At 39.8% G+C, this 72,089-nt stretch overlaps 4 protein-coding genes and 1 long non-coding RNA gene across 6 annotated transcripts; all 5 read right to left on the bottom strand.

Moving 5' to 3' along the window:
* Positions 1-17,675: 17,675 nt before the first annotated feature.
* On the bottom strand, positions 17,676-18,635 carry LOC131256010 (disease resistance protein RPP8-like). Its single transcript, XM_058257005.1, has one exon. It carries the CDS (start codon positions 18,603-18,605, stop codon positions 17,946-17,948), a length of 660 nt encoding a protein of 219 aa, XP_058112988.1. The 5' UTR covers positions 18,606-18,635; the 3' UTR covers positions 17,676-17,945.
* A 91-nt stretch (positions 18,636-18,726) lies between these two features.
* Positions 18,727-33,720, bottom strand: LOC131255348 (putative disease resistance RPP13-like protein 3). Its single transcript, XM_058256047.1, has 3 exons — positions 33,496-33,720; positions 18,844-20,702; positions 18,727-18,742 (listed from the first exon to the last, which is right to left on the bottom strand). Exons 2-3 carry the CDS (start codon positions 20,661-20,663, stop codon positions 18,727-18,729), a joined length of 1,836 nt encoding a protein of 611 aa, XP_058112030.1. The 5' UTR covers positions 20,664-20,702; positions 33,496-33,720.
* Positions 33,721-43,681: 9,961 nt separating this feature from the next.
* On the bottom strand, positions 43,682-44,408 carry LOC131256537 (uncharacterized). The gene is made up of 3 exons (XR_009176874.1): positions 44,314-44,408; positions 44,116-44,223; positions 43,682-44,020 (listed from the first exon to the last, which is right to left on the bottom strand). It is a non-coding gene; the product is annotated as an uncharacterized LOC131256537 (long non-coding RNA).
* Positions 44,409-44,531: 123 nt separating this feature from the next.
* Positions 44,532-47,596, bottom strand: LOC131256009 (uncharacterized). Of its 2 annotated transcripts, XM_058257003.1 has the most exons (5): positions 46,645-47,596; positions 46,276-46,554; positions 45,156-46,193; positions 44,781-45,025; positions 44,532-44,702 (listed from the first exon to the last, which is right to left on the bottom strand). In XM_058257003.1, exons 1-3 carry the CDS (start codon positions 47,538-47,540, stop codon positions 45,368-45,370), a joined length of 2,001 nt encoding a protein of 666 aa, XP_058112986.1. In that variant the 5' UTR covers positions 47,541-47,596; the 3' UTR covers positions 44,532-44,702; positions 44,781-45,025; positions 45,156-45,367. The 2 variants fall into 2 exon arrangements, with proteins under 2 accessions (XP_058112986.1, XP_058112987.1); XM_058257004.1 differs by lacking the exon at positions 44,781-45,025.
* LOC131255347 (uncharacterized) lies at positions 47,564-49,083 on the bottom strand. The gene is made up of 3 exons (XM_058256045.1): positions 49,010-49,083; positions 47,733-48,915; positions 47,564-47,629 (listed from the first exon to the last, which is right to left on the bottom strand). Exons 1-3 carry the CDS (start codon positions 49,036-49,038, stop codon positions 47,564-47,566), a joined length of 1,278 nt encoding a protein of 425 aa, XP_058112028.1. The 5' UTR covers positions 49,039-49,083.
* Between the last annotated feature and the right edge of the window lie 23,006 nt (positions 49,084-72,089).

Here is a 72,089-nt window from a genome sequence, read left to right as displayed (position 1 = left end):
TCACTGTCATTTCCATGCATTTCACGGTCATTTCCAGCGATTCCGTTTAGATTCATGGTCATTTTGATGCACTTCACGGTCAAATCCCTTTAGTTCACGGTCATTTCCATGCATTTCACGGTCAATTCGCTTAACTTCACGGTCATTTTCATGCATTTCACGGTCAATTCCGGCGATTTTGTTTATATTCACAGTCATTTCCATGCACTTCATGGTCAAATCCCTTCACTTCACTGTCATTTCCATGCATTTCACGGTCAATTCGCTTAACTTCACGGTCATTTCCATGCATTTCACGGTCAATTTCAACCGTGAAGTGCATGGATATGACCGTGAAGTGAAGGGAATTGACCGTGAAGTGCATTGAATTGACTGTGAAGTAAAGGGAATTGACCGTGAAATGCATGGAATTGATCGTGAAGTGAAGGGAATTGACTGTGAAATGCATTGAATCGACCGTGAAGTAAAGGAAATTGACTGTGAAATGCATGGAATTGACCATGAAGTGAAGCAAATTGACCGTTAAAGTGAAGGGAATTTACCGTGAAATGCATGGAATTGACCGTGAAATGAACTGATTGAAATTGACCGCGAAGTGAATGAAATGGATTTTCGACCATCGACCTGCTGGAATTTTCGAAAATAAGTAGGTTGGTTAGCTAAAGTAGCATCTCCTACCCTAAAATCCTATATGGTTCATCAAGTAACTCATTCTGGATTAAGAGATATATTTATTAAATGAATAAAAAGAGAGAATTTTTTTTATATGCTTATATATACATATTTATATAAATATGTATTAGAGAAAAATGTAGGAGAGAAAAAGTTCCCCTTGTAAAAAAAAAAAAAAGGAAAAAAAACAGGTGGGACAGCAAGTTGGGGTCGATCGGGTCCAAACCCGATCGACCCCGACTCGTTGTTCACCCTCTTGCAATCGGCGGGTTGTTATAGCTACGGTTATAATCCGTAGCCAAAGGGAGCCTAAGCGAAAAAGCTGAAAAGGCAGGGGCATTTTTGACCTAAGAAATGGCGCCATACAGCTGGGGCTTATTCTTGGGAGCTCAAAATAAGTGTGCTTATTTTTGGGAATGGGCCATAAATGAGTCGTACAGTGAAGTGCATGGAAATGACCGTGAAGTGCATGAAAATGACCGTGAAGTGAAGGGAATTGACCATGAAGTGCATTGAATTGACCGTGAAGTAAAGGGAATTGGCCGTGAAATGCATGGAATTGATCGTGAAGTGAAGGGAATTGACCGTGAAATGCATTGAATCGACCGTGAAGTAAAGGAAATTGACTGTGAAATGCATGGAATTGACCGTGAAGTGAAGCAAATTGACCGTGAAATGCATGGATTTGACCGTGAAGTGAAGCGAATTGACCGTGAAATGCATGGAATTGACCGTGAAATGAACTGATTAAAATTGAGCGCGAAGTGAATGAAATGGATTTTCGACCATCGACCTAATGGAATCTTCGAAAATAAGTAGGTTGGTTAGCTAAAGTAGCATCTCCTACCCTAAAATCCTATATGGTTCATCAAGTAACTCATTCTGGATTAAGAGATATATTTATTAAATGAATAAAAAGAGAGAATTTTTTTTTTTAATGCTTATATATACATATTTATATAAATATGTATTAGAGAAAAATGTAGGAGAGAAAAAGTTCCCCTTATAAAAAAATATAAATATGTATTAGACAAAAATGTAGGAGAGAAAAAGTTCCCCTTGTAAAATTAAAAAAAAAAAGGAAAAAGGACAGGTGGGACAACAAGTTGGGGTCAATCGGGTCCAAACCCGGTCGACCCCGACTCGTTGTTCACCCTCTTGCAATTGGCGGGTCGTTATAGCTACGGTTATGGCTACGGTTATAATCCGTAGCCAAAGGGAGCCCAAGCGAAAAAGCTGAAAAGGCAGGGGCATTTTCGACCTAAGAAATGGCGCCGTACAGCTGGGGCTTACTCTTGGGAGCTCAAACTAAGTGTGCTTATTTCTGGGAATGGACCATAAATGGGTCGTACAGTAGGAAATTTCTCATATCCCAGTGGGCCCTTATGCTTGATAGTAGATGTTGGAATAATAGCTTATGCTCTATCTGACAATGCAATAATTGACGGTAGATTTTGGAATTGTGCCACACATGTGTTAGTAATGCCTACATGTGCACCATTCATTTTTTTACTTAGGCCCCATATGCACAAAGTGACTCACATGTTGTGAAGTACTAAATTTTCACAAACTTAGAAATTAATTGAGAGTTCTTGGGTATTATTTTTGATTTCTTAATTTAAGTGCATGTTTTTACGTGTATTTATGTGTGTTTAGGATCAAAATGAGTGATTTTGAGTACAATAAAATGGCATGACCGAGTGAAAGTGAGAAGTTTGGGCAACCTAAATATAACCCGATGGTGCCACCATGGAAAATAGAGATTTTCCTAGTTTTATGGGTATCTAGCAATGTAGGAAATCCAGTAAAGTGTGGACATAAATTTTGAACAAATTCTCTAATTTGATGCATTTTGGAACTTGAAAACATGAAAACATTGAGGTCTTGGTATCGATTCCGTGGTGGGGGTGGCTAACAGTGAAGTGTGAACTGACGGTGGGTGTACTAACTAGCTAACAAAAAAAAAAAAACCTTATGCGTTGCAATTTAAGTTTTAGGATTGCATTAGTCAATGTGATTGAGTATGTAGGATTGCGATTCATTCACAATATTCTAAAAAACCACTTCAGTGGGTAGATGGAATCAAGAAGAAATTAGCTTTGAAAGTGGGGAGCATGGAAATCCAAATTTTCCAAGAAAATTGTGAAAAAGGCAGTCACGATTGACCATGAAAATCCTCAGTCGATCCTAGTAGGCCACACTAAGGGAACAGTGGGGTCGGGATACTAAAAGTGATTTGTGTGTGGGGCCACTATGATGTGTGTATCTTTAATCAAATCCATTAATCATGTGTGATACATCAAGACATATGAAAGTTATAAAAATCATCTTGGTCCAAAATTAATCCGGCCACACGGTTGAATATATGTGTTTTATCCAAAATTTTACATTTTTTTCATTGGTGTGGTCCATTTAAGTTTTTCATCGGTCCTATATTTTGTATGTACAGTAAATCAAGGGCTATCACCTGATGAAATGAGTGGAGTTCAGATGTAAAATATGTGGCCTATGAGAGCTTGGGTGTCTCATGAACTGAATAAAACAGGTGCCGACTCCAATACTCCTCTAGTCACCTCCACTCTCTGGAGGATCCTAATCCTTTTCTTTTTGTGCCGCTGAATTTCCCAATGTCACAATGGATGCCTAGGATCATGCAATTCAGTGTATTTTAAAACCATGAGCCAGCCACAATAAATGTCACTCAATGGGTGGTCAATAACCACTGTTTCCTTTGGTGTGGGCCACCTGAGATTTGGATCTACTTCAATTTTGTGTACATCCCTAAAATGAGCTGGAAAACAAAAATAGATGGCATGATATATAATACATGCATTAAGGTGGGCTAACTGTTAGGGCGGCACCTAATCTGCTCCCTATCTATCAAACAGTCAATTCCTTAGTATATGTAGAGGCTTTGACTTGGGAGTGGATTAGGTGCAGCCGTACCACCCATGATAGCATTATGTGGGACTTACTATGGGATCTACCTTGATGTATGTATTCCATGTGTTGTGACTTTGGAGGTAGATTTGCACATTAGTTCCTTTGGGGTGGAGTGGTAGATTGATCACAAATAAGGAAAATCCAAAGCATGTGGACTACACCAAAGGTTAGGTGGTAATCAAACACTCATTACTGAAAACTTCATGGGGGCAAAAAAGTCTTGGATCAAGCTAATATTTGTGTTTTTTATTCATCCATGTCTTATTGACCTTATGAACAGATTGGATGATAGATACAAATTATCGTGAGTCCTATACAAATTATCTGTGCACGATCAGGTCACCCCAAGGAAGAGAGCAGCAGCTACACTAAAGATCCTTCCAAGGAAGAAGGGCACCAAGCGAACTGCTAAGAACCTGCTAGGCGCAGTCTCCAGAGATGAGCGGTTATCCAAGCTGAGGCATTTACAAAGAAGGTCCATTGCGAATCATTGTTCTCATGATGGATAAAATTCTGGTTTGGAATGCTCGTGGGGTAGGCAACCAGCCCACCATCAGATCCCTGAAGAGGTTGATCAAGGAACACAGCTCGTGGATTGTAGCAGTCTTTGAGCCGATGGTTAGGGAGTCCAGGAGGGTCCAGATCAGCCTTTAGCTTGGCTTCAACATTTCTTTCTCAAATGTTGATAACGGAGGTAAAGTCTGGATTTTCTACAAATAACAGGCCTCGGTTACAGAGATTTCCAAATCAAATCAACTACTATCTTTGTCCATCGGTTTCCAGCAAAGCAACAGCCCTATTCAGTGTCTTTTATGTATGCTAGCTGATCCAGGATTCAGAGAAGATCCCTGTGGGATGAAATGGCTGTATTGTCCAGAACGGTGCGAGGCCCATGGGCAATGTGTGGGGATTTTAATGTAGTCAGGGAGGTAGCTGAGCGCCGTAGCAGGGGCAGTTTTGACAGTGGCAGTTCGCGCGAATTTGTCGAGGCAATTAACAATGTAGGGCTCCTGGACACTGGTTTCCAAGGGAATAGATTCACTTGGTCTAATAACTAAGCTGGTGCAGCCTGAGCGTGGACGAGATTGGACCGGGTGCTGATGAATACTGCTTGGAGCAGTACGTTTCCCCTCCTCCCAGGTACACCATCTCCCTCGTCATAACTTCGACCATGATCCGCTTTTGTTGCCTCTCTCTACACAACATTTTGCAGGTCCGAGACCTTTTAGATTTTAGCGCATGTGGTTCCACGATGACGATTTCCTTTCGCTGATTAAGTCATCCTAGACTTTGGTGTCGGACCCCCACCCTATGCGCAATATCTTGATCAAGTTAAAGTCTGTCAAAGGGAAACTGAAGGAGTGGAACAAGACAATTTTTGGAAACATTTTCAACGTTGTCCAGCAAGCCGCTAATTCCCTCGTAGAGCTGGAAGCGAAATTCCAACAGGTTATGGATGTTGGGATGGACGAGAACTCTATCCTGAATGAACTGCTTGAGGCCAGGGCGAATCTATCCCGGTTGGAGCTTATGGAAGAAACTTATTGGAAGTAGAAAGCCAGGAACAAGTGGCTCGAGGAGGGAGATAGGAACATGGGTTTCTTCCATGCGTCAGCTACGAAAAAGGCCAGCAGATCAGTCATTTCCTCCATCCGTCTAGAGTCGGGGCAAACCGTTGAGTCGCAGGAGGACATCAAGACCGGTGCGATCAGATTCTTCCACTCGTTGTTCTCTGCAGGGGTGGTAGAACAGGACGACGATCTTATGCAAGTCATCCCCTCTTTGGTTTCCGAGGAGGACAATGTGCAACTAATGAGCCTGCCAATGATCCAGGAACTTCACTAAGCTATTTTGTCTAGCCTAAAAGACGGAGCTGCGGGCCCAGACGGCTTTTCAGGGGCTTTCTATGCAGGTTGCTGTGACATTGTGTGTCAGGACCTGCTTCAAGCGGTCACTTTCTTTGTTGAAGGCAGCTCGTTGCCGAGGGTCTTCACGTCTTCTCTCATTGTCCTCATCCCCAAGAAGGTAGCGCGAAGGATTTCTCCGACTTTAGGCCTATTAGCCTATGCAACGTGATCTACAAGATTTTCGCTAAAATCGTTGCAACCCGGCTGAATAAGTTACTGCCCTTGCTTATTTCGCCTGAGCAAGGGGCTTTTGTGCAAGGTCGCTCCATATCTGAGAACATTGCGCTAGCCTAAGAGATGCTGAGGGAGATAAATCGAAAGGTAAGAGGCGGGAACCTCGTTTTAAAGCTCGACATGGAAAAAAGCCTATGACAAAGTGGATTGGCTCTTCCTAAAGAGGGTGCTGCGGCGTTTTGGCTTCTCGGACCCATGCATAAAGCTAGTGGAGCATTGTTGGAGTAACTGTTGGTTCTCGGTTCTAATTAACGGAGCAATTGGAGGCTACTTCAAGTCCACCCGTGGACTACGCCAGGGCGACCTGCTATCACCTAGACTGTTCACTCTTGCCTCTGAGGTCCTTGGGAGAGGTTTCAAAAATCTGGTGGAGGCCGGTTCCTGTCTCCCTTTCAAAGGGTGAAGTGGAAATTTGGTGGTGTCCCACCTGCTGTTTGTGGATGACACGCTGTGTTTCTTGAATGGGGGCCTTCGATCTATCCGTGTAGTTAAACATTTCCTTCAACTCTATCAGCAAACCTTGGGGCAGAAAGTCAACTTCCACAAGAGTGCCTTCCTGTGTGCAGAAAACATGGACGCATCCAGGGATGCTTCTATCCAAAGGGACTTGGGGATGCCCCGTTGTAGGGAGAGTATCACGTATCTAGGTATCTCGATTTCTGCCGGTAGAAGAAAGAAAGACGCCTTTCAGAAGCTCCTTGACAGGGTGGAAGCTCGTATCAAAGGATGAAAAGCTTGGTTTTTATCGATGGCGGGGCAAGCTACTCTTGTGAACCACGTTCTGATTAGCATCCCTGTCCACACGTTGGTATCTACCCACGTCCCTGATGGAATCTTGAAAGCGATGGAGAGCCGTTTTGTTGATTTTCTGTGGGGCTGGTTGGATGGTCAGAAAAAATTTCATTGGAGAAGTTGGCAACATAATTCATTGCCCATGTGTGAAGGGGGGCTAGGGATCAAGCGCCTTAAAGATGTCATGATGGATTTTTTGTCTAAATATGGCCTAGACTGTGTCAAATGGATAGAATCAGGGGCCGTGGAAATCATTTGTTCAGCTTAGGTACAGTCAGGACCTTCAGCGGGAGGGGTAGCCTCTCCTTTCGTCTGCGGTGTCCCCATTGTGGAAAAGAATCAGATCCCTCCTCGCTTCAATCGAAGCTACGGCCCAGTGGCATATTGCGGATGGGAGGATAAGCTTGTGGAGTGCCAATTGGTCTGGCCTAGGTCGTTTACAAGATAGAGCAACAATTGCGATTCCTCCTCCCCTGTATAACCTCAGAGTTTAGGATTTCCTTGGTGCGATGGGCCCACTTCCTCCATCGGCGGCATTCTCCTTCCTCTCGCAGCAAGACATCATTGCCATTTTCCAGGGCGGTTTCTGTATGACGGGCGGTCAGGATACCCCCTTCTGGCTGCCAAATCCTTCGGCCAAATTTTCTGTTTCATCGGCGTGGGAAATGGGTGGTGCGCGCAACCAACGATCGAGCTGGGGAGAGAAAATCTGGGATGCGAAGATCCCTCCCAAGATCTCCATCCTTGTGTGGCGCATAGTCAAAAGGGCGCTGTCGGTTGATCAAGCCATCCAAACTCGCGGTATTCAGCTACCCTCCCGTTGCAACTACTGTAGCGAGTCCCAAAATCAGCGACCAACGGTGGAGACGACTGAGCATCTCTTCTTACACAGTGCCCGGGCAATGGCAGCATGGTCCCATTTTTCCAGGCTGTACAGTATTCATCTGAACCACGCTGCCTCGGTTGACCAGAGGCTACGCCATTGGTGGGGTCAGTGTCCAGCGCATGGGCCAGCTGGACCAGTCACAAACCTCATCTCCTGCTTCATTCTCTAGGAATTATGGAAGGACAGAAACACCTCCAGATTTGACAGGTCCTTGGTTAGCACGAATATGCTGATCTCCCGCGTCTCCGGTTGGCTACAGGCCATTGTGTTGAGGTAGGGCGCGCATCCCTCCCGTGTGCATAGCCTTGGAGGGGCCTTGGGTTCTTTAGGTTTTGTAGGGCAGCTTCAACAGGAGAATTGTTCTCAGGTGGTGCATTGGAAAAAGCCCCCTTTGGGTTGGGTGAAACTCAATGTCGACGGGTCATCTAGAGGGAACCCGGGAGTGGCAGGAGGCCGGGGTGTATGTAGGGGTGATAAAGGCGAATTTCGCTTTGGGTTCTATGCGGATTACGGCCTTGCCTCGAATACTCGGGCTGAGTTTCTAGCGGTACATGATGGCCTTATTCATTGCATCCTTCAAGGCCTTAAAGACATCATAGTTGAGTCTAACTCTCTTCTGGTGGTCTAGCTGCTGTTGGGCATCTCTCTCACAGGCTGGAAATGGAAGTATTGGATCGATAGAATCCGAAAGATTAGTAGCATTTGCAATGTAAATTTTGTTCATATTTGTAGAGAAGGTAATGAGCCGGCAGATGGGATGACCCAGTGGGGAAGTGAGAATCAAGATTGCGCCCTGATCTCCTCCCAAGCTAACCTCCCTCAAGTGGTGAGGGGCCAACTTTTCCTTGATAGGGTGGGTTTAGGGGCGGTCAGAAGGAGATTCAGGAGATAGTTTCATGCCATACAATAGGCTCCTTCTTCAGTTTTTCTAGGGGGAGTACGAAGCTTAGATGTCTTGTTGGTACAGCTATACATCTTTTGTTTTGTTTTAATGGAATCATAGTTTTACCAAAAAAAAAAAAAAAGAGTCCTATACAAATTTCAGTTTTTAAGGATGACATTATTATTCCATGTTTCCTATGGTGTGGTCTACTTTAGTTTATAATTTGCTTCATTTTTGGGCTCATGCTCTAAGATGTGATTATGGTTGATGTGGATCAAACACAAACATCATAAGGGGTCCCACAACTTTTACATAGTCAATTTTGTTTTGAGGTATAATTACCTTGATTATTTCACTTCAATCCAAACAAATATTAAAAACAATCATTTTGAATTCACTATCATTTGGTGTGGCAAATGGAAAAAAAAAAAAAAAAGAGAGTGAATTTCATTTATGCTCATTGTAAATATGATGATATTATATTTGAAATGTAATGTTACGATAATTACAACAAATATCAAGATCTTGAAAATCTCGCATGAAAAATTGATTAACAATATTATCACGAGCTAATGTTTAATTTAAAAATATTTTTACGAGATAGTTTTTAATTTTCATGATTTTTATCATGATTTTAATTTTAAATAAAAAATATGAGATAGTGTTTAGGCTTGTTTGGTAGAGGCCTAAAAATAAGTTCATCTCATTTTAATTAACAATAGTCATGTATTAAAGACTGTTAATTAAAATATAAAAATCTCTTTGTAAGCATCTATAGAACAAGCCCTTAGATTCTAAAATAATTCATTTTAAGCCAATAAAATTGTTTAAACACGTGTGCGTGCAAACACACATATCTAAAAAGCTTGGGATCTCCACTGAGAATGATAAATTATATACAAGGATTCATGCATATATATAGCTAGGGCTGTACACAAGCAGAGTTAATTAGCTTGGTTAGCTCGCTCGACTCGACTCGAAAAAGCTCGATTCGACTTGGTTCGAAACTGAGTTCGAACCGAGTTGAGCTGATTTTTTAAGCTCGAAAAAAATTCAAACCGAGCTCGACTCGACTTGGATTGAACCCAACTCGAATTGAACTCGGATCGAACAAGTTTGGTGACTCGGTTACTGACGCAGGGGAGGACGTGAGGTCGAGCACCGTCTTCCTCAAGAGGATAACTATTCCGAATCCACGGAACTTCTCTGGACTCCTCACAGAGACTTCTCGAATCCACGAGGAAAGAAAGTAGAAAATAGAAATAAATTCTAATAAATTCGAAATTGATTGATGAATGATTAAAATCGAGTTCACAACCCTTTAAATAAGGGTATCAAGCAAGGGAAAGAAATCATAATCAAACTACAACTCAAACTCCTAGAATCCGCGACTTACTATAAATAGTAAACTTACTATTTATAGACGGTCGTGATGTCTACTAGTGCGCAAGGTTTTCGGCCAAAAATAGTAAGTGTCCTATTTGGCTTCACCAAACCGTTCCCCTAATTATTCTAAGCTCTTTTCATGTTGGGCGCAACTCCTAAAGCCCAACGGATGAAGAGTTATAATCAAACTAAAACTTACTATTTATAGTAAAAACGAAATTAAAACAGGGAAACGACCGTCAATCAAGGGGTTTTTCGTAATTTTGGGCGGCGCAACCCAGCGTAGCAGGGTTGGTTGGCTAAAGTAGCTCGTTCTACCCCAAAATCATATATTTTACATCAGCTAACTCCTTCCGGATTGCGAGATACGCCCGATCTAAGGTCCGATGGTCCGGATCACTTCTGTCGTCGACCGGGCCTTTTCTGATCCATCTTGGCCATGAAACTGTCCGCGACCCGCTCTACATCAGTTACTTTGATATTGTTGTTTTTATTTATTTATTTTTATTTTATTTTATTTACACACGCACACACACCACCACACACTCACGCCGTAGTGGGATTTCACCACCTATGGATGCTCGAACCCTTGATCGGGTGTTGAAACTCCTGAGAGTCTACCACCCGAGCAAGAGTAAGGATCCCTTTGATATTGCTGTTGGTCACCAAGTGTTTGATGAAATGACTCAATGAAGTGTGGCCGGTGGCAAGGAAGGTACGTACGTATGTGAAAAAATACTCTTTGTTTTTTCTTGCTTATTATGTTGCGTACAAGGTGTTTGATAAAATACCTGTAAAATCACAGTGAGGTTTTGAAAGTGTAGACTATGTGTTTGTGAAAATGCTGCACAGGTGAACTCAACTTGAACTGGCTGAAGTTGCTGACCGAATCGAGTTGAACTGGCCAGTCAGGCTCGAGGACTGAGCCGAGCCGAGTTTGGGCAGGGGTCAGCGAGTGGCCGAGCCAAGTCGAGCCATGCGAAGCTCCACTTGGTTCGACTCATGTACACCTCTATATATAGCCAATGTATATCTAAATAATTTAGGTAGCCTATGTATAGTTGCACAAATATATAAGCGCATCTATCGTAACAAAATTTACATTTAGAAAATTATTTATTAGGTAATAATAATATCTTTAAATATTTTCAGCTAGATTTCTCATAATAATATCATGAGAAAAATGTCAAAAATTCAAAAAAATCTTGAAAAATTACTAGCCAAGAAATTACCGAGAACAAGATTTGTTACTATAGTTGTGCGACAACAACCCACTGCTGCTGCCATCATGTAACAGTCAGGACGACAACGAAATGACAAAAAAGGGTGGAAAGTTATGGCTCATTGGGATACCACCAAATAAGTTACTTTTACTACTTACAACATTAGATAAGTAATTTATTTTAGATAAGTAAGATTGGTTTATAATTAGTTATAAGTAACTTTTTTTACTTAAAAATATGCAATTATTTCAATCAATTTGTTTATTATTTTTGGGCTTTTTAACTTTTCGTAACTTGCTAAAGAGAGGTATAGAAGAAGTGAAAGAGAAGAGAAGATAAATATAATATTATGTACCAAACACACTTATCTTCTTAATAACTAGAAACTAAAATAAGCTACTTGTGGCATAAGTAGCTTATCATAAGTAACTTAAGATCCAAACACATGAATCAAACTGGTGTATCTAGTATCATATAGTCAATTGTCGGTGATGACACGTCAAACTTCTGGGGAAAAAATGTTCCCCAAACCTTAAAAATAGATTTAAATGTATTGATAAACATATGTACATATTTATCTACCTTAAGCAAGGCTTAAAGTAGGAGAATTGGAATATTCTCGGTGGGGCTGGCTTATACATTCGAGAACTTGTATCAGGTGATATGTAACAATTTCGCAGCATGAATTGATCGTGGTTTAAGCAATGGTGCTTTGATGGCACTGTTTTCAGTTCTTTGGTCTACTTGAATTTTGGTTTGGGCACATATGCACATATATTGACATGAGCCAATGCAATTAATAGATGGAATGGATGCCACAAACATATCATTGTGGGCGTTACTTTTTGTTCCATAAGGGTTTACGTCATGTGTACTACTCTTGTTGAAGAATTGAAAATGACAAAAATGGCTGCAAGTGTAAGACACTAATAATCTTTTATTTAAAAATATTTTAATGATTAATTGTCGGGTAAAAATGTCCACTAACTACTGGCATTATATGTGGTAGAGATAGATAGCATAATGCTATTATAGCTTAAAATGGCTTTCATGCAAAACAACCATCATTCTTCTATTGCATGTCATCTTATATTTAATTTTGTGCCTTCACTTCTACATTCCTTGGCATGCATTTTTCATGATATTTTTTCAAAGGGTGCGTTTGGCTGCAGCGAATTTCTCAAAATATCATGAAAATTTGTGTCGAATTAGATTGATTAATCATAAAATATCTTGAAATTTTGTGATACTTGAGGCAATAATTAATCCCAACCTAGACCTTAGGTGGAATTTCACAACCTATGGGTACTTAACCCTCAAATGTCGCCGTGTGATTTGTTTCCATCGACAAATGCTGCCCAATGCACGGGCATGAAAATGGGATACATTGTCGTCTACCGAACAGACGATCCAACGGTGGATTTTTAATGTGAAATGATGCCATTTGAATCTTATGCACAAGTGTGGCTACCTTAATAGAACCTTTGTTTAACATAATCAAGAGATTATGGTGAGATTAGGATTCTGTTGTAGGGTAAAATCATGGGCACACGTGTCATTTGATCGACATTGGTCATGTGGAGGTGTATGGGGCCCACTTGAGTGTTTGTATTGCATCGATTCTATCCATTAAAATTGCCCCACCATGAAAGTTAAGTGGACCCCACCATTATATGGACCACTGTGTAAACTTCGACGTCTTTGGATGGTTGCCAGCGGTGGACCCCACCATTTTGTATGTTTTCTGTTTAGACCTGTGTATTACATCACCTCCACTGTATGAACGGACATCTAAACGGTGATAACATAATAGACAAAATACAATCATCCAAAAACATGGGAAGGATTACATGCAACCCGATGGCAAGAGCTTTATGCACAGTCGGAACCTAATTGGGTCCCACCATGATGTTTGTAAGATATCCACACCGTTCATCTTTTTTCGCAGCTCATGTTAGAATGTAATCCAAAAAATGAAGCAGATCCAAAACTCAAGTGGGCCACACGACTGAAAAAAGTGAGAATGTAATGCCCACTATTGAAGCAGTCATAGAAGTTAGATATTTGGCCACTGTTCTTGTAGGATGATCTCCTTGTACAAGCGCACGGAGAGGAACCGCCCAGAGTGGCCCATACATACGGGGGAAAGGGATTATTTGGATCAGATCCTAACATCCACAACACAATGAATAATCCATATCCGACCTTTTATTCCGTTAAGGGCCCATTTGGAATCACCACCAATCAGGTTTTGTCCCCACATGATTTGAGCCGAATCTGTCTTCTTTTGTTTTGGGACAAAAACTACATTTTGAAGGATTAGAGTTTCTGATTTTTGTCCCAAATCATGATTATGACAAATAAGCAAGTTAGGATAAAGGCATGATACATCTCGTCCATCAAATCAACGGTATGGATCATTGATCCATTGATTCATTTATAAAAATGGAGGGCCCATGATGCTCCACATATGGCATAAAATATTCTAAGAATCAACGGTCCATTTTCCTTTTTCCTACTAAGTGTGAGACGAAAGTGCTCTCCATGATATGATAAAATACATAGAAAAGGTTGAGCGCAAGAACCCATAACTCAAGTAAAGTAAATCACGTGTTTTGTCTTTTTTCCTATTAAATCACACACGTGAGTGTGATAGTGAAGGGCTTCCCTACACACGTGCCAAGATGTCACACGTGCAAGATTCGGGCCATTTATAAGGTGGGGAGCACAATGATCATGCCATGGCCCAAAATTCCGTCTTGTAGAGTCATTAGGTGGGCTTCACTTGTTACAAATGTCCATTGTTTCACATTCAGTCTACACTTGTGGCTTAATTAAATGAGTTCAATAGCTTGGGACATGTTCTTGAGAGGCCCCACGTGATGTGCGGCTCTGATCTCTCAGGAACATGCCAACTTCGTACGTTTTCAAGAAAAACAAGGCCCCTCCTTTCATGTCAGTTCTAAGGAAGCCTTCTCAAAATGAGGATTTATTATTGTTATTATTATTATTATTATTATGGACACATGAATCTGCCATCATTGGGGTGGAGGAATACTTCAACTCACACCATAATTGGTCCGGCTAAGAAAATACATTAATAGAGGTAAATACTTGACCATCCACTTTGATACCATATAAAACAATTAATTTCCTTAACCGCTAGAGCCATTAAAATATGGTGTATCAATGTATATCAAGTGATTTTAACACTCTAAAACCAAGCTTAGACCCGATGTTGTTTGACCTCGGCTCATGCTTGCTTAGGCCTTTGACGAGCCAAAATAGTTTAGCCCAAGCTTAGTTCAAAAAGTTTATTTTGGGCCCAAGGGTTGGTTTGATTAGAGTGGAGAGAGAAATGAGTCGGAGGCATGAGCTAGAACATCAACATGAAGGGTGAATGAGGATTTGTAGATATCATATCATGTATATTTCAAATTGCTCTTGTAAACCTTAATGGGTCAAGCTGGGTGGGACTAAGTCTAGGTTGATAAGTTGTTGTCATGGTCCCAACTCGGCCAAACACTTGAACTTTTAGCCCATGCTCAACTCCAACCTGATACTCCAACCCAAGCTGGCTGAGCCTTAAGGCAGGCTAGGCTTGAAAGCCTGATGGGCCAGCTTAGACCATTTACAGCCCTGTATATAGGTAGAAATTGAGGTGATAATAAGATGCCCTAACCTTAGACTTAACTATAAGGAAGGATTAGGCATTTGCACTTATCATATGAAGTTAAACTTGCCTGGGTGCGATGATACTATTTGTCTTTGCAAACGGATGGAGATTGGAATAGGTTGTTGTTGGTCCACTTACTATGAATTTGATATGAAAAAGTCATTTCCTTGAAACGGTTGTAGTCTTATAGGTCTTAACCAATCAAATTGGATGGTGTGGATTGGATTTATTTATATTCTTGAGGAAGAATGGTATTTTAAGTACTTTTTATTATGATGGAAATATAAGTTATTCTCAAAATGAAATTATTTGAGTAGACAGACTATAAATTTTGGTGTTAGTGCTTGATTTCAGACACTTTTCAATGTTTCTTAGAATCCTATTTGAATCAAGAGAACTTGTTATGTTCATTTGTGACTGAGAATCAACATTTCTGAACAGTTTTCCTTTACCTCCCAAAAAAAAAGAAGAAGATTATTATGATTGAGAATCAATATTTCTCAGCAGTTTTCAGACTTGTTGATAAGGTCACGTAGACTTGGATGAAGAGAAAAAGCAAATATGAGCTTGATCCAAAACTTTTGTAGCCCATTATAAGTTTTTGATGGTCGATCACTACTGTTTCTCATGGTGTGGTCCACCTGATATTTGAATATGCTCATTTATGAGATCAATCCCTAAAATGATCTAAAGAATGGATGGACAGCCTGGATATAAAATACATGTATCAAGGTGGGCCATCCCTACAAGGAAAAAGAGTAAAATGATGAACGTTTAAAATTATTACATTCTAAGAATTTCTTTTAGGGTATTGGAAGTGACATCCCACCGGCAGTGAGACAACCATTTAAGAAAAGAGACAAATGATCAACGGTTGGAAATATTCCAATCTAAGATTTTTTTTTTAAAGGGTATTTCCTTCACGGTTTTGATAATTGAAAAATAAACCAACTGCTTTTAAACAGGGCTGTCAATGGGCAGGGCCTGTGTTAGGTCTAGGCCCAGATTTTGACTGTTTCGGACCGGGGCGGGCCATCGCCAATCATTAAAAAAGATTCTGATTTTTCAGGCCCGAGCCTGGCCCATTTACACCCCTCCTTTTCAAATACAAAAGTGCATTAAATGAAACCACTTGTTTAGTATCTTTAAACTCAGTCCATGTCTTGTCGTGTCATGGTAGCCCACTCAATTGGGCTGGGCCATTCAAGGTTTGTGGCCCGATCAAGGATGGGCCTTGACACTGGGCCAAGATTTCCACCACGAGCCTGTCTTTGGGCCCATTAAAGGCCCAAGTCCTATTTCTACTTAGTCGTGCGGGCTGCCTGGCCCATGCCCCACTTAACTGAGACTCTGTGTCAAGTGGTCTTCTGTTTCTGTGTAGTGCTGGCAGTGGGCTGGGTTCGGTCTGGTTTTTTATTGGGCCTTATGGGTGGAAATGGGCTGGGTTGGTTACAAGTTTGTATGGAGGCCCATGTGTTAAAACATGGGTCTGATTCGGAGGTCAATGTAATGAACCGTATGTGGCCCACCTACATTCAACAAAATTTCCAAAGCAGAAGACAGGCCTGTATATGATGTTAATGGGAAGCTTCCAGAAATGAAAGGGCTGTCGGATCTGAGCAGCCGAGTAGGCTCACTTGCTAATCGGGTCAGGTTCAGGTGATTCTTCAGGGGTTCAAGCTGGTGAACGGCTTAGATCTTGCACATATAAAACAATGACACGTGTGAAGAGAATTAAAGAACGTTAAGAGGGCCCATCTGATCGCACTGACTGTTTGCTCACCTGATTGTGACTGGAATGAGCCACAGTCCATCCATCCACGGAAGAGTAATTGAACGGTGATGATCTCCACCAGTCACAAGCTGAATGGGACCACAATTTAGGGTGTTCACGAGGGTTACCTGCAATAGGAGAGTGTTATCAGATTTTCATTAGGTTCTAGTGGGGCCCAGGGTTTAATACTCGGGTGATCCAGATCATTGGTCTGGTAAATCGCAACTCCAGATAGGAAGATCCTGTCCAACCAATGTTGGGCCTATTTCTTATATGAATGTAAGCCGCTGCTTCATTTCTCTCTCTAGCCGTCTATTAGCAGACCACAAAATGAAAGATTGTGATTGTCCAGTCCATGAGATTTTCTGCATATGGTCCATCCAAATTATGTCCCAACAGACAAATGGCCTGGATAACTCTACAATGGGGCCCACTCGTTCACACAGGTCTAGTCCACCTAAAATTCATCTACCCCTAGCCCAATCAAAATCCAAACCTGGTCCACACACTTCCAGAATTAGATAAATTAGAGAATTCTGACCTCAGATCATGGACACTTGTTGATAGAATTTTGACGGTTGAGATTTGATTTAAGCATCCATATATTTGATGGAGGCCTATCATGCATTTTAGTTCATCACTTGATCTCCTGGGTCCCACCAGGTAGATGGTAAACGTGGTTTGTGTCTGGGGCCACTACGATGTCTGTATCTTTCATCAAAGCCATTCATCAGGTGTGACACAAAAAGATGCAGGAAGATACAAAAATCATATTTTTTCTGTTGGTGTGGACCACTTGAGTTTTTCATCGGTCTAATATTTTGCATGTGTACTAAATGTAAGGATTATCACCTGATGAAAGAAGTGGATTTCAGGTGTAAAAACAGGTGCTGTAGAGGACTCCGATCCTCCTTTAATAACCCCACTGTCCACAGGATCCTAGCCTTTCATATTTTAGGTCCTAATGTCACAAATGGATGCTTAGGATCATCCAATTTGGTGTATTTTAAAACAATGAGCCATCCACAGTAAATGTCACTTATTGGGCAGCCAATGACCACTGTTTCCTGCATTTTCATAAACCAAATTGTGCAAGGGATTGTGATTTTGGTTGTTTATGTACGTCAACGACATCATAGTTCTGCGCACGGAATTGTTGACGTCAAACGTGATTCCAAGAAAGTACCTCAAGCTACCTAGATCCAAGGTACCTAGATCCTCGGAATACAATAACGAAAATAAAAGAAAAATGCACCACATCAAGCCAAAGAAAAATGCACCACATCAAGCCATCAGGGATATCCTGGTGCCAGTGGCACCACACCAGGCAATAAACATCCCTCACTGACAATTAAGATAAATAAGAGTCTGGATCTTCTCTCTTTGACACAAGCAGGGACTTCCTGCTTGTTGCAATGTGAATGGCTACGTGATCACTGACTCCACTAATCACATTGCAACAAATAAAAAATCCCTGCTGATATGGCGGGCAGAGGATCCAAATTTAATAAATATATCAAAATTGAAATGACAAATAAAATTTAAATAAAGAAAAAGATATCCTTACTCTTATTGGATGAAAATTGAGGGTATGTGTTGGATCTTTAACCAATCCTTACCCTCGATCTTTCTTACTCTTTCTTTCAATTCTTCTGACATGTATTCCAACTTCAATTCTTGAAGGGTGATGATATATCGCAATCCATCAGGAAGCATCTTCAATCTTTTGCAGTATGAAATCTCCAAACACCTAAGATTCCGCATAGCTCCTTCCTCCACTCTCCACTCCTTTAATTCAGGGAATGCACCAATAGTCAAAGTGTCGAGCAGTGGAAACCCTCCAGCAGAGCAAACCATTTCCTTTCCTGTGTAAACGTCTTCAATAAAGCCGTGGAAATAGAGACTCCGAAGGTTGGGCAGCTTCTCCAGTGTTACCATCGGGTCTCGTTCTAATTTGGAATAATACAAGCAAAGCTCAGTGAGGTTAGGTGGGAATACATGCGACTCTGGTAATTTCTCTAAGCGTCCTTTCAATTTCATTTTATATAGATGCTCATGTTTTGAGAAGGACTCAAAAGCCGGAATCCGCAATTGATAACTTGCACTTAGCGACAATGATCTGAGGTGGACCAATTTACTAATGGAACGAGATAATGCCATATGGACATCTCCTCGTATTTCATCTATTCCCAAATCTCTCAAATTGGTCAGTTTCTCCAACCCTTCCATCCAGCTGCCCGCCCTTACTCTCGTAAGCGTTTGGAGATTGCTCAAGTGATGGAGTTGCATGCCGTTGCTGAACCCACTATTGCGTACCATTAAGTGCCTTATCTGTTCCATCTTCGTAATATCATCTAGTAGCCAATCTAACTTGAATGAATGCCGTATATCAAGAGTCTGTAAATTGGACAGGCGAGTTATGGTGGATGGTAGAAATTTTAACTGCCGCATTTCCAGACGTAGGTACCTCAACTGGATTAGGTCCCCAATTTCGTCAGGGAGACTTGAGAGTTCTCTGCTTTGGAGATGCAACACCCTAAGAAATTCGAAAGATCCGCCCAAGATATTCAGAGCTAGTTTCTCTGGCAAGCCACTCTCGTAACTGAAGTCCAACAAAGAGAGGAGATGTGGAGTGGAGCTGTTCAGAGAGCTGCAGTTGCTGATGTCACCACTAGTAATTGCAAGTCGGTCTGCCATGATGGATGACGTAGGCACTTTGTTACCATACACGTACAGGAATCTTTCGTTCTTTGCTTTTGAAATCGCAAGGTCGCGTAGATTATTATTAATGCGGCATGTTTTAACCATTCCATTGCTTTTCCTTTTGGCCACCTGAATCATGCTTCTACTGATGAGCTCTTCTACATAATCCTCTGCAACGTCTTCCATTTCTTTTTCTCCTCTTCTCTGCACGAATCCTTCCGCTATCCATATCCGAATCAATTCGTCCACACAGATTTCGGAGTGTTCAGGAAATGCTCCAAAATAAAGAGAGCAGGGCTTCAAGTAATAGGGCAAGTCATCGTAGCTCAGGGCAAATACGACAGAGATGGCATCTTCTTGGCTATGATGTGGCCACCATTCTACACTTCTAAGCACTTTCTCCCACTCATACACTGACTTCTCTCTCCTTGATAGGACGCCTGCTAACACTGTGATTGCTAGAGGTAAACCTCCACATTTCGCAACCATCCTTCTCCCCAACTCCTCCAGATTTGGAAGGCATGCAGGAGAAGGATTTTCCAGTAGTGCCTTCTTGCAAAACAATGTCCAGCTCTTATTTTCATTGAGAAAACGTAATTTATGGGGTGTGCTCTGTGTATCTGCATACTCAGCTACTTCTTCATTACGAGTCGTGAGCAGCACTCTGCTGCCATTTTCCCAATCTGGAAATCCAGTAACCAAGCCATCCCAAGCTTCTTTGGACCATATACCATCAATTACCACCAGATACCGCATCCGTTCCAAGTAGACAGAGAGTTTTCTCCGCAAGTCTTCCTCACTATCACTCTCCATTGAGCCTCGAAAGAACCGTGGATGGAAAGTGTCGATACATGCCGAAAGAATATCTCGCACTTGATAATATTCTCGAGGCACATTCGCCCAATGACAAAAATCGAAACTCTTCCGTACTTGGATATTATCGTAAACTTTCTTTGCAAGAGTAGTCTTTCCTATTCCTCCCGCACCAGTGATGGAAATGACAACACGCCGCATATCTCCTGTAATCAGCCTCCCCACCAATGTCCTTGTCTCGTCTTCAAAGCTGACCACTTCGGCTTCCTCGACAATAGGAGTCCTCTTCTCCCTCTGTATCTTGCATTGATTCGAAGAAGTTGAAGCTTCTCCAGATGGCTGTATATTGTGGATGCCGTACTGCGATCTGTTGGACAAGATCTCGTCGAGCCTTCTTTTTAAGTCGAAGATATTCTTTCCAAGATCCTCAATGGCTGGTTTGTCTTTGACGCCACTATTAAAAGTGGATTGGTAACTCATCAATCCAGCACTCGTCTCTCCTCGTTGCTCTGCAATTTTAAAGATGAAGGAGTCGATGACGTTCTTGATGTTGTTTGCTACTTCTATTAGCTGAACACTTTCATTATACCCGCGCATCCCATCCACGTCTTTGAGTAAGGTTTTGAGTTCGTTTCGAAGTGGCATAACACACCTATCTACATGGGGAAGGTAAAAATCTTTCTGCCTTAGAAAATAGGTCAGAGTTTCTGCGGCGGATTGAACAGCACTCTTAGCCATTCTCTCTGTCTCCCTTCCTTCAGAAGCTTCCATGTTCAAAAAATAGCCTTCTTCAACAAGGAAAGTCTCTCCCTACAAAAGGAAAGGCGCACTTAATTATTTCATCTTCTGCTTTCGTAAAACCCACGACTCTCTTTGAGTGCGGATCATCTGTGTTGTTGGGAAACGGATTGGCTACTCCCCCACCACTGGCCCGGTGGCTAGTGTTCGGTGCTCTGCGGGCCCCACTGTGAGGTATGTCTTTTATCCATGCCGTTCATTCATTTTTACCGATCATTTTAGGGCTTCAAATGAAAACAGAGGTAAATAAATCTCAGGTGGACCACACCAGAGGAAAACAATATTGACTGGATATCCACCATTAAAATCCTCCTATGGCCCACTGTACTGTTTATTTGACATCCAATCTGTTGATTAGGTCATACAGACCTAGATGAAGGGAAAAAACAAATAACAGCTTCATCTAAAACTTTTATGGCCCTCAAAAAGTTTTTAATGGTCGACGTTCTAATGAACGACGTAGTACATTTGATATTAGGATATACTTCATTTTTGGGCTCATAATATAAAATTATCTTAAAAATAGAATGGCATGGATGAAACATATACATCATAGTTGGGCCCACAAAGCACCGACCACTGGCCATCGGCTGGTGGCAGGGGAGTAGCCAATCCGTTTCCGTGTTGAAGACAGAAAATTCCAATGTTGTTGCTCATTTTTCAAGATTGCCTTATCCACAACACAACTTTTAACGTACGCAACCTTCCCCTAACTTTTGTGTTACAACAACACCGTTCATCAGTTTTGTTTAGATAATTCTACAGCAGGATACAAGAAATTAGTTATATCCAAAGCTCAAGTGAATCACACTACTTTAAAGCTTCCCAAGACCAATCGTTATGCTTATTTTCCATCTAACTGTTCGTAAGGTCACCCATACTTGGATGAATCTAAAACACAAATATCAACTTCATCAGGCATTTCTGTGGCCTCAAAAGAAGTTTTCAACAGTAGCATAGTTTTCTTTTATCGGTGGTGTGGTACACTTTAACTTTGGATCTAAAATACAATAGTTAGGCTTATTAGTACACCCACAGGTCATGATGTAAGGTGAGGTTAATTAGCTAATAAAATGTAAGAATAAAAAATAAAATACATATATTTAGGGGGTGTTTGGGATCTCTACAAATAACAGCTTATTGGCTTAATTAAAATCTAAAAAATTAAAATAAAATAAAAAATAAAAAGGATTTCAGGCTATTTGGTACAAGCCTAATTAGATAGTTTATTCATTTAGTAAATATCAAATAAGCTTCCATTTTATAAGTTGGGGAAGGGTTACTTTTTGAAAAATAGATTATTTGGCTTAAGTGGGTAGATAGTTTTTTTAATCAATTTTTGAACAATTTTATCCTTAAAAGTTTTAAAATAATTTCAATCTTGCACCATTCTCTCTCTTTTTTCTTTTCTTTTTTTTTTTTTTTTTTTTTTTAACAATCTCTCTTAGGTAGGCCCACATGATGAATGACCTATAGTGAAGATGGTGCCCAACATGATGAATGGTCCACAACAAAGGTGGGCCCACATAATGTATGGTCACATCAAATGTGAGCCCTATATGATGGATGGCCCACATCAAGTTGGGCCCCACATGATGGACAATCCACATTAAAGGTGGGACCCACATGATAAATGGTGGACATTGAATGTGGGATCACATGATGGAAGGTTGACATTAAAGGTGGGCCCACATGATGAATGACTTATATTGAAGGTTGGAACCCACATGATGGATGGTCCATAGTAAAGGTGGAACCTACATGATAGTTGGTGGACATCAAAGGTGGGTCCCACATGATGGATTACTCGGATCAAAATGTGTCCCACATGATGGACTATCTACATTAAGCGGGCCCCATATGATAGATGGTCCATGACAAAGGTGGGACTCACATGACGGATGGTGGACATCAAAGGTGGCGCCCTCATGATGAACAATGCATATTGAATGTGGGGCCCCACATGATGTATGGTACACATCAAGGTGGGCCCACATAATGAATGATTTACATCAAAGGTGGGCCCCACATGATGGATGATACAGATTAGATTGTGCCCTAGCATGATGGAACATCCACATCAAGTGGGTCTCATTTTATGGGTGGTCCGCATCAAAGGTGGGAGCCACATGATGGATGATGGTCATTGAAGGTGGGCCCATATGATGAATGACCCATCTTGAAGGTGGGGCCTCATATAATGAATGGTCCATATCAAGATGGGACAACATAATGGATGAAGCAAGCTTCACATGATGGATGGCTCACATCTCCCCCCCCCCCCCCCCAAAATGGACGAACCACATCAAGTGGGCCCCACCAAATGGATAGTCCACATCCAAGGTCTCATTGATGGAGGACATAGATCCAAAGTGGGCCACATGATGGATGATCCACATAGAAAGTGTGCCCCATTGTAAGAATCCTAGGGTGGGCCTTATTGATCAAGGTCTAGATTAACCTACAGGTTGGAGAGTGTGATTGGGTGCACCAGTGGCCCCCACTATGTTGTGATACATCCAGAAATACGTGTTAGGGGTGGAGTGCTATAACTGTTACATGCACACAGGATTATAAAGGAATTAGGATTGCCAATTCGTGTGGAGCCTTTTAGGGAGAGGAGTTGTGATGGGTTTCAAACTCCTTTGCTCTCACAAATATAAATAAGAGATGGGTCCCCAATCCATCACCATCGACAGAAGCTCAATCCCATCGTATCTTTTTTAAATGGTGAAAGGAAAAGAAGATCCTAGCGGTCCGATTTCACAACAATGGCTATGCAAATAGGTAAGCCATCTTCTTCATCAGTCTTTCATATCCAATGCATAGTAGATCCTACGGCTGTTCCGCATCTAGATCTAACATTTGGTATCAAAGCCACTATCATCAAGTATGAAGGATCTATCAGGGCCAGTAGGGATTCCAATTCTCAAATCAGAGATTTTCGAATCCCTGAATCTAGATATTGGCATCTCAGATTTTCGAATCCCTGAATCCAGATATTGGGATCTTAGATTTCGAATCCCTAAATCCATCGATTGAAATTTCAAATCCGGGAAGTTAGATATTAGAAATCCCAAATCCAATATCGATTAGGGATTTCTATCTCAGATAATCAGCTCTTTCACATTCCCTAGTTTAGACATTAGGGTTTACATACCCATATATAGACACAACAAAGGGTTCCTTTACACCCTTACTCTTGTCATCGATAGAAGTAGACTTGTAATGCTTAGACCATAGTAGCCATTAATTCCGACTAAGATCCAATCGTCAACGCTGTGGGAGGAGACATGGATGATGGTAGAGCATGATGCAAAGGAGCTCTGCACCACCATTAATGGCTGCCGCATATAGAAACCCACCACATTTGTTCCAGCAACCATGGCCAACAACGAGCGGAGATGCTTCTTCTGACCATCTTCTGCATTTCCAATCGGTGGCCGCGATAAGTGGCAGCCATGTCTTCTCACCATGGCAGCCATTAACATGGTTGGAGATGATGTTCCGTTCGACATTGAGGAAGGTGTGAACGGCATGGGTTTTCGATCGGTTGTGCTCTCTATGGCAACTAGGGCTTTTCTACCCCTTGCGATCAAAACCACCCCCTTTTGTAATCGGATCAGTGGACCCGATTGCAGTCGTTTCAAGATATGTTGAATGGGCCCACAACGATGGTCGGGTCCGCATTCTGGACCAGCAATCGGGATCCACCTACATCCTGATATGATTTGTTGGATGGGCACATTCAGCATATCTTGGGCCGTTCGACCATGTTCCCCATACCTCTAATGGGCCTCATCCATAGGTAATGCATATGAATCTAGGTTAAGGCCCATCTTTTCGGACCATCAAGCTCACATTCAATTGAGATTATTTGTAGGCCTGATTACCACATCACTTGAGGTCTTCATCAAGGCCTCTCTTAAGACCAATTTTGAGATTTGTTTCCTAGATCAGGGTCGTATGTTTAGTTCACAATAAGCATATAATCTAGTTCATTCGCTAGATAGACAGTAAAGATCACGGACCTTTCATCATCAGCATCTTTAGTATTAGATTTGAACTGTCCATCTTATGGACACTAATGTAAAGGTCTAACTATCCATCTGAATTGTTCCATACCAACATCTATCATATGAATGTTAAGGGCTATATTTATAATGCTAATTGGTGATAACCAGATCATTTAGAGACTTGATTTGGCCCTATTGTAAGCCTATTACGCATCTTTTATGGAGTTGATGTAGATGGTTGGAATATTGATAATGTAGGCTGCGTGCATGTTTCTCCTATTAAGTTCCTTAAATTTCCCAACGGTCAATACCAACCGTCTTGTGAGCCGTATCAAATTGATTTAGATATAATCCATTGAGGGCAAGATTATGATCGCAATCCTAAGTCCATATTCATAGAATTGGATTCGGTTGTGTTAGCTACCATAGTGACCTCAATCAGTGAAAATTTTACAAGTACAAACTTGTGATATTGAGATTAAGAGGATTGCATGCAGTTGCGTTCGCATTTCATGCAGATGGTGAGAAAAACACAGACGATTGCTATTTGGTAGGGACATGAATAGGTGGAGTAAATGGTGTTAGCGATATAGAGCTGAAAGACTCATCCTACCCACAGATGTTAAGTGTCTCAAATTTACATAATTGGTATCGCTTAACTTTATGTTTTGAAGAATCACTTGCATATTATAATTACCTCCTACAGGAGGAGTAATGATGATGTAACCAATTCTTACTAGGATTGGATGGTTGGGCCCATCTTCATCCTGGATAGCTCAGTTGATGGCCCTTCCCTATCAACTAAATTGATAAGTTTTGCCTAATATCTTGTTTTATATTATCAATCTACTAATGTAAGTATATATATATATATATATATATATCTATATATATATATATATATATATATATTATCAATCTACTAATGTAAGTATATATATCTTTTGTTTCAATTTCAATTGCAACTCAAATGCACCATGTTCATGCCCTAACCGGGCCTAATTATGTCCAATGGAAGAATTAATTGAAATTGTTGTAGGTTGCTTGCAATTAGACCTTGCATTGATAAAATCAGAGCCTCCAAAACCATCTGAAAATGCTACTGAATCAGAGGTTGACCGTTACGAGACATGGTCTAAATCTAATGAAATGTACCTCAAAATCATAAAGTATTCGATTTCTAAGTCAATGAGAGGTGTCATGCCTAAAGTAGATAAGGCCAAAAAAAATTTTAACCGAAATGAGAAACTGATTTAAGAAATTGGATAAAACTAAAGTGGGTTTTATGCTGAACAAATTAACTCGCTCATCCTATAACAGAAAAAGAAACATTTGTGCATACATCATAGAGTAGATCAAAGTTGTATCTAAGATCCGCTCTCTAGGCCTAGAGATTACAGATGAAAAACTAGTTCACTTGGTCATGAACAATTTACCTCCTCAATATGGTACATTCTTGGTGAACTATAATACCCTAAAGGACAAATGGACGTTGGACGAACTGATTTCTCAGTGAGTTTAAGAGGAGGATAGAATCAAATGATAGACAAGGTACAAAATGTTAATATGGTGACTTCAGGGCAAGGACATGGACTAGGCATAAAGGGAAAAGAAAATTGAACCAAGGTTCTAACAATGGATCCTCAGGTCCTCCGGGAGAAAATCATGAAAATCAACTTGAGAATGGATCAAGTCGCAAGTGGGCTAAAGGTAACAATTGCTTCTTTTGCAAGAAGCCGAGCTATCAAAAGAACGACTGCGTGAAATATAAGGAATGACTTATAAAGAAGGGAAAACATTCTATCCTAGTCTATTTTGAATCCAATTTAATTGTTGTATCGGTGGATTGTTAGTGGATAGATTTAGAAACTACTATTCACATATGTACTTCTATGCAAAACTTACTACAGACCAAGCAACTAACTGATGTGGAGTACTCAGTATACATAGGCAATGGTATTAAAGTCGACGTGGAGGCTATTGGACTTTATAAACTTAGGTTAGAGTTAAGTTATTTATTGGATTTGGTATATATATTTTGTATGCCTTCTATAAGACACAATGTAGTCTCTATTTCTCGTTTAGATAAATCGGGATATTTTTTTCAATTTGAGAATAAAGAATTTAGTATTTACTTTAATTTGATTAAAGTTGACACCGACTCTATGGTGAACAACATATACTAGTTAAAGTTAAATACCTCACACGTCTATAATACTAATGGCGTGCATGGAAATAAAATAAGAATCAAACGAAGACTAGACTATGAGAATTCCTCCGTTTTGTGGCATATGTGATTGGACAGGCTTGTGTGAGAAGGGATTCTTAATTTTTTAAACTTCTTCGATTTTAAAGTGTGTATTGATTGCATTATAGGAAAACAGACTGGAACCCGAAAGAAAGGTGCAATAAGGAGTATGCGACTCTTAGAGGTGATACATATAGACATTTGTAGACCATTTTCTACATCATCCTGGAGTGGATATAAATATTTTATTACTTTTATAAATGACTACTTTCGTTTCGGTTACGTCTATCTTATCAGTGAAAAATCAGATGTCTTGAATACATTTAAAATCTATAAGATCGAAGTTGAAAATTAACTTAATAAGAAGATTAAAGTCATCAGGTCTGACCGTGGTGGTGAATACTATGGTAGATACGATGAATCAGGTCTCAATCCAGGACCATTCACTATATACTTGTAAAATTGTGACATTGTCGCCCAGTACATCATACCTGGGACTATAAAGCAGAATGGTGTGGCTAAAAGGTGCAATCGCACCCTGATGGATATCATACGAAACATGACAAGTAATTCGACATTGCCAAAATCTCTGTGGGGTGATGCGAATAAAAATGCAATTCATATCCTTAATAGGGTCCCTAGCAAGGCTATAAGGAAAACCCCTTTTGAGTTATGAAATTGGAGAAAGTCAAGTCTTTGATATCTATACGTTTGGAGATGTCCTGCTAAGGCCAAAATTTATTACCCACATGAAAGAAAACTTGATCCTAAAACCATAAGCTATTTCTTTATTGGATATCCGGAAAGATCAAAAGGCTATCGATTCTATTGTCCTTCCCACTCTATTAGGATTATTGAGATTGAGAATACCAGATTCATTGAGGACATTGAAAACAGTGGGAACACGAACATTAGAAACTTTGTATTTGAAGAAGAAAGGCATATAGCTCCGGTCAAAGCTACATCAGATCACGTGGACATAAATGTTGCATGTGAACTTACAAGCACTGTAGAACACCACATTGAACCTCCCGTACAACTCATTGATGAGGGAAATCAAAATCACATCAAAAATCACATGATGAATGACAAATATCAAAAGTGGGCCCCACATGATGGACAAGCTACTTCGAAGGTAGGGCCCACACTATGAACACATCAAATGCAGACGCCACGTGTGGGTGACGGGTAGCGGACATTGAGAAGCCTCACATAAAGGACAATCAACATTGATGGTAGGCCCCATATGATGGATGACTAGTATCAAGGTGGGCCCCTAATGATGAATGTTATACATACGAGACAGGTCTTGCATGATGTACAACCTACTTTGGAAGTTTGGCTCACACGATGGACGGTCCACATCAAAGGTGGGCTCCATATGATAGACGATCCACATCTAATATCCGACATAATCGATGGCCCACATGTCTTAATATATAAAGATCTTAGGTAGCCATATAGTGTTTTGCCATTTAGGGCACAATCCATCTATGGTGAGATCCACCAAAACAACCATCTCGAATGCTCTTATAATGGAGCTCGCACAATCTCTAAAAATGACATCAATTGCCCCTAAAAAAGCTCTTATTTAAATTTTTTGCTAAATGTATTTATTTCAAATGATAGCTTTTCGTACTTGAAAAGAGCTTATTAGAGTAGCTCTTATTGAATTAGAGTAGAGATGCCAATGGACTTATTAGACCTTTTTCATGTGATTTTCACATTAGTTTCCGCTTCTCCCTAGGCTCGGATTGGGTAGTATAGAGCATAACAACAGACTTATTGAGGTGGCAAACTTCATTGGGCCCCACTATGACATATGTGTTATATCCACACCGTTCATCCATTTTGCAAAATCATTATAAGGCATGAGCCTAAAATTGAGGTAGTTCCAAACCTCACGTGGACCACCTCACGGAAAGCAATGGGGACAAAGATGCTTAATGTTGAAACATTCTAAGGCCCACTATGATGTTTATTTGCCATTCAACTTGTCCATAATTAGGTCCAATATGATGTTGGCGTTTTTTTTTTTTTTTTAAAAGGGTCACTATGATGTTGGCATAAAAAAAAAATAATAATAAATAAAAATAAAAATAAATAAAAGGTCATAAAGACCCTGAAAACACAAATATCAAATTGTTCCAAGACTTCTACAATACAAAAGAAGTTTTCAATGGTAGGTATACAATCCCCACTTCTTTGTGGTGTGGTCCACTTGAGCTTTGGATATCCTTCAATTTTAGGACCATGCCCTAAAATGAGTTGGCAAAACAGATGGTTGGAGTTGATAAAATGCAAACACCATTGTGGGTCTCACATAGTACTTACACAATGTGCTGTGGTGGGTCCCACAAAGTCCTTACACCACAGTGGGTCCCACGGAGTCCTTATCCCACCAAAACGGATGATGCAGTTTGAATGGTGACCCCAATGGCATCCAAATAGTTGGTGTCAAAGCTCAAAGCTCTATGGGCCCCACCATGATGTGCATGTTTTATCCATGTGGTCCATCGGTTTTTGTTGCTCATTGTAGTGCATGAGCCCAAACATGATGTAGATCAAAAGCTCAATTGGACCACACCATAGGAAAAATTGGGAATTGAATTCTTAACATTGAAATCTTCCTAGCAGCCCCAAAACTTTTGGATCAAACTTATATTTGTGCTTCCCTTCATCCAAGGTTATATGACCCAATCTTAGATTGGATGGCAAATAACCACTACAGTGGGCCTTTTATTTGAAAGGCCACCAACCACGCGCATTTCATTTAGGGCACGGCCTTGGGGATCGTCGGATCGACAGAGCTGGGTGAGATCCATGACCTCCAGGCCCACTGTGATGTATATGACTTATATCCACGCCGTTCACTTGTTTTGAAAACTCATTTTGGGGTAGGATCAAAAAAAATGAAGAAGATCCAAATCTCATGTGAACCATAATATAGGAAATAATGGTAATCACCATTAAAAACTTCTCGTGAGGTACAAAAGTTTTAGTTTTGTGGTCTCTTCATCTTGATCTTTACAACCTTATCAACAAGTTGGATGGCAAATAAACATTCTAGTGGCCCTATGAAGTTTTTAATGGTGAGGATTCAATCACTATTGTTTCTTCCGGTGTGGTCCACCTAAGAGTTGGATTTGCTTCATTTTTAGGATCGTGACCTAAAATGAGCTTTTCAAAATGGATGGACGATGTGGATGAAATGAATATAATCAATGAGCCCACAATTAGGGATCTGCAAATAGAGCTGGGCACGAACCGACTCGACTAACTCGACTCGTCCGACTTGTTCGGCCCCGAACCGAATGGGTGAGTCGTTCCGAATTGAGTAGGCTTCGCCCAATCTGAACTCAAACCAAGTCGAGTTCGAATTACTCAGTAACTCGACCCGAAACTCGATCCATCAGACTCGACCTGATCCGAAACCCGACTCGACTCGGGTCAGGTAGAGTATATAGAGTGGGTGTACATGTCGAATCCCATAGAGAAAGGTGGGGGTGAACATGTCAAATCTCGGAGAGAGAGAGATCCAAAATAGTCAGCAACTGCAGAAGCATATTGCGTAGTGCTACGCTTAGCGTACTAAGTAAACTCTGTGAGGTCCATCATGATTTATATATTTTATCCTCTCCGTCCATTCATTTTAAAAGATAATTTTAGTTCTTGAGCTGAAAAATGAGGCATATATCATGTTCAAATGGACCACACCATAGGAAACAATTTAATTGAATTTCTATCATTGAAAAATTCCTAGGGGCCACAAAAGTTTTGGATCAGGCTTATATTTGCTTTTTACCTTCATCCATGTCTTTATGATCTTATGAAGAGGTTGGATGACAAATAAACATTACTTTGGGGCTAGAAAGGCTTCAACGGTAGAAATCATTATCCCCACTGTTTCCTGTGGTGTGATCCACTTGATCTTTGGATGTGCTTCAATTTTGGGCTCAACCCCTTAAATTAAATGGAAAAACGGATGGATGGTGTGGATAGGCCGCATACATTTAAGGTGGACCCAACTGAGTTTACTCGGTATGAATTCGATTTCAGCAACTGCACTAGAGAGAGAGAGAGAGAGAGAGAGAGAGAGAGAGAGAGAGAGAGAGAGAGAGAGAGAGAGAGAGAGAGAGAGAGTAATAGGGGCAGAATAGGGTGGAAGGGCTACAAGCATGCAGGACGGCATAGTAGGGGTGGGGGACACCATGCGATTGTACGAGGAGATAGGGGCCATAAAAAAGAGTGGCGGCATCCTTTTCGGGTCAGAAAAGAGAAGCACAAGGCTGTACTCGATTCGAATCAATGCGAACTTGATCCGACTTAGTATTTTTTATCAAGTCAGACTCGGTTTGGATCAACCCAGCCTAGACACAGACTCAGATCGAGTCAAGCATGCTGGACTCAGTACTGAGTCAGATCAAGTTCGAGTTCGGCCTTTTTCAAAACCGGATCGAGTCAAGTTAGATCTAACTCTGCCCAACTCGATGCCCACCTCCATCCGCAGACCACCCAAACTGCCCCCACTCATTTCGGTCTGCAGCACAACTATTGTGTTTTATGTTAAACCTGCATCTAGAAGTCGATGGGTCCTACTTGGATGCATGATCCAAACCTTTCATCTTGTTGGTATAATTGTAGATGGATGACTTGGATAGGGGATAGAGAGATTACTAGGGGACTCGCAACGTGTATTGGCTGGACATGGCACCATTCCATCGGCCCACCATGATGTATGTGTTACATCTACTCCATTCATCTTTTCTTTTTTCCAGATTAGTTTAAGGCATAAGCATAAAAATAAAGCATATATGTCTGATTTTTAGGATCATATCCTACTATGGTCTTTAAAAGAGATGGACGTAGTGGATTTGTCACGGCCATATCTGTGGAGGCTGCACATCACCGAGTAGAGACATCTCTGTTACCAGTCCAATCTGCCCTCGTGATACGCTCCCTAACTGCGTTGAATATCAACTCAGTACATCTATTTTTCATCTTAAGATAAGATTTAATCCTAAAAATTAAACAAATTTAAAACTCAAATGGATTATATCATTGCAAACAGTGTTGAATGACCGTCCAAAACTTTTTATGGGCCACAAAAGTTTTGGATGAAGCCCATCTGGTGGACCTTATCAACGGTTGGATGGCAAATAAACTTTACGGTGCACCGATACGGCCATGTGGGACCGTTTCTTCAAAAGGGGCATCCATACATCGGAAACGGATTGGCTACTCCCCTGCCACCAGCCATTGGCTGGTGTTCGGTGGTCTGTGGGCCCACCATGATGTATGTGTTTCATCCATTCCGTCCATCTATTTTTGTAGATCATTTTATGGTATTACACAAAAATTGAGGTACATACCAATCTCAAGTGGACCACATTACAGGAAACAGTGTTGAATGAACGTCGACCATTAAAAACTTTTTGGCCCCACATACCAATCTCAAGTGGACCACATTACAGGAAACAGTGTTGAATGAACGTCGACCATGAAAAACTTTTTGGGGGCCATAAAAGTATTGGATCAATCTGATATTTGTTTTTTCCCTTCATCTGGGTCTTTATGACCTAATCAACAGATTGGATGTCAGATAAACAATACACTGGCCTTATGAGGATTTAAATGATGGATATCCAATCACTATTGTTTTCCTGTGGTGTGGTCCACCTAAGATTTATATCCCTCTAATTTTTAGGATGAAGTCTAAAATGATCTTTAAAATGGATGAACGTAATGGATGAAACACATACATCATGGTGGGGCCCACAGACCACTGAACACCAGCCACGGCCGGTGTCAGGGGGAGTAGCCAATCCGTTCCCACATCCATCCAGGAAAGGGAAGCGGATTGGCTGGTTTACTACACACCGCCGATCTTGCTAGTGTGTTGATATCACCAAGTTCTGTGGGTCCCATCATGAGGTATGTGTTAAATCACAACCGTCCTTCCATTTGGCGAGCTCGTCTTAAGGCTTGAGCCCAAGAATAAGACAGATCCAAAGATAAAGTGTACCACACTGCAAAAGCAGGGGAGATTGAACATCTACCATTAAAACCGTTTTGGGGTCACAGAGGTTTTGGATCAATATGATATTTTTTATTCCTCTTTATCCAGGTCTGTGCGACCTTACGAACGGATTGGATGGAAAATAAATGCTATGGTGGGCCGGACGAATGTTTTAACGGTGAGGATCATTGTCTCACTGCTATTTGTGGTGTGGTCCACTTAAGCTTTGGATATGGATCATTTTGGGGATCGTGCTCTAAAATAATCTTGAAAATTGGATGAACGGTTTGGATATAAAAAATACATCATTTTGAGCCATATAACTTTGATCTACTTTGAACCGTTCATACAAGCAGAGATCGAGGAGCGGCAGCACTAGCCTTCGCACGACTCGTACACACGCCGGCCAGATCGGTGGTGTGTGGTACACCATACACCAGCCAGCCAATCCGCTTCCCAAAAAAAGAGGGGAAAAATCAAAAGAAAAAAATAAAAATAATAAGAAGGAGAAAAAAGTTTTACCTTCTCTGAGAGCCAAGTCGAGATACTGGAAGTCCGGCCGGCAAACAGCCCAAAAAGAAGTGTGGATTTTGAGTATTCGAAGAGAATGGAGAAATGGAAGACGAAAATGAAGAAAAGCTACGACAGAGAAAGGAAGGGTAATAGATATAAAGAAAGGAAGGGAAAATAAAGAAAAAGGAAAAAGCTGTGGAATCCATCACAAAGCAGATTAGGTGAGGCTCCGGATCAACTGAAGTGGTGGATCCCCTAACTGTGGGGTCCACTTTATTGCATTTGATCACATCCACGCCATCCATCCATATTTAAAGCTCATTTTAAGGCATGATGCGAAAAATGAAGCAGATCCAAATCCTAAATGGGGTACATGAAACAGTTGCGATTGATTGCTAGAAAATTTTTGTGGGCCAAAATATCTTTGGATCATTATGATATTTATGTGGTCTCTTCATCTATGTGTTTTTTATCTTATTAACAGGTTGGATGGCAAGTAAACATTATGGTGGAATCTATGATGTTTTTAATCATGGGGATTCAATCATGACTATTTCTTGTGGTGTGGTCCATCGAAAATTTTAGGCTGGTTCCATTTTTGGATCATCTCTTAAAATAATCTTTCAAAATGATTGAACGGTATGAATTTAAGACAAAAACATCATCCCTAGCCCCATAGTCAGAATCCCACCCAACTGGAACGGTAGGGTCTCGTCCAATCCACTCCCGACAGCATTATGAGCCAGGCCACCAACCCCTGTCTCATCGTCAAATGAAAATGTCATTTGAATATGATATGGCATCGGCACCTTCCTGCACAAGTTCAGTGGGAGCCGATCAGGTGAGATCTAGGATCCACCGAAATGAGTGGGACCCATGACTGTGGGGCTTGATGCATGTGCCTTAAATCTAAGGGCCGGTTTGGGAGCGTGGATTTGGATCCCCCTGGATTTGGATTCGGAACCCGCATGATTGGAGACCCCTGGATTGGCAATCCTTCCCGTGTGTTTGGCAACCTGGAGTGTGAATCAACTTTAATTTAAAAATACCTATACATTGTATATTCATAGGAGTTTGAATTTAATTACTAAATCAACTTTAGTATCCTTAATTAGTGAGATAAATAATTTTTGACAATATGGTTGTGATAAGCCCACTAAAATATATGTTTTTCCTGAAAATGATGAAATTCCAAGTCTCAGATGGGCCGCAAGTACAAGATCATGTCTGAGTGACTAACCAATGTTTTTTAATCGTTGACTAATATGGACAATGTTTGGGCGGTGCTGATTTACATGGACAATGTTTGGACGGTGCTGATCATCATTGGTGGGCCATGTGCCCAATAAAATGACAGTGTATCGTAACACACATGTTACACATGCAACTATTGAAATGATTTTAGGTGTAATCCAAGCTCTCACAATGGATTGCAAACACCCTTAAAGAGGGGATTAGAAACCCCTGTATTTGAGACCCCCAGTTACTATATGCTGCCAAACAACCAAGGGGATTTGAATCCTCCTCCAATCCCCTCTAATCTACAGTGCCAAACGAACCCTAAGCTATCCATCGTTTTGAAAGTCATGATCCTGAAAATGAAGTAGATCCAAATCTTTTGTGGACCATACCACACAACAATAGTGATTGATTCCCATCATTAAAAACTACAGGGGACCATTGGAATATTTATTTGCTATCCAACCTATCGATAAGGTGATAAAGATCAGGATGAAGAGATCACCCAAATATCAACTTGATCCAAAACCTTTTTGGCCCATGGAAAGTTTTTAATGGTTGATTATCACTATTTCCTGCATTATGGTCCACTTGAGATTTAAATCTACATTAGTTTTTGAAACATGCACTAAAATGAGCTTTCAATGTGGATGCACAGTGTGGATTTAGTCACGTACATCACAGTGGGCATTTAGTCACATACATTGTAGTGGGCCCTAGAGTCAGGGATCCCACCCAACTGGGTGGATCCACGATCTCACCTAATCCTCACAAGGTTAGTCTACCTTTATTTAGGGCTAAAGGTTGGGCGGGTTAGGTCAAGTGGGTGCTCAACTCTAAGCCAACCTAACCCAACCTCGGGTTGGAAATTCTCAACCCAAACCCAACCCAAGCGGGCTCGGTCGAGTGGATACGTGATAATATTTTTATTATTACATTTAATATTTCAATACACATCTTATTTTTTGTATCTATGATTTTATTAATTATATATGTAATTATATATAAACAAGCTAAAATATAGGACAACTACTCCTTTAAGAGTGTTGTGTAGCACGCAGTGTTTCAAATAGCGCCCGTAGCGTAGCGTGGCTGTAGCACTACGTAACGTCCCAAATAGCGTAAATCCCCTGTAGCGTACGCTACAGGGGTCGTAGCGTACGCTATATTACGTAGCGCATAGCATCCGTAGCGTAAGCTACAATGCATTTTTTTACTATTTTATTTTTTTTAATTATTTTTCTCACGCTTTCTTTATTTCTAATGTTGAGGAATATGACACTTGTATTATACTTGATACTTTTAACCTATGAGATTTTTATTTCTTTTCATAATTGTGACTTGTGGTTTCAATTAAACATTATTAATTAAAGTGGTTTGCTTAGAAAGTTGTTGATGTGATAATTATTTGATTTGGCTTATATATGTGGATTGGCTTTTGATAAACGATAACTAATTGCTTTTTTGAACATGCTTATAATTGATAAAATGAATCATCTTTTAGGCATTTTTATATTTTTTTCACTAATTATAATATTTGTTCTATTTTTAAATTAAAAAATAGAAGTACCGTGTAGCTTATGCTACACACTGCGTATTTATGTTACACGCTATAGAGGGCTGATCGCTATGCATCACGCTATCGCTATTTAAAACACTGGTAGCACGTAATCTTTTTTTTTTTTTTTTTGGGTTACCTTGTTAGTTCACACCCTATATTAGTACACACACTCCATGTTAGCCACCCCTACCAGGGATCGATACCAAGACCTCAAGTGTTGAAATGAGGTATCTCCACTCAGTCTGCCAGTTGAGTTATGGATCTGGGTGTAGCACCCAATCTATTTGAGAGAGAGAAATCTGGCATATCTTATCAACTTGAGTCATCAGAAATGACATGGACTAGACCTGATAACACTGGAATTTTCCGTGCCTTCAACATAGACGATCCGCACTCAATTATAATTTATAACTTATATATCGATCGAGTTTAGGTTGGGTCGGGCAACTTGAGCCCGACCCAAATTTTATTGGGTTGGTGTTAATATAGCCCAAGGCAGAGACCGAACTCGATATATCCTGCCCAAGCCCAACCTAATGTCCGGTCGGTAATGGGTCAGTTAGGTTGAACTCACCCGACTGTCAGCCCTACCTTTCTTGGCCTAGATACTCAGGTTGGAGAACCGCTACGAGGAAAATAGATGGAGCAGTCCTAAGCATAAGCTTTACATGGCCACCATGATGAATGTGTTTCATCAACTCTGTCCATTTGTTTGCCAGCTCATTCTTGGATATACGCTCCAAAATGAAGCTGCTCCAAATCATAGCAGATCACACCATAGAAAATGGTGGTCGCGGATTGCGTCCTACCCCCGCTCGGACGGTAATCCGTCCAGGCAGGGCTCTGTGGGTCCAGCCATGATGTAAGTGTTTTATCCACGCCGTTAATCATTTTTCGCAGATCATTTTAAGTTATTAGACCAAAAATTAAGTAGTTTCACAGCTCCAGTGGACCACACCAAAGGAAGCTGCAATGATAATGACACTCACTGTTGAAACCTTTCTAAGGCCATGTAGACTTGGATGAAGTGAAAACACAATTATCAGCTTGATCCGAAACTTCCCTAGCTCCCTAGAAGTTTTTAATGGTGGACGTTCAATCCCCATTGTGTGGTCCACTTAAGCCTTGGACCTGCCTCATATTTTGCTTCATACATTAAAATTATTTGAGAAAAATGATGAACAGCATGGATAAAACACATACATCATGGTGGGCCCCACAGAGCTCTGCCCGGAGGAGTACTATCCAGGCGGGGGTAGGACGCAATCCGCGTCCAGGTTATGTAGGCCACCAATAAAATCTTCCTTAGGACCATGGAAGTTATATTTGTGCTTTCCCTTTGAATCCTTCACTCAGGTCTATGTGACATTAGGTACACATCATGGTGGATCCAAAGAAATTTTCAACCATGAATGTTAGTATTCCCACTATTTCATGTGGTGTGATCCATTTGAAATTTGGACTCGGCTCATGTTTGGGCTTACGACCTAAAATGGCGGGGCAAAACTGATGGACCTAATGGATATAACATGTACATTGGGGGCTGCATGTGCATGGGACATGTGGGTGGCGTTATCGAGCCACGTGTTGACGACTTGACTTTGAAAGAATTAGTTGAAATATGATACTTTAAGCAGCATGCGACGTTTCATACATGGCCACTTAGACGCTGTGGCTAAAGGCTTTAGCCTCAATTTTAGCAACCGAGGCTAAATTGACTTTTATAGCCTCAATTCTTCAAGTGAGGCTAAAAACCTTTTTAGCTTCAATTTTCTCGAAATGAGGCCAAATCAAAATTTTAGCCTCCATTATTTTCAACTGAGACTAAATCCAAATTTTAACCTCAATTGCCTCCAACCGAAGCTAAATCTATTTTTAACCTCGGTTCTCAACAACCGAGGCTAAAGCCTTTAGCCACGGGAGTTGTAGTCTCGGTTTAGGTAACTAAGGCAAAACTGAGACTAAAGATAGATTTAGCCTTTGTTGACATCAATTGAGGCTAAAATCAATTTCTAACATCATTTATCAATAATCGAGCCTAAATCATTTATTTTAACCCATTCATAAACCTATGCATATTCAGTGGCCATTGATCAAATGGCTTGCATTTTTGTTCTCATAAGGTAACAACTCATGGAGAAAAACATGAGAATCACACCGACTTTTCAAATTGAAATTTTAGTTTCTATTTGGAATAGAAATCTGGGAAAAAAAAAAGAATTCAACAACTGAAGCTTTGATCAACCGTCATCACTGGATTCTACTTCAGATTGCTAGATCTTGACTGCAACAACTGAAGCCTCTGGTCCATCTCAGAGAAATCAGCCAACATGATGGAGCTGTAGTTGGGAGAGATCTGGTGCGTCATCGGCAGTGGAAGCTTTCCTCTGCCAACGGCCATAATCACAGGATCGATGAATTCAACATCAACATAGCTGCTATTTCCAGCAACTTGTTGTTGCAGATTCAAATTAGCTAACTACCAAGGAACGATACTGTGCAGCTGAACCTGCCACAAGAAGGAATATAAGCATCCACAACAATCAGAAAAAAGATCTTACCAGCAAGAAAATAAAAAAGGAAAATAAAAAATAGATGGTAGCAAAACTGCAAGAATTTGAGCCAGTAGATCAATGGTAGACAGGGTGCATTTCAACATTGAGGTCTCAGATTTGAACCTTGCTTACCTGCCAATCAACAAAAACAAAAGAAAAGAAAAAGATTTTTAAAAAATAACTTGAAACTGCCAATGAAATATCGGCATGTATTCAACAATGAATTATCAGACTTATAGATATTATGTTGCACCAAAAATCCGTGAATCTTGATCTTAGTAATGACACTGCTAGCAAAATAAGGTGAATGCCATTTTAATGGGAATCTACATATGTCATGGTTACAAAAGGGGATAAAAATGGTCATGCCTGAGGAATCGGAAGTGAAACTAGAAAAAGACCTGATTAGCGAAGCAAAGAGACAGATATGCAGCATGCCACAGGAAATTAAATGACCTATGGAAGCATATACATTTGATATGGCATACCTCATACAAATACACCATGTCATTCATGGAGCATGTGATACATTCCTCCAAGCAACTCAACTTACCTCTGATTCTGAAATCCGTATTTCCTGAATCTGACAGAGCAAGACCGACAGCAATTTTCTCGGGTGTAGACAAATGCAATTGCTTGGAGAGACCTTCTAGAAATTCTTCACTCATCACTTTACTTCTCAGTGCTTCACAGAAAACTGTGGCGAAATTTGGTCTACCCAAAAAGCATCTAAAGATAGCTGATAGAAGATCTGGCTTTGACTGAAAATCTTCGCTCTGAAATTTCACTTGATCTAAGCAGGCTTGGAGCAGTACAATGCTTCCCTCATTCCCATATTCAACAAACTACACAGCACAAGCAGATTGTTTTACAACTACAGGTCTAGGAAAGAAATGAGATAGGGAAAATATTCAGTGCCACTAACTTAATATAAGAATTCTCCACTGACCTTCCCAGTTAAGTAACTTACTGCAAAACTTTTCGCAGGCAAACCCCGTCCCGTGCAATTCCTGTGCATGCAGAACTGATTTTGTATATGATTCTCGCGTATTTAAAAGTTCGTTCGGACGCATGAAGAGCTCATTCCAAGACAAGGTTGTCACGTCGAAGATTTAAATCGTTGACATGGACGTCCTGGATTGTGTTTAGAGGGCCTGGCATGGATCTTGCTGTTTTGGTTTTAGATGGCCCATTCGAAGTACCTTTTACTGAAATGGGAGTCGTCGGATCATACTCTCTTTTCAAATGGAGTGCATTTAGTGTTTGGTTAATATACGGACATACTTGAAATATGTAGGTGCACAAGATCCACGCCCTTTATAAACGGGTCCAAAATGTGAACTTACTCTGTCTCAAAATCCAGGCCGTGTAACTATAGGTTGCGTCTTCCATGTTCAAGGTAAATAAAAAATAAAAAAATTGCGGCCAAGTTAATGAGTGGACCCACCTGATTTATGGGCCATTGCATGTCCATGGTCTGATGAGCCGGACGGATGGACCAGATCTCCTACATACGCACCCTGTTGATAAGTGTCTTGCAAATCCCTCTGTTCATCTCACCCGAGTGAAGCATTTCTCGAGCAGAACGTCTTTTGGAGTTCGTTTCAAAATGAGATCCCGCACACAGCCTCCAACAAGGTAAACGTCATATCCTGCACCAAAAGCCTTTAGAATTGCAAGGAGGATGATATGAAGATACTACAGACACTGAAGTCAATGATTCAGAAAATCAAAACACAATGAAAGACTAAATTCAAACCCGATGCCTTATCAAGAAACAACATGGACTTGAAGAGTTTTTTATTTGAAACAACATATATTTATATCATTCAGAACAATTAAAAGAAATTTAAATTCATTGCTACCCAATTCACTAGTACACTTGTTGGAAGAGCCTCTTTTTCTGGAAGAGCCCAATATGTCAGCATATGGATAATTACCTGTCTTTGATTAACGTATCCATGTGCAAAACCCAACATTATGGAGGTATCACACAATGCTCTCTTTAGCAAATAAGCCTTCATCACTTAGGCCAACAGCCATTGAGGTTAGGCTCACCTTTCGGTGATACAAACCGTTCGTTTTGGTGGGCCACATCATAGCATAGACCATGACTCCAAATCTGCCCCACAGAAGGATTGTATTCATCCATATATAGCCAATGCTCTACCTTTAACATTAAAATGATCCGTCAATCAGATAGTTAAGAACATCCATGGAGAGAGAATCCTTAGAGCATGGCGCATGCATGATGTGGCCCACCAAATGAACAGTGGATCACATAAAAGTGGGCCCAACCCATCATTATGATAATTGCGAATTCAATGCTACTACATGTATATCGAAGTCCTCAGTACTTCATTGCTTAAAATTGTAAATCTCCACCACATCCTTGATTACATTCATTCAAAACATGACTGAAAATAAAATGCTAGAAAAATGCAATACCTTTTTTCCTAAGTCCATTGAGAACTAATCTTGTCGGCTTTGCAATCATCGACGTCGTGATCCCGAGTTCTTTAGAACTCAGCTTCTTCCACTCCATCGCATTGACATCATCAGTCGCTTCAAACAAAATAAAATAAATAGATGAGAAAAGACGATTCATCATAAGTTTCAAGATTGACCAAGCGTGAGTTCACCATACTCAAGAGAGTATTAGCAATCCATCCATACATGCGCTCAATCAAATTCAATCATGACTGTCCAAACCATCGTCCCCAATGTATGATAATGGCTCACTTAACGATTAGAACCAGGCCAATTGTCCAGGCCAGGACATTCGTCATTGCCCCAGGCCCGACCCGGCCCAGCTGGCCCAAACGCCTGGCCTCATGGTATTCCATAACAGTAATCGTGGTCGTAATAGCCACCACCATTACCGTTATGATACAGGTCATAATAGCCCCCATAATAAAGGTCATTACAGTTTTTTTTTGTGAAAAAAAAAAAACTACATTAGCCCTAATGGACCATTATAGGTCATTTTTTCTATAACAGCCATTATGACCCCAAAACATATAACAGTTGCTACCGTTACCGTTACCTAATGGCCATTACGGCACAGCTTCCCTAGCCTAGATTTCACACAAGGCTTGACCCTTGATCCAAGTTTAGGGGCCCAAGCCAAGGCCCTACAAGGCTACATCACCTGGCCCATTGCAAACCCTAGTGAGCTATGCCAATCCCCGACATAAATTCAAGACCTAATAAATAAACATGCAGGAGCTCTGGTTTCACTTAGGGGGCGTTTGGTGCAGGGTATTAGATGGGATTAGGTGGGATAGGCAGCTTAGATTTCAGAGGATTTCAACTCCTCCAAAGAGTCAAAATCCTCAAAAGGGACCCTTTTAGAATCCTCTTAGATTCTTTTTGTGCAAAATCCAAGGATTTGAAATCCTCCTTTTAATACTCTAGCTGCATTTGGCACTTGGTACTCAAGCACTCAGCATTCTGCATGTGGCATATGTTAGCTCAATCTAAAATGACTAAAGTGTGCACCCCACTATCGCTAATCTACGATCCCAAGATCATAAAGATTACACTAGAGATTTTGAGATGATTTCCGTCATCAAACTCATTTCTCATGTGAACATACATAATATATTTCTAGGATTCCTTAAGTCAAAATCCGCGTTGCCAAATACAATGTCTAGTTTTCACAAGATTCAAAATCCAAGCTACCAAACACACTTCAAATATTCAAAATCTTAAGGATTTAAAATTCTAGAGATTTTGAATGCAAATTCCCTTAAATCCATGCTCCCAAATGACCCCTTAGGGATAGTTTGGATTGGGGAAGTTGAATGCTTAGGTATTCTAATACCCTCTAGCCCCACAATTCTGACATTTGGAAAATGAAGGACATTAAAAATCCCAGGAATTTAAATGCTCATCAGTCATTGCAAAATCCAAAAACAAAAATGCACTTTTGATTTTCCAAAAGATGATGGGATTTCACTACGATACCCACTAAGGATTCCCCAAATCTCACCTCAAGATTATTGGAACAAAGTGATTTTGAGAGAGGGATGGGCAATTAAATGTGCAGGACCCACATGATGGAGGATCTAAAACAATGATAGCAAAAATTATAATATGGTTAATATGGACCATCCATTTCCCTTGCCATTGATTGGAAATCTAGAATTCTTCATCCAACAAAGGGAATCCATGTGTGTGGAATTGTTTTTGAAAAATAAGAAGTTGAAAAGAATAAGGAATTGTGCTTTGTTTCCCATGTGTGTGGAATTGTACTGTGTGTGTGAGCATGCACACACTAGTAAATTGCATGTGCATCACACATGGGAATGCCTAAACATTTTTCTTAAATAACTACAAAAGACAGAAAGGCAGTGATTTACTTACAAGAATCCAACAGCAATTTGGTTCTCATAGTTCAAACCATCAGACATTCCTAGATCTCCAAGTTCATTAGCAAACAAAGCATGAAGCAAAAAAGTATGGCCCACCTTTTTCCAATCTGCAACCCTCATTTTAAGATAGCCCTTGGATTCTTTTGCATGTCAAACACATAAATACACATAAATACGACTTGACCTGAAAAAGAAAGGACCAACTATTCAATGACGGTGAACTACAAACTCATGAAATGTAATAAAACATAAATATATATGTAAAAGATAACACATAAATGAATTTCAGTAAAAAAAACTACCTATTGATTCTTCGGAACCTTCGACTGAGGTCCCTCAGCCTCAGGTCTATCCCTAGGAGTGGATACTAAGTTAGCCTCTACATTTAGTACATTACCCGAAGTTTGATTCATTGCTACCAATGAGTTTATAGTATCTCTCATTCATGCCATCATCTACTCCGTTATTCTCTCTGTCATCCATTCCTCCATCTGCTCCGTTATTCGCTCCGTCATCCATTGTTCCATTTGCTCTAGATGCTTAGCCATCTGTTCTTTCATCCGCTCCTCCACTAGTTGCTCTACCCGCTCATTCATGTGTCGTCGCAACTCATCAGTCTCCCTCCTGAGTTCTGCAATGGTATTTCTTGTGCCCCATAACGTGGAAGCTGTGGGACCTAACCCCATCATGCGGACCTGGCCTGGATGCTCTGGTCCCAATATCTAGGATAAGAGATCATCTCGGGCAGTGCTACTCTGAGAGGACTCAGCAGTCTAAGTTGCTCGTAACTCCTCAATCATTTCCTGTAGTGTAGAAAAACATTAAATAAGTTGTTCAATATCATGACTTAATGAAAAATATTAACTGAGATGTCAATGATTGATAAATTTCTACATACAATAACATGAGCCGACTCCTCGTTCACAACACTCCCATCTTTCTTCCGATGGGTCGTTATGAACAACGTTGCCCAATCAGGAGACTCTCCACCAAGATTGTTTGCCCACTTTTTTCATGTAAAAACAAATGAGTTGGTAACAATCATATTAAAGCAGAATTATAGCATTTCAAGTTTAGAAATCAAAGAAGAATTTACCTCTTCTTCACGCACTTGAGCAAAGCTCCTTGAGTCGGCAGTGTGGGTCATATGATGCCTGCTGCGGTTGATTTTATTCCTTTGAGTGCGAGCCTACAATGTGACATAGTAAAATAACTAAATTTTAATATAAATAATAATATATACCAACATGGATATAATTTTTCTTTATGTTTAATTTTTACATGTCCTTCATCGCTTGACTAATAGGTGACGAGCCATTTCCAGTGTGTTGGCTCCACTCGATCAGGACAGTGAGCTATTCGTTCCTCATTAGTCAAATACCGGTTGTAGTGTTCTTTTCTTAACCTTTTCTTCCACTCCTTCCATGAAGCTCCGATGGATTTCATTACCCAATTTCGACGCTCCTCGTCGATATTCCACTTGATCTACAATACATCAATTATCGAATATACTTAGTATGCAAAAATACAAAAAGCGTAATTGAATTTTTGATTTCATATTACCTTCACTTCATTCCAAATCTCGTTCTTGTTAGAAAGTGGCACATGATGCCAACTATCGTGATCAAGAGGCGCTACGCGCCCATTCCTAGATAAAATGCCCAACCACCTTGTAAATTCGTTGTACTTGTGTCCAATAGGCTGCCCATACTTATTCCAACTTATATTCAGCTGCTTATTGGGTGACAAGTTCGCCACCTCGCTGATAACTGTAGGGCCTCGAAATCGTCTATTATGAATACCACCCTCTTTATGAAACAAAAGAACAGATATGAGCATTCTAAATATTTGAAATATAATATCTACATTTAATTAAATCGAAAAACTATAACAATTATAAGCTTAACTTCACTTCACTTAAATTATATATTTATAAACCCGGAGTCGGTGCTGAACTATCTGAACTCTGTCTGACCTGGCTGGTGGTCGGGTCCGAGTCAATAAAGCTCCAATGATGATGGTCGGAGGTTGACATCTTCATTTCCTTCACAATATGAAAATAATATATGTAATGAGATTGGTGTTAACCAAATAACTGTGAGCATAAAAAAAGAAGAAGCATGCATGACATTTGTGTTAGGCATCAATACCTAATCATCAGATTCCGACCTAGAATCGTGGTCCTCTTTAATCAATTTAAATAAGTTTTGTGGAGTGTTAACTTCGTTTCCCTCCACATCCGTCCTATCCCAACTCACATTATCATCATTGGCAAGCATAGTCGCTTCCAATGTATGATTAATGCAAGGCAAGCTCTGAAGGTATGTATCATTATCAACAAACGAATCATTCATGCCCATTTCGAACAAATCCCTTGGCTTTGACCTGATAACAACATGCCAATCACGATCAATAGGATCGGGGACATAGAATACCTGTTGTACTTGGGTTGCTAAGACATATGGTTCATCATACAGGTTCCGACCAGTATGCCATAATTGTTTGAAATTCACGAGCGTGAACCCAAATTCATCCTTCTTGATTCCCCTGCCCTGAGTTCTTACATCCACCCAATCACACCTAAATAATACAACTTTCTTGGACCCACAATAATCCAACTCGATAATGTCTGTTAAAACACCATAGTAATCCACATCCCCTATAACAGGGTTTCTATCACTTGTACTTGCGAAGCTTGATGTCTTTGCCGTCACTACAACTCCACTATTCTGTGTTTTCAAGTCTCTCTCACGGTCTCTTGTACGAAACCTGAAACCATTAATGATGTATCCTTTAAATCTTCTTGCAACAGTGTTAGGGCCCCGAGCCAGGCTTCTAACTTCTTTCGGAACTTGATCATTCCCAACATGGTCCACATGCTTCCCAAGCCAATCTGGAAACTTTTCATTGTGGATGCGTTCTAGGAGCCTCGGTGCTCTTCGGGGCATCTCCTTCTTAATCACTTTCCTGTGTTCACTGCATTTTATTCAATTCGATGAATAAGTTGTAAACAAGTGAGATTCTTATGAATTAACGCTACAAATAAAACTACTCTTACTCAATGAATGGTGCGACCGCATTGGTGTTGAACAACACATATCTATGTGCCTGTGTCCTATCAACATATTCGATAATAAACACGTCAATCTTTCCCAATGGACGACCTACTGCCGCATCCCTAAAGTCCTCATTTCGAACCGGTCTGTTGAATCTTGTCTCAACACCATGTAAGTACCGAGAGCAGAATGTTAGGCATTCTTCAGCTAGGTACCCCTCTGCAATCGAACCCTCTGGCCGACTTCTGTTTCGAACGTAGGACTTTAGTCTCTGTAGGTACCTATAGTCACATAATAGACATATAAGTATACATGATTTTATCTATTACAACAAGATAAATGAAAGGTCATATTGAGACCTTAAAACACACCTTTCGATTGGGTACATCCAGCGGTACTGTACTGGCCCGGCTAACATTGCCTCGCTGGCTAAATGTATAGGCAAATGCACCATGATATCAAAGAATGACGGTGGAAAGATCCTCTCTAAATGGCAAAGTGTTAAAGCAATCTGAGATTCAAGAAACTTGAAATCCTGCATCCGGCCAACCTTGGAACACAAATCTCTAAAGAATCCGCTTAATTCAATTAGGATTGAGCTCACGTTTGGAGGTAATGTCCTTCGCACGGCGATCGAAAGTATTTGTTGCATCAAAACATGAGTGTCATGGCTCTTGAGTCCTAAAATCTTCTTCATTTTGAGATTGGTACATCGTGAGATATTACTCGCATAGCCATCTGGTACCTTCATGTTCTTTATGACTCTGCAGAAATCATCCTTCTCCTTATTCGCCATTGTAAAGCATGCAGGGGGCAAATATGTTTTGCCTGATGGTCTCTGCTTTGGGTGAAGTGTTTGTCTTATCTTTATTTCTTGGAGATCCAGACGAGACTTCACATTGTCCTTTGTCTTCCTGTCGATGTTCAACAACGTCCCAAGAACATTGTCGCATACATTCTTCTCGATGTGCATCACATCAAGGCTGTGACGCAACATATTACCTGCCCAATATGGTAAATCGAAGAAAATACTTCTCTTCTTCCAACAAGATGCCTTTCCCTTTTCCTTATTATTGTCTCGATTTCTCTTCTTTCCAACTTTGGTATCAGACTTCTTTCCAAATATTATGTTAATTTTGCTCACTTGAGCTAACACTTCATTTCCAGATAGTTGTTTCGGCACCTCTCTCAACTCCAGCTTTCCATTAAAGTTCCTTTTATCATGTCTATACCTATGATCTCTATCCAAGAATCGACGATGACCCATGTAACAAAACTTATGGCTATGTGTCAACCACTGGGACTCTTTGTCCTTATTGCAGTTAGGACAAGTGAGCTTACCTTTTGTGCTCCATCCTGATAACATTGCATATCCAGAAAAGTCACTAATAGTCCATAACAAAGCAGCACGCATTCGAAAATTCAACTTTGATAATGCATCGTAAGTGTCGACACCGACCTCCCACAATTTAAGCAATTCTTCTATCAACGGTTGTAGATACACATCGATATTATTGCCAACACCATGCGGGCCTGGTATAAGTAGAGACATCATGATGTAAGGTTGCTTCATGTACATCCATGGTGGTAAATTGTACGGCATCAAAACAACAGGCCATGTGCTATGAGCAATACTCATCGTCCCGAAGGGATTGAATCCATCAGTTGCTAACCCAAGCCTGACATTACGACTATCATATGAAAAATTTGGGTGTTGCTCGTCAAAAGATTTCCATACAGGAGAATCAGCAGGATGTCTCATGCACTCATCCTTGGTTCGTCCCTTGTCATGCCATTTCATGTTTTTAGCTGTTTGTGCTTCCATAAATAACCTTTGTAACCTTGGTATTAATGGAAAATGCCACAATGTCTTTGCTGGAATCTTCTTAACTTTGGAGGGAATAGTTGTTGCCTCATCGTCATTAGAATTATGTTCCATCGTTTTCCATCTGGATATACCGCACACAGCACATGACTCATCGTTCACATTAGTCTTCCAATACAACTGGCAATCATTGGGGCATGCATCGATCTTGTTATAACTGAGGCCCAGTTCTTTAATAATCTTCTTGGTCTCATAAAAGGAACTCGGCAACGTCTCACCCTCGGGGAGTGCTTCTTTCAACAATTCAAGCAACATGGTGAATGACTTGTTGCTCCATCCATTTAAGCACTTAAGTTGATACATTCGAACAACAAAAGAGAGTTTCGTGAACTTCTTACATCCCGGGTACAAGGCTTGTTCGGTGTCTTGGAACAACCTGAAGAATCTTTCAGCTTCAGGATTCGGTTCCTCTTGTATTGGCTCCTGTGATGGCAACTCAGTTGGCATGTCATCCACACCTGATATTCCAAACACATCATGCAACAATCCATGCATGTCATCACGTGGAGGCATATCATCATGTGTACTAGTTGCAGGGCCAGAAGTTGATGAAGAAGACGCCTCCCCATGGAACACCCAACGGGTGTAATTCGGCATAATTCCCTCACACACAAGATGATCTACCACTTCTTTATGAGCACGCCAAAAGAGGTTGGCGCACTTTACACATGGACATAAGATCTTCCCCTCGCTAGCAGCATTGTTGAATGCAAACTCAATGAATTCCTTCATGCCCTTAACATATTCCAAGCTCACCCTATATTGTCCAAGGAAACAAAGGGAACTCTTAAAACAATGCAACTTTATAAGGAATCCAAATTCGAAGGAGAGAGTATTGCTCAGCACATTACCTTGACTTTTGCATCCAACTCTTATCCATCACTTGTATCCAACTTTGAACAATGCAATACTCTGCCCAAAATTCATGTCAATCTACTGTAGTTATTACTCTCTCAACATTGGTCCTGTTACTATGACAGTCTCAAATGTATCCTCAAACATGTTTATAGAATGGAAGTTCCATGGAATGCCACTCAGGCTGGTCCCTTTTGCATTTCTCATAAAACAAAGTAATGGATTTGCAAGTGCATAGCAATCTGTCTTATCGTATGTATTCAACTTTAAGTCTGGCACAACTCATCTCTCAATGTACCTCTTGTAGCACAGATGGGTCTTCAGAAAATATAGATGAAAGTTTGATTAGTCTATCGAGTCCACCTTGGTTGACCTGGCATTCATAGCAATATAAATCATCATCAACATTATTATCATTGGCCTACAACAAAAATTATAATAACTTCAAATAAAACGAAAGCTAAAACATTGTGCTTATAATTAGTAAAGCCATTCATAGCAAGTAACTTAAAACTAATTTGATGGAGAACTGAGAGTACCACCATGAATCAAATTTGAAAAGTCATTAAATGAAGAATATATGCTTACTATGATTCCATGTGCCCCTCTGTAGTAATTGCTGGTTATGGTCCTGAATCGCTCTTGTCCTACAGTGTCCCACTAAGCAAACAAAAGAGAATAAATAAAGAGGGAATGAGGAAGCCCTGCGGCAGGAAGCACAATATGGTGGCTTTCATTGCAAATGGATAATTCAGTAGTTCTCTTCTAGCCAATCTTTTTCGGTACGAAAGCTCAATGATGGGTAGACAAAAGTCTTAAGGGGGATGCTTTTCCTTGCCAAGTAACTTTTACCACAACCTGTTGTCGGTGTTGTATGGAAGAAATGGAAATCCTATTCTTTGAATGGCAAAATGTGCTTAGGGCGATGCTCAACCAGCAGTGGGATCCTTAGTATTCGGTTCCTTTCTGCTGATACAAACCTCATTCACCTCCGATCAAGTGACGTGAACTAAATATAGTTCTAAAACCATAAAAACAATTACCAATTGGATATCTTGCAGCAGTTACATGTATATGTGCCAGACTGCCAGCTAATTTTTTTTTTCCTAATATATGTCCAATACAAAAAGAAGGGGAAAAGATGTACACCGTGTGACCCAACAAAACAGGCCTGTTATGTTTATTAAAAATCAGCAGCCATTCAACTAATCCATCACACAAAATCAAATTATTGGCATGGACAGCAGACTTGCATTAGGTTTCACATAGATGGAGATTCCCATGAAAATTTTCTTGAGCATACAGGCTTCCAAGTACTTAGAATTTCCCATTATTTGCATAACAAAGGGATTCTCATGTGGCACTGTGGGCCCCATGCGTTCCCCCAGATAATTTTCTAGGAAACTCCATCCAAACGAAGCCTTACCTGCAATTTGAACCGGCATCCTATCTTGGACAAAGTACCAAAAATGATAAGAGCAAACAACTAATGAGTAAGAAGTGATAAGATATGCCCATAGACATGAATATAAAGATCAACTCTTGGAGCCAGAGTTCGATCCCAACTTACCTACTAAAATTTTTTACAAAAAAAAGAAAGACGAAAAGGACAACATCCATTGGAATTCAGTTAGATTTACCAAGCAAATATATTGGCATCAAGAAAACCCAATAACTTAAACATTCAAGAGTGAAATAAAATCATACAAATAGCAGAAATTCAAATGGATATTCCCAAATTACTCACAATCTGCAGCTTGATTGTCTTCCCATCGAGCTCAACAGTCCTAATGTTCTGAAGATTAGACAAATAATACAAAAATAAATCACATCACCAAAATGTGTCTGTATCGTGTATATTTATGCATGGCATGAGTTGGGTAGGTGTGTTTGTATGTATAGATAGATAGATATAGAAACAGACAAAAATAATACAAAAATAAAACATATCACCAAAAAACAGAGTCAAAACAGTAAGGAAATGGAAGATTTCAATTTGCAGAGCAGCACAACAACTAGAAATTTGGCACAACTCTAGGAAGAAAACCAGGGAAAAAAATAGCTGGGAAGACAGATAAATCTAAGATCTACAAGGTTAATTAAAAATAGATCACTCCTGTCATGCTACAGCTAGTTATCCACAACTGCTCCCAAATGCAAAATTATCTAAATTGAAGATGAATCACATCCATCTCCAATGAGGATCATTTTCTGCTAGCAGAGGGAAGTGGTATGCAGGAAGTGCATGCTCCTAAAAAACATAATACATAACAGATCTTTCTCTATTCTCCTAATCTGATCAAATTTGAGATCGAGAGAAAAGGAGCGGAAGGAGCGAAATGAAAAGAATTGAGCTTACCTTGAACTGATTTGGATCTGGATCTAGATCTGAATGATAAGGAGGTCTTCTAGTAGCTCTCCTTCTTCCAATCGAGAGAGAGAGAGAGAGAGAGAGAGAGAGAGAGAGAGAATGGATTTGGATCTCGATCTGAATGATAAGGTCTAGGGTTCTCGATCGAGAAAAAACAGAAAACAGCAAAGAAATTCCAAACAAATCACGAAAAATGAAATTGAGAGCTAGAACATCCGATCTTCGACGAGATTTAACGAGAAAATGCGGGAACAAGAGCAATACCGACCTGCACGTCTGATAAACGAGAATTCTGAAGCTCCTTTTGCCATCAATCGACGAAATGGTTGGAACTGAAGAAAGAAATGGCGATTTCCGAGCAAAAATCAAGAGAAATGAGGGTTTTACGAGACTTGCTTGGACTCGCTGAGAGATCTTTTGGCCGAAAAGCCAGTGAGAGGAATGGCAGCTTGCTTTTGTAGCTGGACTTTACCGGAAATAACAAAAATGCCACTAAAACTTTAGAAAGTCGAAATTACCCTTGCTACTTTGTGATATTGGCCTCAGTTTTCAATAACTGAGGCAAAAAGGCTTGGCCAGCCCATGAAGCAAAGAGCTCAGTAGGGCCCACCATGACATGGCATCCGCTCCATCCATCTCTTATGACATATTATTTTAGAATGGGACCCAAAATAGTAGGCTGATTCAACACTCTAATGGGCCATAATACATGGATTAGTGATGATGGGACCATTTACCTTTGAAATCTTACCGTGGCCCACCGTGATGAGTTCGGTAGCCTCAAGAAGGCTTCAATGATAGACGTCTTCGTGAAATAATTTTTCGGCCCACTTCCATAAATGAGTTTCCAAAAATGATGGACAGACTTTTAGCCTCGGTTACTAACCAACCGAGGCAAAATGATAGACTTTTGGCCTCAGTTACTCACCAACCGAGGCAAAAGGGTAGACATTTGGCCTCAGTTGTTCACCAACCGAGGCAAAAGGGCAGAGTTTTAGCCTCGGTTGCTCACCAACTGAGGCAAAAGGGCAAACTTTTGGCCTCAGTTTCTCACCAACCGAGGCAAAATTGCTGACTTTTGGCCAGACAAAAGGGTAGACTTTTGGCCTTAGTTTTCAATAACCGAGGCAAAAAGGTATGCTTTTGGCCTCAGTTTTCAATAACCGAAGCAAAATGGCATACTTTTAGCTTTAATTGCTCACCAACCGAGGCAAAATGGTAGACTTTTGGCCTCAGTTTCTCACCAATTGAGACAAAAGGGCAAACTTTTAACCTGAATTGCTCACCAACCGAGGCAAAAGGGCAAACTTTTGACCTTAGTTGCTCACCAATCGAGGCAAAATGGTAGACTTTTGGCCTCAGTTTCTCACCAACCGAGGCAAAAGGGCAGACTTTTAGCCTCAATTTCTCAACAACCGAGGCAAAGGGGATTTAGTCTCGGTTGCTCACCAACCAAGGCAAAAGGGCGGACTTTAGTCGCTCACCAACCGAGGCAAAGGGCAGACTTTTGCCTCAATTTCTCAACAACCGAGGCAAAATGGCATACTTTTTGCCTTATTTCTCAACAACTGAGGCAAAAGGGCAGACTTTTAGCCTCAGTTGCTCACCAACCGAGACAAAAGGGCAGACTATTGGCCTCAGTTGCTCACCAACCGAGGCAAAACGGCAGACTTTTGGCCTCAGTTCTCAACAATCGAGGCAAAAGGGTAGACTTTTGGCCTCAGTTGCTCACCAACCGAGACAAAAGGGCAGACTTTTAGCCTCAGTTTCTCACCAACCGAGGCAATAGGGAAGAGTTTTGGCCTCAGTTTCTCATCAACCGAGGTAAAGTGAATTTTTAACCTCGGTTCCATTACAACCGAGGCTAAAAACCATATTTAGCCTCCTTTTTTGAACCGAGGCTAAAAAATTGAGGCTAAAGGCCTACTTTCCTGTAGTGACATTTCATGTCGGTGGCCTGATCGAGCCACGTGTTGACGACTTGACTTTGAAAGAATTAGTTGAAATATGATACTTTAAGCAGCATGTGACATTTCATACATGGCCACTTAGACATTGTATATGTGATTTACATTACCTCGATTTAAACCAACTACATTGTGAAAATCATTGCTATTAATTCACGATCCTAAATTCTTATTGTTTTAACAATTGTTATCTTTGATTGGTAGATATATGTTTGTTGAAATATAACCCTTATATTTATCAATTCTAAACCGTCCAATAAATGTCCACCAATCTGAGATGAATATAATAAAATAAGTTTAATTATTTAAATCACGATATATCTAAACTGGAAGCCTTCATTTGGATGGGTTTAATCTTGCTTAATTTTATGCTATGTATGTTATTTTTATGTGACTTTTAAGTGCCAGCTTATCATCACTAACACTCAATCAGAGTAGCAAACATCTCTACTTGAAAAACTTGCTGTATGTGCATGTGCATGGGAATCGGTTCTTTGACCAGCCTAATGCATACGGCGTACCGTCTATCAACAGCAATATTCCAGTGGGGCGTGTGAGTGCGGGTGTTGAAAAAGAAAAAGAAAGAAAAAGCAATATTCCAGTGGGTGACTTCTTTGGGTCCATCTAGATGTATGTGTTTTATAATGTTGTCCATCCGTTTTGCTAACTGCTTTGATGTATACGGTGACGTATGCATTTTATCCATGTTGCACATCCATTTTGCCGGCATTTTTAGGGCATAAACTAAAAAGTAATTTAGATTCAAAGCTAAGTAGACCACACCACAGAAATCCATGTGGATTAAATGCTCAACACTGAAAGCTTCGTGGGGCTTCAGAAATTTTGGATCAAACTTATATTTGTGTTTTCCCTTCATGTTGATCTATATATATGACCTTATGAACAAGTTGAATGGCAAATAAAAAACACACGGTGTGGTGAGATTCACTTGACTCCTCTGCATTGTTTTTGGACTCATGCTCTAAAATGAGCCGGATAAAACGATACAACACATACATAACAGTGGACCTCACAGAGGTTGGGCTCATCCTGCCACAGGATTCCCCTACAGCAGGGCTAAGGCAATCTACTTAGAACCATAAAACCTCAACCCATGTGGGCCCAAAACACTGCTTTTTTTTTTTCAATATAATTTTTATAATTTTCTTGTTTGTTTGTTTGTTTACAATCCCTCACACATCACACACACTCATTCACTCACACTACCTGGTTATCACAACAATGGGTACTTGAGCCTATGACCTGGTGTTGAAACTCTTGCGAGTCTACTACTCAAAGGCATGAATGAGGACCCCACAATAATCAATATATGATGTATCAAATCCGTCCATCAATCGGGCCTAGTCATGTCCTCCATGAATCCACAAAATTAACCCATATGTAAGTAGATGCTCTGAAATAAATCCAATGATTTATTCACACATTTGTTCTACATGTTTACAGTGAAGTCTTGATAAGTATAGTAAAGCTTACACTCCAAGTATTGTATCCTTATTCCACACAACTTCAACAATTGTTGAAATGAAAAAAAGTGACTTCAATAATTGTGGCGTGATATACGCTGACTGTGTAGGCTTTAATAATTGAGGCGTGATACACACGGTGCTATATTTTAGTATGATTTCTCTCGTGGGGCCCATCGTGTTGAAGATATTTTGGTATGCCAACTTATTCATGGCTCTGAGCCCAAAAATGATGGTGTAGATCACACCATAGAAAATGCTGTGATTGAACGCACACCAATAAAATATTCTGTATGACCTTACCAACAGGTTTATGGAAAATAAACATCACGGTGGGTCTTAAGAAGTTTTCAACCGTGGATGTCAATATTCCTACTATTTAATGTAGTGTGTTACACTTGAGATTTGGACTTGGCTTATTTTTAGACTCATAACTTAAAATGACATGAAAAAACTGATGAACTTAATGGATATAACATATACATCAGCCCTGGCCTTGCAGTCAATCCGCGTTGGTAATAACCACGTTGGTGTGAGAGTATTGACGACTTGACTTTCAAGAAAGACGTTGACATATGATACTCTAAGCAGCATGTGACATTTCATTAAACAGCCACTGAGACGTTGTATATGTGATTTACATTACCTCAATTTAAACCAACTAAATTGTTAAACTCATTGCTATTAATTCACTATCCTAAATTCCTATTGTTTTAACTATCGTAGTCTCTGATTCGTGGATACATATTTGTTGAAATATAACCCCTATATCTATCAATTCTAAGCCGTCTAATAAATGTCCACAAATCTGATAAATATAATAAAATGAGTTTAATTATTTAGATCATGATATATCTAAACTGGCAGGCCTTCATTTGGATGATTTAATTTTGCTTAATTTTCTGCCATATATGCAAATTTAAGTTACTTTTAAGTTTAAGCTTAGCATCAGTGACACTCAGTCAGAGTAGCAAACATCTGATAAATATAATAAAATGAGTCTAATAAATCGATTCTTTGATAAGCGTAACGTACATGGGTACAGTCCATCAAGAGCAATATTTCAGTGGGCCTTTATTCATGCTCCGTAGTATGCTCCACAGTAGATGTTGGAATAATGGGGATACAGCCCATCAAGTGCAATATCCCAGTGGGCCCTTATGCTTGATAGTAGATGTTGGAATAGTAGCTTATGTTCTATCTGACAATGCAATAATTGACTGTAGATGTTGGAATTGTGCCACACGTGTTAGTAATGCTACATGTGCACCATTCATTTTTTACTTAGCCCCATATGCACAAAGTGACTCACATGTTCTAATATAATAAATTTTCACAAACTTAGAAATTGAATGTTCTTGGGCATTATCTTTAATTTCTCTATTTAAGTGTATGTTTTTATGTGTATTTGTGTGTTTTTGGGATCAAAATGAGTGATTTGAGTTCAATAAAACTGCATGACTGAATGGAAGTGAGAAGTTTGGGCAACCTAAATATAACCCGACGGAGCCACTGTGAAAAATAGAGATTATCCTAGTTTTAAGGGTATCCAGCAATGTAGGAAATCCAATAAATTATGGACATAAATTTTGAACCAAATTCTCTAGTTTGATGCATATTGGAACTCGAAAACATGAAACGGGGACCTTATATTAATTTTCCATGCCATGCAAATTTGAACGTAGCAATTTAAATTTTAAGATTGCCATAGTCAGTGTGATTGAGTATGTAGGATTGCAATTCATTCATAATAGTCTAAAAAACCACTTCGATGGGTAGATGGAATCAAGAAGAAATTAGCTTTGAAAGTGGGGAGCATGGAAATCCAAGTTTTCCAAGAAAATTGTGAAAAAGGCAGTCACGATCGACCATGAAAATCCTCAGTCAACCCTAGTAGGCCACACTAAGGGAACAGTGGGGTCGGGATGCTAAATGTGGTTTGTGTGTGGGTCCACTATGATGTATGTATCTTTAATCAAATCCATTAATTAGGTGTGATGCATTAAGACATTTGAAAGATATAAAAATCAATTGGTCCAAAATGAATCTGGCCACACGGATGAATCTATGTGTTTTATCCAAAATTTTACATTTTTTTCGTTGGTGTGGTCCATTTAAGTTTTTCATCGGTCCGATATTTTGTATGTACAGTAAATCAAGGGCTATCACCTGATGAAAGGAGTGGAGTTCAGACGTAAAATATGTGGTCAGTGAGAGCTTGGGTGTCTTATGAACCGAATAAAATAGGTGATATAGAGGACTCCAATACTCCTCTAGTCACCTCCACTCTCTGGAGGATCCTAGTCCTTTTCTTTTTGTGCCGCTGAATTTCCCAATGTCACAATGGATGCCTAGGATCATGCAATTCAGTGTATTTTAAAACCATGAGCCATCCACAATAAATGTCACTCAATGGGTGGTCAATAACCACTATTTCCTTTGGTATGGGCCACCCGAGATTTGGATCTACATCAATTTTGTGCACATTCCTAAAATGAGCTGGAAAATAAAAATAGATGGCATGATATACAATACATGCATTAAGGTGGGTTACCTGTTAGGGCGGCACCTAGTCTGCTCCCTATCTATCAAACAGTCAATCCCTTAGTACGGTAGAGGCTTTGACGTGGGAGTGGATTAGGTGCAGCGCGATACCACCCATAATAGTATTATGTGGGACTTACCATGGGATCTACCTTGATGTATGTATTCTGTGTGTTGTGACTTTGGAGGTAGATTTGCACATTAGTTCCTTTGGGGTGGAGTGGTAGATTCATCACAAATAAGGAAAATCCAAAGCATGTGGACTACACCATGTTGCAAAATATTGATTTTATAAAATATATTTTAAAATAAAATATAATAGAATATATTAAAAGTTTTGTAAAAAAGCTTTTTGGGAGTTTTAAGAATAGTCCCACATGGGAAAGGGAAGAGAAAATTTTGTGGTTTATATGAAGGATGTGGAGTATTATAATACTTACACACATGGTCCAAAGGAGAATGGAACTTGCGTACGCGTGAGCTCGGTGCGAGGGCGTGGGCATGTGAGGCAGTGTGGCTGTAGAGCGCTAGTGGCGCACTTTGCTAAGGCAGATGGCTACCTGAAGGGGAGACTATAGGACTGAATGAGAATCCTCTAGTATATATAAAGAGCTGAAATAGAGTTGTTGCAGCAGATCTGTAACAGCTGTGCCATTAGTGTAGGGTCCAGCTGTAACTATTGCATGGCTAGCCCAACAGCTAGAAAACGGCTAGCTGCTATCTCACAACAATCAGCATGCAGCAGCTTAATGGGCCATGCACAACAGTAAGAAAACGGCCATAAAACGGCTAGTTTTCTCCAACAGCTAGAAAACGGTCATGGGATTTATTTCCCTGGACCGTAATCCTCAGCCACCATAGCCTATAAAAGGAGGGCCTGGATAGGTTTCCAAACCATTTCTCAACCCACTCCAGCATACCCATACAAATTGAGACAGTTCTTCACTCCTCTCTTATACTTTAGTAAGACAGTAAGGGTTGAACCTTTGCTTGAAGAACAGACCAACAGTGTGGTATAGAACGGTTCATCTGAACCAGTGGCTGAAGACTTGACTAGAGCAATGGTCTAAATCACATATTTTCTTCTCTTTCTTTCTTCTGTGATTTTTTCTTTTTATTGTATTTCTGCCAGACTGAGTGTAATAGAGTTTCAATAGGTGGGCCTTCGTGTTTGCTGAACGCAGACCCACACCAGGCTCGTCGTATCCTAGAAGCGGTTTACCTGTAACCTATCAGCATACTCAATTCACTTGAGTAGGGGCAAATAACGCTTTAAGGATAACGTTTTTGACGTGCTTCAGCCTGTTCATATTTCAGATTAATTTGCATTTTTCGGATTCCATATTTTACAGAAAAAAATATTATTCTATAAATTTCCAACAATCTTAAAGCGTTATTTGTGATGGAAGCCGACAATGTTTCATCCATCAAGATGATGAATCAGGACTTGATACGTCTTGATCGGTTCGATGGAGCCAATTTTACGAGATGGCAAGGCAAGCTAAAAAATTTTCTGACGGTACTGTAGATATACTACATATTAGATCCAAGTCTGCAAGCACTACATGAAGCATCCGATAAAGACACACTTGAACAGGTGGCTGCTCGCACCAAACGAGCTGAAGACGAACTCTTGTGTCGAGGATATATTCTGAATGCTCTCTCCGACCGCCTGTACGATCTGCACCAACAGACGTCATCAGCAAAGGAGATCTGAGCCGATCTGGAGTTTAAATACAAGGCTGAAGAAGAAGGTACTAATAAATTCTTCATCGCCAGGTATTTTGACTTCAACATGATAGATAATAAACTGTTGCTGCCCCAAATTCAAGAACTGCAGCTAATAGTAAACAAAATCAAAGCAATCAAAATTGATCTTCCTGAATCATTCTAGGTTGGGGCTATTATTGCTAAATTGTCACCGATGTGGAAAGACTATAGAAAGAAGTTGTATAAAACTGAGGATTACACACTAGAATAAATCCAGAAACACCTCAGAATTGAGGAAGAATCCCATAACTGTGATAAAAAGAATGATAACGGGAATACCTCGTCCAAGGTACATGCAGTAGAGAACACTAATAACAAGAATCCCGAGAAGGACGATTCCCTAAAACCCAATAAAGAAAAATTAAAGAAAAACACCCAAAAGAAGAACGAAAAGTTTAAAGGCTCATGCCATGTCTGTGGAAAAACTGGGCACTATGCTCGTGTATGCTGATATCGCAAATCTAAAAAAGAGGCAAGTGCAGTATAAGAAGGTGATATTGTGGCTATAATCACTGAAGTGAATATCATCCAAGGCAAAGTTCCAGGTTGGTGGTATGATACTACCGCTACTATACATGTGTGCTACGAAAAATCAGCCTTTAAAACCTATGAGAAATTGACCTCAAGAAGTCTAAATGGTTAATGAAGTCCGATTGAAGGTCGTCGGCAAAGGAACTGTCGAACGGATATTCACCCCTAGGAAGAAAATAATTCTGACTAATGCATTGCATGTCCTAAACATGAGGCGAAACTTAGTTTCTGGGGATTTTCTGGGTAAACCAAGCATAAAGGTCATATACGAGTCAGGTAAACTGATTTTGTCCAAGAATGAGAATTTTGTTGGAAAGAGATATGCTTGTAACGAGATGGTTAAGTTTTCTCTTAATGAAAGTAGCACTTTTGCGTATATGGTTGAATCTGCTGGACTGTGGCATGATAGACTAGCCCATATAGGGTATAATACCTTGAAGTTCATGGCTAAGAATGGTTTAATCTCATACACAGATAATGAAACTAATAAATGTGAAGTGTGCATACGATCTAAAATGACGAAGAAACCTTTTCCAAGTGTTAAAAGATTGTTTTAAGTATTGGATCTTGTGCACAGTGATATTTGTGAGTTAAACGGCATTCTTACTCGTGGAGGTAAACGGTACTTCATAACCTTTATAAATGATTACTCTAGATATGTATATGTTTATCTGTTAAAGAGCAAAGATGAAGCATTGAATATGTTTAAAATATATAAAGCAGAAGTAGAGAATCAACTAAATAAGAAGATAAAAATTCTCCGTAGTGATAGAGGATGAGAATACTTCTCCAATGAATTCGATAACTTCTGTGAAGAACATGGACTAATACATCAAGGTATTGCGCCATACACACCTCAACAAAATGAAATAGCTGAAAGAAAGAATAGAACATTAGTAGAAATGGTCAACTCAATGTTGATAAGAGCAAAGTTGTCACTAAGTCTATGGGGTGAGGCACTGCTTGCAGCGTGTTATATACTAAACAGAATTCCGTCTAAAAAATATAAAATATCTCCATATGAAACATGAAGAGGTAGAAAACCTAACCTATAATATCTTAAAGTATAAGGGTGTCTTGCATATTGCAGAACTATATAAGTTAGGACCAAGAGCTATTAAGTGCGCCTTCATAGGGTATGCACAAAATAGTAAAGCTTATAGACTTCTAGATATAGAGTCTAATACAATAATAGAATCAAGGAATATTGAGTTCTTTGAGAACTCACTATCCTTGGAGTCAAAGGATAATGAAATCCAAACTCCTAATAGAGAACCAGAAGCACAGCTCCATAGATAGTGGAAGTTCCTATTGAACCTCGTAGGAGTTAATGGACAAGAATAGAGAAGAGTCTAGGAGATGACTATATAAACTCACAACGCATCATTTTCCATCTTACAGAACTAGATAGAGAAAATGTTATAAGACAAATACTTATAGTAATGACTATAGAAGATGATCCTAAAACATATAAAGAGGTTGTAACCTCTAAAGACTCAGCTTTCTGGAAAGAAGCTATAAACGATGAAATAGAATCTATAATGTCAAATCAAACATGAGAACTAGTTAACTTACCTCCAGGTTCTAGACTCATAAGCTGTAAGTGGGTATTTAGGAAGAAATATTACACTGATGGGATTATCCAAACTTTTAAAGTTCGACTAGTATTTAAGAGTTTTAGACAAAGAGAAGGGATAGATTACTTTGACACATACTCTCCTATAGCTAGAATAATATCCATTAGGATATTATTTGCGCTAGCTTCCATACATCATCTTCACATCCACCAAATAGATATAAAGATTGCATTCTTGAATGGTGACATCAATGAGGAGGTATACATGGAACAACCTGAAGGCTTCGTTCTATCAGGAAATAAAAACAAAGTATGTAGATTAGTCGAATCTTTGTATGGATTAAAATAAGTACCAAAACAGTGACATGAGAAGTTTGATTCGAAAATACTATCTCATGGTTTCATGCATAATATAGCTGAGAAATACATATATTCTAAAGTAGATGGTAGTTATATCGTTATTATTTGTCTGTATATTGATGACATGTTAATAATAAGTAATAAAATGGAAGGTGTGACTGAAACAAAGAGGTTTCTATTTTCCGTATTCAAAATGAAGGATCTTAGACAAGTCGATACCATCCTAGGTATCAAAGTTAAAAAATGTTATGGGGGTTATACTTTGTGTCAATCTCATTATATTGAAAAGATACTACACAAATTTAACTATCTAAATATAAAGAAACAAAAACCTCATTTGATCCAAATATCAAGCTAAAAGAGAATAACGGAAGAACAATTGCATAATTAGAATATGCGAGTGTTATAGGGAGTCTTATGTATGCTATTCAATGCACTAGACCTGATATCCCATATGTTTTGAGTAAACTTAGCAGGTTTACTAATAACCCCAGTACTAAACACAGGAATGCAATTAGTAGAGTCCTTAGTTACTTAAAAGCAATTAAAGACTTAGGATTATTTTATTAAGAGTTTCTTGCCGTATTGGAAAGATATACCGATGCGAGCTGGATATCGAGTGTAGGGGACAACAAGTCTACTACAAGGTGGGTATTCACCCTAGGATGTGTAGCTGTATCTTAGGAATCCAAAAAATAGACTTGCATAACGCATTCGACAATGGAGTCTGAATTTATAGCCCTAGCTGCAACAGGCAAAGAGGCTGAGTGGCTAAGAGATCTTCTATTAGAAATTCTTTATGTGTAAAGCCTATATCGGCTGTGTCACTACATTGTGATGGTGAAGCCACATTAGCTAAAGCCTATAGCGGCACTTATAATGGTAAGTTTAGACATATCAGTCTTCGACATGATTATGTCAGCAATTGATTCAAGATGGAATTATTGTTATTTTCTATGTGAAATCAAGCAATAACCTGGCAGACCCTTTCACTAAACTCCTACCGAGAGAGGTAGTAAAGGCTACATCTAGAGGGATGGGATTGAAACTTTTTAACCAAAGTTCCACCAGTGATGGTAACCCAACTTAAAGTCAGAAAATCTCTAAATTTGGGTTTAATGGGTAAGAACAAGTAACTAATATGTGAAAATTTTTCAGCACTAAATTATAAAATCTCATCCATAAAAGATAAGTGCTGAGCGTTACAAAAGAGGGTTGAGTCTTAGAACTCTTAATGAAATCTATTCTAAAGGACAAAGTGTCTTATAGTAACGAAGATACTGGAAGGATTTCACCTATATGAATGTAGAGATGGTGTCGTCTCTCATGAGAGTTAGGAGTTTTCTCTCGGGATTATTCATAGATTAGGATAAACACTTAACCATTAATTGTGCTAAGCAAGATTGTGAGAACTCTAACAAACACATAGCAAATATGTGTGTAGTTTCTCTAACTCTGTTATCTAAGAATAATTGGTTCAAAGCTGCGGCTATCAGTCATTTCGATAGAGTTTTGAAATACTTATACTAAGGAAAGATTAAAATCGAAAGATATTTTTCTTTATGCATATAAGCTGATTATTCTGGCAGAAATGTTTAATCGAGAAAAATATATTTTAAAAAAATCAAGTGGACGATTGTTGCAAAATATGATTTTATAAAATATATTTTAAAATAAAATATATTAAAAGTTTTGTAAAAAAGCTTTTTGGGAGTTTTAAGAATAGTCCTACATGGGAAAGGGAAGATAAGATTTTGTGATTTATATGAAGGATGTGGAGTATTATAATACTTACACACATGGTCCAAAGGAGAATGGAACTTGTGTGTTCCAATGCGTAGCATTGGAACACTTGCGCTCTCAGGCTCGGCTCGGGCATGGGCATGGGCTTGGTCTCGGTGCGAGGGCGTGGGCATGTGAGGCAGTGTGGCTGTAGAGGCGCTAGTCGCACATTTTACACTTCGCACGTCCGCATCGTGTCGCAGAAGGTTGCTCCTTCGCGACCTTGAGCGAGACATGTGTGAGTTGCGGTGCGAATAAGTGGCTAAGGTAGATGGCTGCCTGAAGGGGAGACTAGAGGACTGAATGAGAATCCTCTAGTATATATAGAGAGCTGAAATAGAGCTATTGCAGCAGATTTGTAACAGCTGTGCCATTAGTGCAGGGTCCAGCTGTAACTGCTGTATAGCTAGCCCAACAGCTAGAAAACGGCTAGCTGTTGTCTCACAATAGTTAGCATGCAGCAGCTTAATGGCCCATGCACAACAGTCAGAAAACGGCCATAAAACGGCTAGTTTTCTCCAATAGCTAGAAAACGGTCATGGGATTTATTTCCCTGGACCATAACCCCCAGCCACCATAGCCTATAAAAGGAGGGCCTGGATAGGTTTTCAAACCATCTCTCAACCCACTCCAGCATACCCATACAAACTGAGACAGTCCTCCACTCCTCTCCTATACTCTAGCAAGACAATAAGGGTTGAACCTTTGCTTGAAAAACAAACCAACGGTGTGGTCTAGAACGGTTCGTATGAACCAGTGGCTGAAGACTTGACTAGAGCAATGGTCTAAATCATATATTTTCTTCTCTTTCTTTCTTCTGGGATTTTTTCTTTTTATTGTATTTCTGCCAGACTGAGTGTAATAGAGTTCCAATAGGTGGGCCTTCGTGTTTGCTGAACGCAGACCCACACCCGCCTTGTCGTATCCTAGAAGCGGTTTACTTATAACCTATCAGCATACTCAATTCACTTGAGTAGGGGCAAATAACGCTTTAAGGACAACGTTTCAGACGTGCTTCAGCTTGTCCATATTTCAGATTAATTTACGTTTTTCGGATTCTATATTTTACAGAAAAAAAATATTATTCTGTAAATTTCCAACACACCAAAGGTTAAGTGGGAATCAAACACTTATTATTGAAAACTTCATGGGGACAAAAAAGTCTTGGATCAAGTTAATATTTGTGTTTTTTTATTCATCCATGTCTTATTGACCTTATGAACAGATTGGATGACAGATACAAATTATTGTGGGTCCTATACAAATTTTAGTTTTTAAGGATGACATTATTATTCCATGTTTCCTATGGTGTGGTCTACTTTAGTTTATAATTTACTTCATTTTTGGGCTCATGCTCTAAGATGTGATTATGGTTGATGTGGATCAAACACAAATATCATAAGGGGTCCCACGAATTTTACATAGTCAATTTTGTTTTGAGGTATAATTACCTCGATTATTTCACTTCAATCCAAACAAGTATTAAAAATAATAATTTTAAATTCACTATCAATTTGTGTGGCAAATGGTAAAAAAAAAATGAGTGAATTTCATTTATGCTCATTGTAAATATGATGATATTAGATTTGAAATGTGATGTTACGATAATTACAATAAATATCAAGATCTTGAAAATCTCGCACGAAAAATTGATTAACAATATTATCACAAGATAATGTTTAATTTAAAAATATTTTTACGAGATAGTTTTTAATTTTCATGATTTTTATCATGATTTTAATTTTAATTTTTTAAAATGAGATAGTGTTTAGGCTTGTTTGGTAGAGGCCTAAAAATGAGTTCATCTCATTTTAATTAACAATAGTCATGTATTAAAGACTGTTAATTAAAATATAAAAATCTCTTTTTAAGCATCTATAGAACAAGTCCTTAGATTCTAAAATAATTCATTTTAAGCCAATAAATTTGTTTGAACACGTGTGCGTGCAAACACACATATATAAAAAGCTTGGGATCTCCACTGAGAATGATAAATTATATACAAGGATTCAAGCATATATATGGCTAGGGCTGTACACAAGCAGAGTTAGCTCGGTTAGCTCGCTCGACTCGACTCAAAAAAGCTCGATTCGACTCAGTTCGAAATTGAGTTCGAACCGAGTTGAGCTATTTTTTTAGCTCGAAAAAATTTCGAACTGAGCTCGACTCGACTCGACTTGGATCGAACCCAACTCAAATTGAACTCAGATCGAACAAGTTCAGTGACTCGGTTACTTTGATATTGCTATTGCTCACCAAGTGTTTGATGAAATGACTCAATGAAGTGTGGCTGGTGGCAAGGAAGGTACGTATATGAAAAAATACTCTCTTTTTCTTTCTTTTTTTCTTGATTTTTATGTTGCTTACAACGTGTTCAATAAAATACTTGTAAAATCACTACTGCTGTTTCACATACAGTGAGGTTTTGAAAGTGTAGACCATGTGTTTGTGAAAATGTTGCATAGGCGAACTTGGCTCGAACTGGCTGAAGTTGTTGACCGAACCGAGCTGAGCTGGCCAGTCAGGCTCGAGGAACGAGCCGAGTCGAGCCGAGTTCGAGCTGGGGTCAGCAAGTGGCCGAGCCAAGTCGAGTTGTGCCAAGCTCGACTTGGTTCGACTCGTGTACACCTCTGCCATTGAAATCATCTAGGGGCCACCAAAGTTTTGGATCAGGATGTTATTTGGACATGAAAAAGTAAGGATGGAATACTGGCCTTTGAAACCTTTTAGGGGCCACCAAAGTTTTGGATGATCAGGATGATATTTGGAATTTCCCTATATTGTGGTGGGACACATAAGTATAATGGTGAGCCCAGGAAGGTTTCAATGGTGGGTGTCCTCATCCCCACTGTAAACTCTGGTTTGATCTACTTGAGTTTTGGATCAATTTGATTTTTTGATTGATCAACCTGATCCGGCTCAAGTGATGGTTGGAGTGGATGTCATAGACAAATTATGGTGACCCTACAAAACCTTTTGTTGCATGAGCTCCTACAATAGTCCTCATCTCCACTGCTCACTATGGTGTGGCCCACTTGAGTTTTGGATCAATCTGAATTTTTACCTCACGTCCCAACATGATCTGGCTCAAACGATGGTTGGAGTGGATGTCATACAAACATCATAATGGGCCCCGCATAATCTTTTGTTGCAGGAGCTCCTAAATAATCCTCATCTCCACTGCTCACTATGGGGTGTCCCACTTGAGCTTTAGATCAATCTGAATCTTTAGGACACGTCCTAACATGATCCAGCTCAAGCGATGGTTGGAGTAGATGTTATACACACATCATGGTGGGCCCACAGAATCTTTTGTTGCAGGAGCTCCTGCAATAGATGTAGGAAATGAGAGAGATTTGGAAGGTAATGCACCAATGCACCAATACACATGCTCATGGTATTGTTCCCAAAAATTCTTCAATGTCATGTGATCATACTTATTCTCCTTGTCTAATTCTTATACCTAACCATCAAACCATGCACGACTCCCCTCTCCACCACATTATAGAACTGATATAAACCGTTAAAAAATAGGACCCATTTGTATATTTCAAGAGGCCCAGTTCTCCATTAGTCAGTAATGCTAATAGGAAATATCCTTGTTGTGCACCATGTTTGTACATGGTCGAGTTATCCAAGCCATTGGTTTGACTGTTCTCATCAAAGACGGACCATACCTGAAGAATATCTCAAATCCGACATCTCTAACTCCTCCAATCTTTGGCCTTTTATTCCATTCAGTTTGGATTAACCATGTAATTTCTGGCCAACAATTGAACGGTTAGATTTGTCCAATTGAAGAGATATTTGGTTAATGATCCATCTATGACATGGGCCAGTAGATCAATAGCTTGGATAGGCTAATCATGGGCCCCACACACAAGAAACTTGATCTGCGGTAGTTAAGTTCCCCGTAGTCAATAATAGTAGAGAGTGGATTGCATGTGCCCCTCAGTGCCCCAGGCCATGTGGGTCCTACAGAGATTCTGTGACAAATCCACTCCGTCCATCTGTTTTTAAAGACCACAATAGGATACAATTCTACTAATCAGGGAGATCCAATACTCAGGTGGACCACCACAAACGAAAGAGTTGCAACGGAAACATCCACTATTGAAACCTTCCTAGAGCTGAGCATGATATTTATATGACATCCAAACCGTTCATATGCGTATTACCAATCATATAAACTGTAGGAGCAAATATCATCCTGATACAAAACTTCTGTCACTCCTAGGTATTCAATCCCCAAAGTTTCATGTGTTGTGGCTAGCATGAGTTCCGGATATCCGTGATTTTTATATTTCTGTCCTATTGTGTTATTGAAAAACAGATGAATGGAGTGGATTTGTTACAGAAATCTATGCCGGCCCCACACAGCCCCTAGCATTCGGGGCACATGGAATCAGCTGCTCTCCTAACAGAAAACTCTGCTCTACCCTCTTCGTTGAATCTGATAAATATTAAACAAATGCATGCATTGGCTTATATTTCGTCGGATCCGATCATCATTTAGTTAGAGAATTGATCCAGTGCTCTAGCAGGACAATGAGTTATAGTGCTCTTAATTGCGTTGGGGGTCCATGGACGGTATAATCGATCAATCTGAACTGTCCACGAGGTCCAGAATACATTTTATTGGCTACCATGTAAAAATATCACATCAAAGCGACACTTACAACCATTCGATTAATAGCCCATGAAATAGATGGTCATGATAATCTTAAGAAAAATAGGCCCAATCAATAACTTATGCCGTATATGCGTTTATGTCGATCTTGGATTGATTATCGTCCTAAAGAATCAATTTCATCAGAAAATCCTAACCAATCCATTGATGGCTAGGAAAACGGATGGCTGTAGAAAGTAAGTCCAACTTCTCGATCTACCTGATAATCTAACGAGTGTAATTTTCACTTGGTAACCTTTGAAATATATGATGAACCTAATAGATGGTCCAGATCGATTGATTGAGCTATCCAAATGTTCTCATGAGAGCACTGGATCAATTCTCAACAACAATTGTCATTCTGAATTTGATCCGATTAAGGCCAAAATCAAATGTCGCCGTGTGATTTGTTTCTATCGACAAATGCTGCCCAGTGCACGAGCATGAAAATGGTTTACATTGTCGTGTCTACCGGACAGACGATCCAACGGTGGATTTTTAATGTGAAATGATGCCATTTGAATCTTATGCACATGTGTGGCTACCTTAATAGAACTTCTGTTTAACATAATCAAGAGATTATGGTGAGATTAGGATTCTGTTGTAGGGTAATATCATGTGCACACGTCATTTGATCGACATTGGTCATGTGGAGGTGTATGGGGCCCACTTGAGTGTCTGTATCGCATCGATTCTATCCATTAAAATTGCCCCACCATGAAAGTTAAGTGGACCCCACCATTAGGTGGACCACTGTGTAAACTTGGACGTCATTGGATGGTTGCCAGCGGTGGACCCCACCATTTTGTATGTTTTCTGTTTAGAACTGTGCATTACATCAGCTCCACTATGATGAACGGACACCCAAAAGGTGATAACATAATAGACAAAATACAAACATACAGAAAACTAAGTGGGGCCCACCATGATGTTTGTAAGATATCCACACCGCAGGTTTATCCACAGTAGGAAACTAAGTGGGGCCCACCATGATGTTTGTAAGATATCCACACCGTTCATCTGTTTTTCCAGCTCATGTTAGAATGTGAGACAAAAAATGAAGCAGATCCAAAACTCAAGTGGGCCACATGACTGAAAAAAGTGAGGATTTAATGCCCACCGTTGAAGCAGTCATAGAAGTTTTGTAACAGGCTAATATGTTCATGTTTGTGCTTTCAGTCAATCTAATGGGAATGACCTTATGAACAGTTTGGATGGCATATAAATCTCCATTGAAGGTTTCAATGGTAGGTATTTTCCTCTCCACCTTTTCATGTGGTATAGCCCCTTGAGTTTTAGATTGACTTATTTTTAGGCTAATGTCCAAACATGAGGTGGTTATTTCATTAACATTATGGTGGGCCCCACATAGGTTCCAGCTGCAAGAACTTTCCACAGAGCGACACGTCACATAAAAAACCATCAAATTCATATGATGATTGATTTGATGGTTGGATCACTTTGATTTTTTTTTTTTTCAACATCTAACTTTATGGTAACACAACCTTGATGTACGGATTAGATGTTACACACAACTTGTATACATCACTTGCGATTCTTATAGGATGATCTCATTGTCCAAGTGCATGTAGAGGTAGAGCTAGGCAGAATCCGACCCGATCCAGTGGATCCGACTTGATCCGAACCGAATCGAAGGCCTAGATCGGTCCAAATCGAGTAGGATCACTCAGATCTGATCGTATATCGGATCAAGTTTGGATCGTGGTCAATCCGGACTGATCCAATCTAAAATTCGAATGAACCCTAACCCCTCTTTCTTTGCCCGAAGGAGGCGCCGCACCCACCCATCTCTCCTCCTTTCTCTCCCTATTTCTCTCCCGATTTCCCTCCTCTCCTTCCTTCTCTCCTCCTTTCTCTCCTTCTTTCTCTCCCAGTTTCACACATCCCATTCTTTCTCTCCCTCTCTCTCCCTAGACTCAACTCGATCTGACTCGATTCGGTTTCTCAGAACGAGTCAGACTCGGTTCGAGTCAGGCCAGCAAAGATTCAGATTGGATCGAGTTCGGGTCAGGTTCTTGAAAAATGGGATTGAGTCGAGTCCGACTCGACTCGATGCCCACCTCTATGTAGAGGAACCGCCCAAAGTAGCCCATCCATACATGGGAAAGGGATTATTTGGATCAGATCCTAACTTCCACAACACAATGAATAATCCATATTTGACCTTTTATTCTGTTAAGGGCCCATTTTTAATCACCACCAATCAGGTTTTGTCCCCATATGATCTGAGCCGAATCCGTCTTCTTTTGGTTTGAGACAAAAACTACATTTTGAAGGATTAGATTTTCTTATTTTTGTCCAAATCATGATTATGACAAATAAGCAAGTTAGGATAAAGGCATGATACATCTGGCCCATCAAATCAAAGGTATGGATCATTGATCCATTGAATCATTTATAAAAATGGAGGGCCCAGGATACTCTACATATCACATAAAATATTCTAAGAATCAACGGTCCATTTTCCTTTTTTCTACTATGCGTGACACGAAGGTGCTCTCCATGATATGATAAAATACATAGAAAAGGTCAAGCGCAAGAACCCGTAACTCTAATTAAAGTAAATCACGTGTTTTGTCTTATCTCCTATTAAATCACACACGTGAGTGTGATAGTGAAGGGCTTCCATACACACGTGCCAAGATGTCACACGTGCAAGATTTGGGCCATTTATAAGGTGGGGAGCACAATGATCATGTCATATGGCCCGAAAATCCGTCTGTAGAATCATTAGGTGGGCTTCACTTATTACAAATGCCCATTGTTTTACCTTCAGTCTACCCTTGTGGCTGCTCTGATCTCTCACAAACATGCGAACTTATTACGTTTTCAAGAAAAACAAGGCCCCTTGTTCATTGACTTATGGGTCAAGGCCTCTCCTTCCATGTGAGATCTAAGGAAGCCTACTCAAAATGAGGATTATTATTATTATTATTATTATTATTATTATTAGTATTATTATTATTATTTATGGACGCATGAATCTACTATCAGTGGGGTAAAGGAATACTTTAACTTATATCATAAATGGTCCCAGTAAGAAAATACATTAATAGAGGTAAATATTTGACTATCTGCTTTAATACCATATTAAATAATTAATTTCTTTAAAAGCTTAGAACCGTTAGAATATAATGCATCAATGTATGTCAAGAGATTTTAACACTAACACCAAGCTTAGACCCAACATTGTTCGACCTAGGCTCATACTTGCTTAGGCCTTTTACAAGCCAAAATAGTTTAGTCCAAGCTTAGTTCAAAAAGTTTATTTTGGGCCAAGCAAAAGCCCAAGGGTTGGTTTGATTGGAAAGGAGAGAGAAATGAGTGAGAGGCATGAGTTAGAACAACAACATGAAGGGTAAATGAGGATTTGTACATATCATGTATATTTCAAAATTGCTCCTGTAAACGTCAATGGGTCAAGCTGGTTGGGACCAAGTCTAGGTTGATAGGCTGTTGTCATGGTCCCAACTTGGCCTAACACTTAAAGTTTTAGCCCATGCTCAACCCTCGAACCTGATACTCCAACCCAAGCTGGCTGAGCCTTAGGGCAGGCTAGGCTCGAAAGCCTTATGGGCCAGCTTAAACCATTTATAGCCCAGTATATAGGTAGAAATTGAGGGGATAATAAGATGCCCTAACCTTAGACTTAACTATAAGGAACGATTAGGCATTTGCACTTATCATATGAAGTTAAACTTGCCGGAGTGCGATAATATTATTTGTCTTTGCAAACGGATGGAGATTGTAATAGGTTGTTGTTGGTCCACTTATTATGAATTTGATATGAAAAAGTCATTTCCTTGAAAGGGTTGTAGTCTTATATAGAGGTCTTAAGCAATCAAATTGGATGGTGTAGATTGGAATTTTTTTTTTTGTAATTCTCAAGGAAGAATGGTATTTTAAATACTTTTTATTAACATGGAAATTTAAGTTATTCTCAAAATGAAATTATTTGAGTAGGCAGTCTATAAATGTAGGTGTTAGTGCTTGATTTCAGA

Source organism: Magnolia sinica, chromosome 9 (assembly GCF_029962835.1).
Source record: "Magnolia sinica isolate HGM2019 chromosome 9, MsV1, whole genome shotgun sequence".
In the NCBI taxonomy this organism is placed as follows: domain Eukaryota; kingdom Viridiplantae; phylum Streptophyta; class Magnoliopsida; order Magnoliales; family Magnoliaceae; genus Magnolia; species Magnolia sinica.
The sequence above is the reverse complement of the archived record's forward strand: the minus strand, read 5'-3'. Positions and strand labels throughout refer to the sequence as shown.

Bases quoted from the DNA above. Each gene is read 5' to 3' on its own strand.
- LOC131255348 (XM_058256047.1), bottom strand. From the start codon at position 20,663: ATGGAAGCTTCTGAAGGAAGGGAGACAGAGAGAATGGCTAAGAGTGCT.
- LOC131256009 (XM_058257003.1), bottom strand. From the start codon at position 47,540: ATGGGTCATCGTCGATTCTTGGATAGAGATCATAGGTATAGACATGAT. The intron at 46,555-46,644 runs GTGTGTTTTAAG...ATGTGACTATAG, and splicing joins TGGATGTACCCAATCGAAAG to GTACCTACAGAGACTAAAGT. The intron at 46,194-46,275 runs GTAAGAGTAGTT...AATAAAATGCAG, and splicing joins GCGGTCGCACCATTCATTGA to TGAACACAGGAAAGTGATTA.
- LOC131255347 (XM_058256045.1), bottom strand. From the start codon at position 49,038: ATGGATAAGAGTTGGATGCAAAAGTCAAG. The intron at 48,916-49,009 runs GTAATGTGCTGA...TGGACAATATAG, and splicing joins AGTTGGATGCAAAAGTCAAG to GGTGAGCTTGGAATATGTTA. The intron at 47,630-47,732 runs GTCGGTGTCGAC...CAATGTTATCAG, and splicing joins AATTGCTTAAATTGTGGGAG to GATGGAGCACAAAAGGTAAG.
- LOC131256010 (XM_058257005.1), bottom strand. From the start codon at position 18,605: ATGGAAGGGTTGGAGAAACTGACCAATTTGAGAGATTTGGGAATAGAT.